General features: G+C 41.1%; 1 protein-coding gene across 1 annotated transcript; it reads right to left on the bottom strand.

Moving 5' to 3' along the window:
• Positions 1–29,432: 29,432 nt before the first annotated feature.
• Positions 29,433–62,398, bottom strand: Asb9 (ankyrin repeat and SOCS box containing 9). Its single transcript, XM_032890427.1, is given in 9 exon segments — positions 29,433–29,557; positions 32,926–32,964; positions 32,967–33,116; positions 35,064–35,198; positions 36,570–36,684; positions 36,686–36,720; positions 38,747–38,858; positions 53,337–53,416; positions 62,223–62,398. Coding segments are annotated over 9 exon segments (873 nt in total). The 5' UTR covers positions 62,305–62,398.
• Positions 62,399–62,608: the final 210 nt, after the last annotated feature.

Here is a 62,608-nt window from a genome sequence, read left to right as displayed (position 1 = left end):
TCAGTACTTCGTTCAGTTACGTATTGCTCTCTGGCTACAGCTACCTGAGAGGATGGGAGCAGGGCAGCCTAGGACCAAGTCCTTCACAGTTATGGACTCAGGGACATAAATAAAAACTCAACAATAGATCTTCCAGATAGGTGTTCTCATCTTGACTTCATCTGCTATTGTTTTCTCTGTGACTCTCTTTGGCCTCTCCCAAACTCCCCTCCTTGATTAACATCATGCTGACTATCACCTAGAATTCCAGCACTAACCCATCGCGACCACTAATGTCCTAGAAATGTTCTATCTGCTCCATTGAAAAGCCTAGCCCTCCTTCCCTACCACAGCACTGCCAGAAAGAACCCCCTTTCCCAACAGCATATCCTTCTTTGTAGAAACATAATACAGAGATGATGTGAGCCAGAAACTTGGGTGTCACTCTAGCCTTCTCTTCCTCCCTCTTACTCAATGAGCAACCTCCACAGACCTGCCTGCTGTACCTTCACATCCTTCCTTCTCTCTACTTCATTGTTAGAGGAACAGTTCAAGTCTTCAGATATATTCACTGAAACTAATGTCATCATCCCCTCACTAGTCTCTATACCATTCGTGGATCTTTCATTCCTTCCCGTGTACACCAACCCATAGCTCTCCTGACATCTCTCTCTACGGCATGAAGTCAGGTCGTCTTATACTTCTGCACAGTTCTCTAGAAATCCAAGCTCATGGTTTTGAACATATTTTGGCCACAGGAGTGATGACTAGCTTGCCTTCTCAAATTCAATAACCTAGAAATCAAGCTGGACTGGGCTTCATTCAGCATGCAGTGAGCTTCTGAGTAAAGAAAGTGAGAAGGAAAAGGAAAAGTTTTATGAGCCACCTATATGTTAGCAAGAAGGTGCAGTGGTCTTTGTTTCCTTATTGAGCTACAGAAAAATTCATTAGGGTCTTAGAATGATGTATGAGAAAACAACATTTATATGGCAAACGTATCTCCCATATTGTGATGTGGTGTGTGTGTGTGTGTGTGTGTGTGTGTGTGTGTGTGTGTGTGAATACCAAAGCTAAGGTTATTCAGTTCATGATTTAAGGGGGAAAACTGTGTAAATGCAAAACACACACACACACACACACACACACACACACACACACACACACACACTTGCAAAGTAAAACGTGCTCCTTGGCTGCTTTCCCAACATCATCCCCTCCTCTTTCCAACATGTTCTTCCAACCATGCCAAGCCAATTTCTTTTTCTCAGTGAAATACACTGCTTGCAACTCCATTTCCCTGGGGCATTTCTGCCTCCAGTATGTAAATACTCTCTTCTCCCAGTTTGCTGGTCTGTACAATAAAGAGAATTCCTTTCACTGCCTATATTTTTCTACTATATATTTTAAGTGATAATATCCTGTTGCAATGATTTGTATATCTGCATCTTTTACTACACTTAGAAAGGTTTTAAATTTGGGGAATGATATTTGTATATTTATAATGCTAACATCATGGAATATAGATTCCCATAGTGTTATATGATGAGTTGAGAGATAATTTCTTTTTTATGTAATTAATTATCATATATAAGTCATCAATTAAAATAGCGTGGTGACTGATAAGAAATGGTTTTGATGGGGGAAGAGATCAAAGGCTCATGCTTGCTTGCAATTAGAGGCAGCCCAATGCTGATGACCATTTTGACGGCCTGGAAGCCAACTGGGCGAGATGCTGCATAAATGGATCATGTCGGCTCTAATATAAACAGTTGGTGTAAGCGAGGAGAATTATTTGAATTACAGTGATTGCATCATTCCTGTGAATTCCCTCAGCAACAACACAATCTGTTCACCAAAAGGGTCTTTTGAAAAGCATCCCACATTTAAGGCGGTGTTTCATGATAGGTCAGTCACTCCAGGAAACATCTGTCAAGGTAGTTCTACAAGGCAGAAATGATTTCCTTAACAGGAGTGAATTGTAGAAGTACTTCTTATTATACAAATAGTGTCCCCGACATTTGAAATAAATCGCCATGCCTTCTCAAAGGACACACAGCAACAAGTAGGTAAAGGAGGGAGAAGGCCAAATTTCTGGGCTTTATTATTTCATTTGTTTCTCTGCATTATTCTGTTTACTTTGAATGCTAAGGGCTTGTGACATCTTGAATGCATTATTTCATTTCTTGCCCTATCATCTGTTCTATAATCCCTCGTTCTTCTCTCATTCTAGAAAAGATCTTTTACCTTTAAGACATAGAGATGTCCTCCATTCCAGAACTCAGAAGTTCAAGCTTCAATCAACTCCTTCCCTGTGCCCTCAGTATCCTGAACACATCTCCATGTCACATATGTTCTGTCATGATGGGAAGGTAGAAACATGCAGGAAAGCATGTTGGCAGGAGCAGAAATCTGTCTGATCCATTTTCATCCATACACAAGGAGCAGAGAGAGAGAGCAGAGAGAGACAGAGAGGGGAGACAGAGAGAGAGACAGACAGAGGCAGACAGACAGAGAGAGGGGGAGAGAGAGACAGACAGACAGACAGACAGACAGAGAGGGGGAAGAGAGAGACAGAGAGGAGGAGACAGAGAGAGACAGACAGACAGAGAGAGGAGGGGGGAGACAGAGAGAGATGAGAGAGACAGAGAGAGGGAAGAGAGAGAGAGAGAGAGAGAGAGAGAGAGAGAGAGAGAGAGAGAGAGAGAGAGAAGAGCGGGATGAGGTCTACTATAACCCTTAAAAGCCCACCTCCAGTGTCAGGCTTCCTCCAGCATGACTGCACCTATTAGAGGTTCCATAAACCTCCCAAATAGTGCTACTAATTAGGGCCAAGTCTTCAACTACATGAGCTGAGGGGGAACATTTCTCATTTAAACAACACACCATTCTATTAACTCATCATCGGGATTATACTCTGGGAGAACTCTGACTAATATACATGTCTTTTTCAGAAGGTAAATTCTATAATTTACCTACAATATTTTACAAAAATCAGGAATGATGAATTGGGATCACTGACTAAAATCTCTTCGTAAAATCTTCTTCCATGGGTGAGTAGTCCACAATAACATTATATAAAGAATATCAACCCACTTGTCTAACTCAGACACATAAGTTAAAGCATTAATTTTTTATGACTCACATTTGACTCATATGACTAGGTAAATGCTGGTACTTAATAAATAAGAGAAAGGAGGCTTATCCCACTTCCCTCTGGCAGACTCAAATTAAAAATACTATATTTTAAAATGTAATTTCTCAAGTCTGTCAAAGAAATATTATGTATGGTAGATTTATGAGCTGCAGTGTAACTCAAAATCCTTGATTTGTACAGTAAATTTTATTTTTCCCTCTGACACCATGTACCATTTTAATTCCCAGTATCAGCACCCATGAGAAGCCAGATAACTCAGTCACCACACACATATAAATAAGTTTTCCATGGTTGGTTTGGCTTTTTTTTTCTCCTTCACCTTCTTCAAGCACTTCTTACAAAGCACTCCAATACATCTATTTTAAAACTGTACTGTTTTTTATCCATTTGATTGATTCAGGCTGACAGCTCTTGGGAGAGAATAGAATATTCACCATCAAGGATCCCCCTCTCTTCTTGAAATAATTTTCACCTTAGCACAGTGTAATGTATTTAATTATCTCTGCATTGTGCCATGAGCAGGTCTTATTAGCTTCTTCCTACCTGTTAACCATTTGTGTTAAATTTCATTTTAGACCTTAATCATAAATTTAAGAAATATAGTTACATCACCTTGGATTTGGCCACCAAAAAGAAAAAAAACCAATCTAGGTCTGTTGGGCTGGAAAGACTTTCCATAGAAAGTTGAGGCAGGGAACTTGATCACAAATACAGGAGTTGCAGAATGACCATCAAAAAATCATCCCAGGTGCAAAGATGCCAGTTTTCTTTTATTTTTTCATTAATTAATGTGGATTCATTTATTCCGTTTACATCTGATCACAACCCCTTCCTTCTGGTTCCTCCCTCACAGCCCCTCCTCCCAACCCACTTCCCTTCTCCTCTGAAAAGGGGAAGGCCTCTTCCTGGGTATCAACCCATCCTGGCCCATCACTGCAGGATTCAAATTGAATTCTTTCCCACTGAAGCCAATAAGGTGGTCCAATTAGGGGACAGGAGCTACAGGCATGAAGTAGAGGTTTTAAAGAGCAAATTTGCAGCCCCTGTCACCTGCTTCCAACCCCACTGAAAGACAGTGGCAACTCAATTTTAAAACAGAATCCTTATTATAAGGAAACTGAGAAAAGGAGTTTCTACTCTTTCCACCCTGTAACATGGGAGATTCTTTTTTCAAAAGATTTATTTTTTATTTATTTTGTATGTAGTGAAGTACACTGTCACTGTCCTCAGACACACCAAAAGAGGCATCGATCCTACTGCAGATGTTTGTGAGCCACCATGTGGTTGCTGGGAGAATGAACTCAAGACCTCTGGAAGAGTCAGTGCTTCTTAACCACAGAGCCCCAACATGGAGACTTAAAAGGATAGTATCCAGTCAGTATGGGGAACAAGTGCAGTAAAAATACATCAGTGCATATGTTAAAATTTTTATTCACTAGTGCTCTTAATTCCAAGACAGAAGCAAAGCTATGCTTGGGTTGGAGAGCTGGGCTTTAATTAAGAATACATAAAGGCCACAAACCAGAATACAGCAAATACAGAGGCGAATGCCAACAGCAAAACCACTGAACTGAGAATAGGACCCCCATTGAAGGAATCAGAGAAAAAAGAACTGAAGAGGAAGGGGCTCAAGACCCTTATGAACAAATAAATGCCAAGCAACCAGAGCTTCTAGGGGACTAAGCCACTACCTAAAAGACTATATATGGACTGACCCTGGACTCCTGACCCCTCATAGGTAGCAATGAATATCCAAATAAGAGCACCAGTGGAAGGGAAGCCCTGGGTCCCTGCTAGACTGAACCCCCAGTGAACTAGACTGTGGGGGAGGCGACAATGGGGGAGGGGGGGGAGGAACTGCCCAAGGAAGGGAGGGGGAGGGGATGTTTGCCGAAACAGAAAGGGAATAATACCTCAAATGTATATAAGAAATACTCAAGTTAATAAAAAAAAAAAGAAAAAAAAAAAAAGAAAACACATGCTCTAAAAGAGGACCTGAATTTTATTACAGCACCTATATTGGGCAGCAACCTGGAGCTAGACTTACAGGTTGCTGCACTAACATGCATATAAGCCCATACAGATACACACATATACATAATTTAAAACTAATACAAATAAATAAAAAATTTTGCTGCTATTCCAAGTGGAAGCTCTACTTCACCAGAAAAGCAGGGAGAAAAGACAGCTGTAACTACCAATGGTAAAAGTATGCATAGATACCGTTTCCCTCGTTGTGAGTCTTGTTCCTGGAGGTGCTTGACTCATATTCTAGTCTTTGTTCATACATGGGACAGTTGGGTTTCTAAGTTGTCAGAAGGGATCTCAAAGGAGAATGCAGAAAGGTATGTGCTTGAGTTAGAGTCATGTGTGAGCACAGTCTGGTATTTCAAGGAAACGTCCATCTCTGCCACAGCTGAAAATCGAAGATGGAGCTAGCTGGGGTAATGAAGGTGCAGTGGGCATCAGTAGGAGATTCCATTTTCCCTGGACTTCCTTACTGGAACATTCTAGAAAGAGTCCACCTTCACTTTCTAACCACTTACTTATTTTTAACCCACTATGATGAAGTTTCAAGCTCAGGGAAGGAAAGGTGCTGTCCTTTGGGTTGTACTGATGTTTCTAGATAAGGTGCCACTTCTTAGATCTTATGATTGGGAGTAATTGCTATGCAGGGTACATTTCTGTCATGAGACTGGATCAGGACACCAGGACTTTCAGGACTATAAAATATGGCTTGTGCTAGAACAAGTCATTTTCCTTCAGTGAACAAAGACAAGCGCAGTCTAAGCAGGTATGGAAAGCACTTACTAAGTATCCATCTGAGTCCTAGCATCTGTGCTTCCAATATGATATTAGCAGTCATCCCTTTTTGCTCTGAAGGCTTTCTGTTTTCCCAAATCTCTAATTACATTGCTAGAAAATACCTTGGGCTTTCATTAACAAATATCAGAGCAGGAATAGTTAGCAGCCAGTAGACCACAGATGGATAGACAAATAGGCTATAGAATCTGTAATGGGGAAAGGTGCCACCAGAAGTGATTAAGGACAGCCATTCACAACAAGTTTGCCCTACTTCTCAGTCTGCTGTAGGTCTAGCCTGTATGCCAGTACCATCTCCCACAACTCTGGAAAATGTGCTTTCTTATTTCACTGCCATTAATTTTCACTGTCCCTTCTTGGCCTTTTCCATTTGTATGTTAATGGAGAAGACATTTTACTGCAAAACTTTTGGCGTTCTCTTTCCATAACCAAATCGGAGTGCTTATTAACCATGAGTTTGCATCAGGGTTGAAATACTGTAGTCATCCAACTATATGAGCATGGATTTCATTCAAATTTGCTACTTGAATTAATTAATTAGGAAGGTAAGATATAGTAGTAGTATATTATGAATGATTATTATTGATATTAAGGAGATAAATAAGATCATTAATAATGTATACATTATTGATATTGCATATATACGTGCATGTATATGCATACAATAACAGATGTTTTATATATAAAAAACCTGCTAATTTTAGTTAATATTATTTAAATAGAGCTTTCAATCCAAAGCATTACTGATAGCCAAGCCCTACACACAAAACTCTGGTTATCTAAGAAAGAAAAATCACCATTGCTCCTGGCTGCTTACAATATTCACACATTCCCTTAAGCTTTTATTTTGCCCTCAGCTGTAATAAACCCATTCCATTCCACTGGCAATCAGATAATGGGATGCATTTTCATATTTATCTGCTTTCCCGTTGGTGGCCTCTTCAGGCATGCTCCCTGATTGCTCTCCAATCATTTCCCACCTCTTTTGAGAACATTAGGTATTAATTCAAGCTTGTCAAATCTTATATGATATATTCCATTTAGGAGCTAATATCTCATCAACCTTACCTGGCACTAGAAAATTCAATTTCTCAAGATACCAGCTGTTATCCTAGAGACATTGCGTATCTTTTGGAACAACTAATCAGAAATGTTCTTACAGAGCTTAGATTTATTTATTTATTTATCTATCTACCTATTTATTCTTTTTGCAGCTGGTAAAGCTCTATGAATTATATATGAAGTAGGCCACCATGAGTGTTCCAAATAAGTGAAAAAATATGGTATAAGAGCTTCTCTGTTGTCACAATAAGTAATAGTAAGCAATACAACACATACATAAGTATTTTGCACAAATTTTGAGAAGACCTTATTTAATCCTAATGAAAGCACATTAAAGTCTGGAGTAGTCTTTGATAAGGCTTAGGTACATCTTGTTAAATATCTTAGAGACTTCAAGTATTTCTTTAATGGATGAAAATATTGAAAAAAATCTATCTGAAGCAATATATTGTGGCAAAATAGAATGAAAATTTCCACAGCTCATTTTGCAAGGCCAATATTATCTCTCCAAGACATCAGAATGCTACAGAGTTCACTGCACCAAGCTCCAGTTATGAAAATATTCAGTGCATCATTTAACCTGGAGACATGAAGAGTGTGATCATGTGCACCGCAGCAGCAAAGTAATAACTATAGTGATTTCAAAGAGGGGACATGCATAAAACATAGATTAGGATATTACCATGACTATAATCCACTGTAAATAAATCTCTGTGGTATCGATAGCAGAAGCTGTAAATACGGTTAAGACTATGGCAGTTGCCTGTATTCCTTTATTGTTGTTGTTGTTGTTGTTGTTGTTGTTGTTGTTTTCCTTTATTTGTTTGTTTGCTCACATCCTAAATGCTGCCTCCATCCCCCCTCACAGAATCCCTCCTCCCCTTTGAGAGGTGCTCCCCCATATCCGCCCACCCTGATGCATCAGGTCTCTGCAGGGTTAGGTGCCTCCTCTCCCACTGAGGCCAGACAAGGCAGCCCAGTTGGGGAATGGATTCCAGTCAGGCTACAGCTTTAGAGACAGCCCCTACTCCTGTTGTTGGGGGATTCACATGAAGACCAAGTTGCACATCTGCTACATATGGGCCAGGGGCCTCAGTCCAGCCCATGTATGCTCTTTTGTTGGTGGTTCCGTCTTGGAGAGCTCCCTGGGGTCCATGTTAGTTGGCTCTGTTAGTCTTCCTGTGGTGGTACCCTATCTCCTTTAGGCCTTCAATTCTAACCCCAACTCTTCCATAAGAGTCCCCACCTCTGTCCAGTGTTTGACTGTGGTTGTTTGCATCTATTTCAGTCAGCTGGTGGGTAGAGCCTCTCAGAGGACAGCCATGATAGACACCTGTCTGCAAGCATAACAGAGTATCATTAATAGTGTCAGGGCTTGATACTTTGCCCATGGGACGGGTCCTAAGTTGGGCTCCTTATTGGTTGGCCATTTCATCAGTCTCTGCCAATCCACTCACAAAATTTTCGATCCAAAATTCTTCCTGCCTAAAAGAAATGCAGGGACAAAGAAGGAACAGAGGTTGCCTGTATTCTTCCTGGAAAGTAACAATGTATTTCAGTTAGAGGCCAGTAACATGAAATGTTTTAAAGTTTAAATTTACAGTCATCCCAATTCTACCTGCCAAGTTAAGAAGACCCGATCTGTAAGCTAACACATCCAAGTGTAGCATGAAGCAAAAGTCAAGAGGAGTTATGAAAGATGTCACCATGCAGTGCACATTTCCAGTCAGCCAGCACCTGTGCCATTCTGCTTTGACACCCTCTACTAAACTTCCCTATTCTTTACACAGTCTTACCCTCAGAAATTACTTTATTTTTCTCTGAATATTGTCCTGCTGAAGTGTCTTTGCTCTTCCTGATCTCTATACATACACACATGCATACATTCATACATACATGCATACATACATACATACATACATACATACGTGTGTGTGCACATTGGTGACTTTAGATCTCTGCATACTTGGCTCTTTAGACTCGGTTATTAAGGATTCTCAAAGAAGCAGAACTTGTGGAATGACAATACATTGAAATGAGGAATTATGATGCTGGCTTATACAATATGAGCTGGGAGGTCCAACAATGGTTGCGAACCTGGTATCTTCTGCATCAATGAGGCTGGATGCTCCAGCAGTTCTCCTTTTTAATGTGTTCTTTTCTACTTAAAAAAAAAAGTAGCTGGAGAAATGGTTCAACGGTACTTGCAGCTTGCTGTTCTTTCAAAGAACCAGAGTTCTGCTGCCAGAATTCATGTCAGGTGGCTCACAAAAGCCTGTGACTCCAGTTTCATGGATATGATACCCACTTCTAGCCTCTCTAGGCATCAACGCACATGTGCACATGCTCACACAGAGGCATATCTGCACAAATACACATAAATAAAAAGAACTTGCTATATTTTTAAACATTCTCATTTAGGGCAATGAAGACTTACAAGATTTCCTGAAGAGTTTCTGGTCTTTAATTTATTCTAGAAATCCAGGGAAAATGGATTCTAATGTTAGCAGAGGCAGCACAGAACACATGCATAGAACACAAAACAAAGGCAGGCATGCAAAAGCAATAATGGTTTTCCCTTGAATCTCTTATCTGGGAGCACTGAGGGAAGGTACTGGCCACTCTGGAAGAGGTGCATCCCCCTTCACCTAATACAGGAAATGCTCCACACAGAGGAAGAAGGTCTTTTATTGGTACTGGATCCAATCTAGATCGTAACCAAGATTAGTCACCATAGCTATCTTAACATTTTGGCCTGCTTTTTAGAACTGAAGTTTTAAACTTAGAGTGGCTATTTTTAATTGCAATCTGTGTCATGAGAACTAATTTCTGCATAGTTAGAGTAAGCCTAAGCCATTCTATTGAAATAAGAAATGCGTCTGTAGGGAACTAACCCCTGGCCAGGACTTGAAACCTGTTGATTATAGTGTAACTTTGAGTGTAAAGATGGGGACTGGGGAAAGGTTGACCCAGTTTGTCAGAACACTATATTGATGACAGTAAGATTAATAGTTTGTAACCAGCCAGAGTGAGAGCTTCAGAGGTCTCAGCCACTAATTCTGGTTATATAACAGGAATATGCATATGTAGTCAACAAAAAAGTCAAGAGCCCTTGGCCAAATCTGTTTCTCAGTACCAATGGTCTAGCATACCCTGTTTGGCTCCTGTGGTTAAGAAAAGAAAAACCTGACTCAGTTTATTCAAGATTCAATCAAGTTAACAACAAGATTAACCATCACCATCTTGACATTTTCCATGGCCATGGATCATCCAAAGAGAGAGCAATGCATCCCTGGCCCTGATGTCTCTAGAGTCCTTCTTCAAGATAACCTTTGCTTGATGTCTTAGTTTCTTTTCCTGATGCTGTGCTAAAACACCCTGACAAAAGTCACTTAAGTGAGAAAGGGTTTGTTGTGGCCCACAGTTCAAGGATAGGAAGTCAAAGTAGCAGGAATTTGAAGAAGCTGCTCACATCACATCTATGATCAGGAAGCAGACAATAATTAGTGTGATGCTACTGCTTAGCTCTCTTTCTCCTCTTATACTGTCCAATATCTTAGCCAAGAAATGGTGACATCCTTAGTGGATATGTGTCTTAGTAAGTGTTCTATTGCTGTGAAGAAACACCATGATCATGGCAACTCTTATAAAAGAGATCATCTAGCTGGTGCTCACCTAACAGCTTTAAAGGTTTAGCCCATTATCCTCATGTCAGGGAGCATGGCAGATGCAAGCAGGCATGGTGCTGGAGAAGTAGTTGAGAGCTCTACATCCAGATCCACAGGCAGCAGAGGGTTAACTGTGTGCTTGAGCATAGGAGACCTCAAATCCATCCTCAGTGACACATTTCCTCCAACAAGGCTGCACCCACTCCAACAAGGCTACACCTCCTAATCCTTCTCATGTAGTGCCACATCCTGATGACTAAGGGTTCAGATATATGAGCCTATGGGGCCTTTATTCAAACTACCACAGTAATTCCCCCCACTTCAATTAGTATAATCAAAATAATGCCCCAGAGCTTTGTCTCCCAGATAATTCTAGACCCTGTCAAGTTGACAACACTAACCTCACATATGTGGGGTGTGTGTGTGTGTGTGTGTGTGTGTGTGTGTGTGTGAGAGAGAATAAAGTTAAGCACTCATTTTGGGTCCCATTAGTCCTCTTCAGCAACTTTTGTTACTACAGAACTGCCACTGTTATGAGTACACAATTTGTAACACACATTCCTCCATCTTGATTCTGGTTGATTTGTCCCCAAACCATTTATTTCTACCTTGCACACTATATATTTTACTTATTTACTTTATATGTTATAATATACTTTCCTTGGTTATTGCTTTGCTTGTTTTTCTTCTTTTACTTCCACTAGGAGTTCTAAGAAAGCAAGGTTTCTGGGGTTATTTTTTTTACTGCTTTATTTCCACCATCTGAACCATAGCAGAACTCTGAAATTATCCAATGAATGAGCTGAAGAAAAGAGAGAGAAGAGAAAAATCATTTTGAGTGCAAGGCAGGTTTGGCTCAGCTCAGAGGCTGAAAATCAATGCATAGAAGGTTAAAAAGATGGACAATGATAAAACGTCTGCTCACCTGCTGATTATATTCAAGTCAGTTATCATAAGAGACAGAGATGTTAACTGACAACCAGCTGCAATAGGAATTGACGCACATAATCTACATTGACTTAAAGACCAAAAACTGGTGTCCATAAAAGGCCACAAGTAGCTAAGCACAAGAAAGCTAACCACTTTCTGACAGATATTTCAGCCTCTGACAGAATCACTCGGGTGTGGCATCTCTTTCATCTGCTCTAATACTTTCAGAAGCTTTTGTTTTTTCAGGGACGTTGCTCCAGAAGTGGGAGAACAAAATGGCATTTGGCAAGTGCCACAGAGTTTGTCAGTCAGCGACATCAGCACTGAAGCTTGGGAATCTAAGAGTTTGACAGGGAACTGCTTTGATGCACCACTGATTCAGGGGTTAGGCTTCTCATCACTAGAAGCACTAGTCTGTAAATGCTCTTGCTTGGACTTCTGATTGAGAAAATGAGCATTGACCTAGAACTCTGCCCAGTTGAACAATAACCAACTACTTCTTTGTTGTACAGCAGTAATTTTTCAAACCCTGATCCGTATCAGAATCATCTGAGGAGTATTTTAACAACACAGATTCTGGGATGTATAGGTCAGTGATACAATGTTACCTATCATCTGTGAAGCCCTGAATTTCATTGCCAATAACACACACACACACACACACACACAAACACACACAGAGAGAGAGAAGCACACACAAACATGCATGCACACAGAGACACACAAACACACTCACAAACATGCACACATATGCATACACACACGCACACACATATGCATACACACACACACACACACACACACACCTTTCCTCTGTACTCCTCACCCTGATTAAACCTCTAAATTGTTTCTTTGTTTGTTTGTATAATTCTATGGTCTGGAACATTTGTTCTAAGTTTTGTTAGAAATGATCAATGAGTTTAAAACTCATTAGTGATTTCAATAAAGTTGTTTTCATTTCCTTTTAATTACAGAGAAAGCCATATTATTTTTCTCTTTAAAATGGTGTGTGGGAGTGGGAGTGGGGGTGTAGTATATGTGTGCAGTTGTGTATGCATGTTCATGCAATTACACACAGGTGTGTGGAAGCCAAACATCAACCCCAAGTATCCTTCCCAAGAAGTTATATACTTGGTCTTTTAAGACACGGTTCCTCACTGGGACCTAGCACTTCCAGATTAGTCTAAGATGGCTGACCATTAAACCACACACATCCACTTGTCTCAGTCTCCCCAGTGCTAAGCCACCGTGTGTAGATTTTCTTTTTTCACATGGGAGCTGGAAATCAAATTCAGGTTCCTCCTGCTTGCTTGGCATGGGCCATACTGTCTGAGCCATTTTCCCATTCAGAAAAAAAAAAACAGTTTTAACTGACAAAGCAGTGAAATCCTTTTAGGGGAGACTATGCAGTTTGCTTCAGGCTTAGGTAGTATGGTGATTGACATCTTGTTTCTGTCTTCTGTTCATTGTTCAATTGTTTAACGTTCCCTGGGGTAAGTTAGACAAGATGCACAGTAAAAAATGGACAGCACTGTAGGTTTGCTCTTGACATGGTTACGAAGTTGGTGGCTGTTTGGGGGCTTTGCTTTGTTTTTTTTTTTTTTTTTTTTTTTTTTTTTGCTTTGATCTTGTTCCTGTTGTCTCCTTTTGAGGCTCTTTTGTTTTTGTTTGGGATCTTTAAACTGTTTTATTCTGGGGCCAGAAATCTGAGAAGATGGAAAGTTAGCATCCTAAAAGCTGCCTTACATCTCATCTCCAGCCATCTGGTTATCTAGGGTGAAGATGCTGAACGCACAAAGGTAATCGATCATCCTGGAGCCTAGTCTTGGGTCTCTGGACACAGGAGGAGCCATATTGCTGAGACTTGAGATGTTGTGACTTCCTAGGTATCATCTAGACACTTTTTGGTTGGTTCCGTCCCTCTGTGTGATGACCTAAATTCACCATGTAGCCTAAGTTGGCCCAAAACTCACTATGTAACCCAGGATAACTTTGAATGCATGGGCACAGAAGGATCTGCCTCAGCCTCCCTAGTGCTGAGATTCCAAGAATGAGCCACCATGCAGGCTCTCATATTTTGTTTTGATTTATAAATTATGGTGAAAGAAGCATGATTATAGCATCTCTTGTCAACTTAACATAACCTAGGAAGACAGACCTGCAAGAGAAGAATTGACTCCATCAGGTTGGCCCATGGGTATGTCTTTGGGACATTTTCTTAATCGCTAATTGATGTAGGAGAATTCAGACCACTGTGTGTGTGGACCCTTGAGCAGGTGGTCCTTGGTTATATAAGAAAGGTAGCTAGGTAGGCCTGAGGAAACAAGGCCTGTAAGTATTCCTCTGGGCTTCTTGAATTCTCTATATTGTGTAAGTCAAATAAACCCTCCTTGCCCACAAACTGTTTTTAGTCCTGGTATTCATCACAACCACAGAAAAGCAGAGTAGGGCAAGAGAAAGGAGATAGTGATATGTGATTTGCCCAAGAGAGAAACAGCCAGTAATAGCTTAAGGACATTCCAGGATGTGGGGGAGCAAAATGTTTTCCACAATATGCCATCACCCAAGACATAGTTCTTTCCACAATTCTGTACTACAGAAATGTGAAATGGGAGATGACCACACACAATTCACTGAGAGTAACCAAATAAATCCTCTTCGAATCATGCAGGTTCCTCTTCAACTTAAATGAGACACAACTGAAATGAACATCATCAAAACATCTCTCTGTACTCTCCTCACCAGCTGAAAATCTGCTGAAGCAGTTAACAAGGGCCAGTCTCCCTGGATATGATCAAACAGTCACTAAGAAGTGGTTAGGTCGGGCACCGGCTGGTATTAGCTTCCAAAGAGCTGACTGTGCAAATTTATTGTAAATGCCATATTCCGTGGCGTTTATTATAGTAGTTTAAGATTGGCTGTTATACAAACTGAAAGAACAAAACCACATGATCATTTCATTAGATGCAGAAAAAGCATTTGACAAAATTCAACACCCCTTCATGATAAAAGTCCTGGAAAGAATAGGAATTCAAAGGCCCATACCTAAACATAGTAAAAAGCCATATACAGCAAACCAGTGGCTAACATTAAACTAAATGGAAGAAACTTGAAGCAATCCCACTAAAATCAGGGACTAGACAAGGCTGCCACTCTCTCCCTACTTATTCAATATAGTTCTTGAAGTTCTAGCCAGAGCAATCAGACAACAAAAAGGAGGTCAAGGGGATACAGATCGGAAAAGAAGAAGTCAAAAATATCACTATTTGCAGATGATATGATAGTATATTGAAGTGATCCCCAAAAAGTTCCACCAGAGAACTACTAAAGCTGATAAACAACTTCAGCAAAAGTGGCTGGGTATAAAATTAACTCAAATAAATCAGTAGCCTTCCTCTACACAAAAGAGAAACAAGCCGAGAAAGAAATTAGGGAAAGACACCCTTCATAATAGACCCAAATAATATAAAAAGTACCTCGAGTGTGACTTTAACCAAGCAAGTAAAAGATCTGTACAATAAGAACTTCAAGACACTGAAGAAAAGAAATTGAAGAAGACCTCAGAAGATGGAAAGATCTCCCATGCTCATGGATTTACAGGATTAATATAAAAAAATGGCCATTTTACCAAAAGCGATCTACAGATTCAATGCAATCCCCATCAAAAATACCAATCCAATTCTTCAAAGAGTTAGACAGAACAATTTGCAAATTCATCTGGAATAACAAAAAAACCCAGGATAGCTAAAACTATCCTCAACAATAAAAAGGACTTCAGGGGAATCACTATCCCTGAACTCAAGCAGTATTACAGAGCAATAGTGATAAAAAAACTGCATGGTATTGGTACAGAGACAGACAGATAGACCAATGGAACAGAATTGAAGACCCAGAAATGAACCCACACACCTATGGTCACTTGATTTTTTTGACAAAGGAGCCAAAACCATCCAATGGAAAAAAAGATAGCATTTTTCAGCAAATGGTGCTGGTTCAACTGGAGGTCAACATGTAGAAGAATGCAGATCGATCCATGCTTATCACCCTGTACAAAGCTTAAGTCCAAGTGGATCAAGGACCTCCACATCAAACCAGACACACTCAAACTAATAGAAGAAAAAAACTAGGGGAAGCATCTGGAACACATGGGCACTGGAAAAAAATTTCCTGAACAAAACACCAATGGCTTATGCTCTAAGATCAAGAATCGACAAATGGGATCTCATAAAACTGCAAAACTTCTGTAAGGCAAAAGGACACTGTGGTTAGGACAAAACGGCAACCAACAGATTGGGAAAAAGATCTTTACCAATCCTACAACAGATAGAGGCCTTATATCCAAAATATACAAAAGAACTCAAAGAAGTTAGACCGCAGGGAGACAAATAACCCTATTAAAAAATGGGGTTCAGAGCTAAACAAAGAATTCACAGCTGAGGAATGCCGAATGGCTGAGAAACACCTAAAGAAATGTTCAACATCTTTAGTCATCAGGGAAATGCAAATCAAAACAACCCTGAGATTTCACCTCACACCAGTGAGAATGGCTAAGATCAAAAACTCAGGTGACAGCAAATGCTGGCGAGGATGTGGAGAAAGAGGAACACTCCTCCATTGTTGGTGGGGATTGCAGACTGGTACAACCATTCTGGAAATCAGTCTGGAGGTTCCTCAGAAAATTGGACATTGAACTGCCTGAGGATCCAGCTATACCTCTCTTGGGCATATACCCAAAAGATGCCCCAACATATAAAAAAAGACACGTGCTCCACTATGTTCATCGCAGCCTTATTTATAATAGCCAGAAGCTGGAAAAAACACAGATGCCCTTCAACAGAGGAATGGATACAGAAAATGTGGTACATCTACACAATGGAATATTACTCAGCTATAAAAAACAACGACTTTATGAAATTCGTAGGCAAATGGTTGGAACTGGAAAATATCATCCTGAGTGAGCTAACCCAATCACAAAAAGACATACATGGTATGCACTCATTGATAAGTGGCTATTAGCCCAAATGCTTGAATTACCCTAGATGCCTAGAACAAATGAAACTCAAGACGGATGATCAAAAATGTGAATGCTTCACTCCTTCTTTAAAAGGGGAACAAGAATACCCTTGGCAGGGAAGAGAGAGGCAAAGATTAAAACAGACACAGAAAAAACACCCATTCAGAGCCTGCCCCACATGTGGCCCATACATATACAGCCATCCAATTAGACAAGATGGATGAAGCAAAGAAGTGCAGGCCGACAGGAGCCGGATGTAGATCGCTCCTGAGAGACACAGCCAGAATACAGCAAATACAGAAGCCAATGCCAGCAGCAAACCACTGAACTGAGAATAGGACCACCGTTGAAGGAATCAGAGAAGAACTGGAAGCTTGAGGGCTCTAGACACATTGCTAATGCCAAGCAATAGAGCCTTCCAGGGACTAAGCCACTACCTAAAAGACTATACATGGACTGACCCTGGACTCTGACCTCATAGGTAACAATGAATATCCTAGTAAAGGCACCAGTGGAAGAGAAGCCTAGGTCCTGTAAAGACCTGAACCCCCAGTGAACCAGACTGTTGGGGAAGGCGGCAATGGGGGGAGGGAGGAGGAACACACCCATAAGGAGAGGAGGAGGGGGGAAGGGATGTTTGCCCAGAAAACCAGGAAAGGGAATAACACTCGAAATGTATATAAGAAATATTCAAGTTAATAAAAAAAATAAAAAAAAGAAAAAAAAGAAATACCCAAGTTAATAAAGATGGGAAAAAAAATAAAAAAAAAAGATTGGCTGTTATAGAACACACTTACACTACAAGACTTGGTAAACTCAGAAATCATATGTTTGGATTTTTTTCTGTTTTCTTGTGTGTTAACTACATTACCAGCATTGGACGCTGTTTCTGAAGCTGAAGTGGACAAAAGCCAACTGCTCCTGTGTTGTCATTGTGGTCAAGTTAAGCACTTATTAAAAACTGTCATCTATGTGGAGAAACATAGATATATTCTATAGCTATGAAACACTGCCCAGTTGTTCCTCGCCAGGAGAAAACAAAAACCCCTCACCCATTTCTAATACATTTTTATGACAAAAAATGAATTCAAAGAAGAAGCCCATTATTCTTTTGCTCATTGTTTCAAGAGGGTTCTTTGTCCACTATGACAAGCCTATGAAGATGAAGGTTTATGGGGTAAAAATCTATTTTGCTCCATTGTCGTTGTTATCGCTTGGTCAGTTGGTTTGGATTTTTCATTTTTTATGAGATTTATTTATTTTCATTCATTCATTCATTCATTCATTCATTCATTCGTTCATGCTGTTTTCTTTGGACACCGTACAGCTGAAATGAACGTGTCAGAGTAAAGTTTTCCTCTCCTAAAGTGACTGCCTCTGGAATGGAAGTCACATGAGATTCAGAGATTCACAACCCAAGGCAAATGATCTGCCGGCCTCATTGAACACCCAATTTGGCATCCCCACCACTGGTTGGGGCACCCACTGTACAACAGCTGCCTCCAATGCACAGCTTATTGAACTGAAGACAGAAAACTGCTTAGTCATTAATCAGAGGGAAAAGCATCATCACTGAAGGCAAGGGAAGAGGAAAGCATTTAAAGCCTCAGAAGTTGAACTATCAGGATCCCTATGGTTCAGTCTTTCTATGTCCCTAGTGTAGTGCCTTTCCTTGCAGTTGGTATGGTATGTATTTTCTCTCCCTCTCTTGTTCTACTACAAATAACTCTGTGAGGTTTCACTACACCCAGTTAACATAAATCCATGGCATCAGAATTTATTAGTGAGCCAAAAGCTGTAATAGGAAATCTTTCCACCATAAACGGCTGGCAGCTATAGGCTAGATAGAAATTTACTAAGTTTTTTTTTTTTTACATCACTAGCAATTAGACAGTTTCACAGCACAACTGAGACATGGCATTTAAAATAACAAACCTCACAGTTAATGCCTGTTTGGGAAAGTGCAGAGAAAAAGATGGCCATGTGATACATTAATTACTAAAATCTTCCAAAGACACAATGTATACCTTCAGTGTTGTCTGTTAGCTGTATGTAAAGAATCCTTAGACTACATTGGGGTGGCAAATGACTGTTGTGACCTTTAAATTGAATAAAGTCAATCCTTTCCATTAAATCTAGACAAGTGCATCCATTATGAACTGTGACTATGAACTCTACTTTGGTTGAGTTCATGCCATCAGTGGCCTTTTTAAAAGTATAAATTCGAATTTTTTGCTCCTTCCATATTCTCCAGTGACACCAAGCATAAAGGACTACTGATCTGGGAACCACATCTTATATGAAATCCCGAAGGAGGCAACTGAGTATTGTCTGATTATGACTTGGTGTTCTCCTATTTCATAATTGTTCGGTTACAATGATTAGAATATGCTTGCACTAGTTCAAGCAGAGAGATAAAAATGTCACATAAGAGGACTCCATATGGATTCCAGGTGGTTCCAGAAGCAACAGAAACAAAGAAGTTTCAAAAAGTAATGAGATAAACATGAATACTTAGCCTGGTCTTCGCCACTTGGCTTAGCTGTCCATTTGCCAAGTTACTATGTTGCTTGATCCAAATAAATCTCTCAGAGAAGGAATGTGAGTGACCACAGTCAGACCTACAGATTACTACCATGTGCGTGATGTCCATCTATCTCATCAGCTCATGGGCACAGCCATGCAAGATAGTTTCCCATGGTTATAAATAACAAGCAGGAATGAGGTAAGCTTGGACCAGTAAATTGGAGGTGAACTATAAGTCTACTAGCATCTTTAGGCAGTACCTTACTGAGCTCCAGATTAGCGCCATAGTCTTCCATTAAGTTTGTAATGAATGCTAATCCAAATTTACATATGTGTTAGTTACCTTTCTCATAGCTATGATAAAATACCTGTCACAAACAACTTGAGGATGGACAGATTTATGTTGTATCATAGTTCGAGGGGACAATCCATCATGACAAGGAAAGCATAGCTACAGATGCCTGAAGCGACCCGTTGTATTCTGGTGCCCAGATCTTTGTTCTTTTTTGTTCAGTCCAAGACCCCAGCACATGGGATAGTGCTGCCTATATTCATGACGGGTCTTCCCTTCAAAATTAAGCAATTCTGGAAACACCTTCACAGACATGCCCAGAAGGATATTTCCATGGTGATTTTAAATTCCATCAACTTGATAGCCATCACAACGTATCTTGAAACTTACCTTATGTTAAGGCTACCTTCTTAAGCTTAAAAACAAAAACATACACTGTCCCAGTCATCTAGTGAGCTGACATGACTGTGCGAAAATTTCAGCTGTGTCGTAGTTGTCCATCTGGTGACCTGCACTAGACCCACACTAAGAGAAACAAAGAATTTGACATTTATGCTGTCAAATTGCATAAGAATATTAATTATGCTTACTTCTCCATGTGAGAATAACATTTTGGATCTTCTTCACTATTTCTAGATCAGACATCAGAAATTTTTTTTCTTTTACTCTAAAGGACCAGGCAGTAAATGATTTAGGTGTTTCAGTTCATGTAGTCTCTGTCAAAACTCAGTATTGCTGTAGTGCTAAGATACCAGAGACTATTCATGCACAGTAGATAGACAGAGCTGCGTTTCAGACAAAGTTAATTCTAAGAAAAGAAATCTAGGAGTGGGGCTTGAACTTTACCTTACTTTAAGGCTACCTTAGGCTGTAATTCCAGCACTTGGGATGCTGAGGCAAAAGAATTGTTATGACCTTGAGGCCAGTGTGAGTTCAAGGCCAACTTGGGCTACAGGCTGAGAAGTAGCTAAAAACAATAGAAGGCAAGAAGGAGTTGTTCTTGTAACCAAATTTAGTCCTTTTATTTTTGACCAAACTGTTCACATCATTTCTTCCTCCTCCCTGAGATGCCTAAGTTCTCTTAAATTCATACTATTAGAGGACACAACTCACCTCTCAGCTTTCCTATACTCATTAAGAAACGTGTGCTTTTTCCAAACCTTTTCTAAAGATTTATTTATTTCATGTATGTGAATACACTGTCACTGTCTTCAGGCACACCACAAGAGGACATCAGATCTCATTGCAGATGGTTGTGAACCACCATGTGGTTGCTGGGAATTGAACTCAGGACCTCTGGAAGAGCAGCCAGTGCTCTTAATCCCTGAGCCATCTCTCCAGCCAGAAATGTGTGCCTTTTAAACCTTGCTTCCCATCTTCCTCCTAGGCATTTCTGTTTTTCATTGTGGTGGACAACTTTTCCATTCATGAGAGGACAATTCAGATGCCATCTGAGTTTCTCTGTCCTTGAGGACTTCAGTTCCGATGATCTTCTGCTCTATTCTACCTAATCTACTTACCTTCTCCTGGAGACTCCAATGACCCAAACTACCCTTAAAATGTGGATTTCAAGATGCTCACCAAGAGTCAGTCAGCCTTCTAATTCTCTGTGGGAAAGTGACTCAGATGATGACAGGTCCTTTGAGTCATTGAGGCCATTGAGACTTCCGATAGAGCAGTTCTATGATTTACCATTATTGGCCAGCCTGGTCTTCTCAAATCCTACTATCCCTTCTTGCACAGTTTAGACAGGAAACATCCAATGGTAGCCTCTTCATTTACTCCATTACCTCCTTTTCCTGGTTCTCCACTTCTGCCACACCTGCACCTGAGCACTGAGCGTAGCAGGAGGGTAAACGCAACCACCAACGCCAGCTCTCACAAGGGCATCCCACAACTAAGAATCCTACCACGTTTCTGCTATCAATACAGTTCATTTTTCTACTTGGAGAAAACTTTTTATCTTTTCTAGCTCTTAATCCCCTTCAACATCACCAGTCATACCCAGTTATCCTGTGTAATTGAGAAAATAGGTACCACCTCAGCTTGCACTTCCCTGGGTTCCAAAACATTGCCTTTGGTGAGCTGTGTCTTGCGGCGGAAACAATCTGTTGAGTGTCCATGTCCTGAGGCAGGATGCCCAGGATTTGATTCACTGAGGGAAGTGTGTTCATTTTCCCAGAAATGAAAAAGAGAGAACAATAACATGGCAAGACATTAATTCCCCCCAAATGAAAGAGAACTGTGGCTTTTAAGTGGGTCCCAGAAGCAGATACACATATCCTCTTCCCACACAGAGGCTTGAAGAGATAGCATAGGATTACAAGGAAGCTCCAGGTTCTCTATAGGAAGGCTAATCTCAGGCAGTAGGGCTCCCAACTCCCGATTTCCATGACTGCCTGCGTCTCTTGCCTCCAAAGACCCACAGAAGGCTTAAAAAAAAGCATCATGGATTGTCAGAATATCTTTCTTGCAATATTCTGGACAGCATAAAGCCTTTAACAGTCCTGCTTAACCCTTCACTGGAGTCTCTATTGTGAGTGAGCTTTAATTTCCAGATTGGTGGTAGCTCATGACCAGCTAAATTCATTTCAGAGAACTACAGGAAGGAAAACATTTTTATGTGCTATATTGAAAAGCAAAACCTAGTTCACTACATTTGAATCTGCACAATGCATCTCGGAGCAATACATTTCTGCTGTTGGGTTTCTGAAGTGAATTCCTTTTCCTTTTTTTTTTCTTTATTAACTTTACATATGGTTACTGTCCCCTCTCAGTCTTCCCCTCCCACAATCCATCCCCTCGCCCTGCCACTCCCCTTCTCCTCTTGAGAGGGTGGAGCTCCCCCTAGGTAACCTCCCAACCTGGCACATCAAGTCTCTGTGGAGCTAAGTGCATTCTTTCCCACTGAGGTCAGACAAGGAAGCCCAGCTAGAAGAACATATCCTACAGATAGGCAACAGCTTTTAGGGATAGTCCCTACTCCAGTTGTTCTGAATCCACATGAAGACCAAGATGCACATCTGGGACATATGTGTAGGTATAACCTGTGTATATTCTTTGGTTGGGGGTTCAGTCTCTGAGAGCCCCAAAGGTATCTCAGACACATTGACTCTGTTGGTCTTCCTGTGGAGTTCCTATCTCCTTCAGGGCTGAAATCCTTCCTCCTATTCTTCCATAAGTGTCCCCAAGCTCCGTTCACTGTTTGGCTGTGAGTGTCTGTATCTGTTAGTTGCTGGGTGAACCCTTTCAGAGGACCACATGCTCCTGTCTGCAAGCATAACAGAGAATCACTGATAGTGTCAGGGAGTACTGCTTGTCCATGGGATGAGTCTCAAGTTGGGCCCATTATTGGGTGTCCCTTCCCTCAGTCTCTGCTCCATCCCCCACCCCTGTATTTTTTGTAGACAGGATATATTTGGGGTTGAAAGTTTTGTGGGTGGTTTGGTATTCCTATCCCTCCACTGAAGTTCCTGCCTGACTACAGGAGGTGGCCTCTTATTTAGGTAAAATGCACGAAATGTGAACTGAATGAAAGCAAGGGCGATATTTCCTCCAGTCTTCGTGGCCAGGGCTTGGCTTCACAGTAGAAATACTTGGGCTTCCAATTATGATACAATAGAGCTATCTTTTTTTTTTAACTTAAGTTTACACACCTAGAATATCACATTAAAATTTCTATACAGCCTGTGAAACAGCATGACTCCACTGTACTCAACAAAAGAAAAGAAAGAACAAGATGTGCTTTTCAAAGGGGCATAGAAAGCTAGAAAATCTCATATCACCAGGAGTGAGCAAAGAGGCCTTGGATGGGGAAGAAAGTGAGTGGAAATCAATTTTACTTGCTTTGGTCTCACAATGGATTTTTGCAAAGTAAAGGGTAAAAAATCAATCTTGTCAAATCAGTGAGTATTTATATACTTAAAGAAGTCTAAAGGTCTTGGATTGTGTATGAGGCCATAGAACATTCTTGTCCCCTCTCACATCATGAAGGGTTGCACCATGAAGGTTGAACTCTTCTGCACCGAGAGAACAGTGACAAGGAGTTTTGCCATGTTCATCATCAAGATGCGTGCAAGGCAGAAGCCAAACCTGCTATTAACATTCCTCAGTCTCATTTTAAATACCTTGAAGACATTGCACCTAACAGAGGCCTCCACCTTCTGCATCTGATGGTGTGCATTGGGAAGCTGGCTGCTAAACTGGGCGATAAGATTGATGTCCTGTGATCATGGCCACACCTTAGTGAGGAGCAAATGATTACTCTGAAGGTGGCCTCGTGGAACAAGACAGGAAATCAGAGTATGGAAGGTTGTGTGCCTTGAGCAAAGGGATGCTGTGTCACTCTCTGGACTTCTCTCTCCTGGGTATGGAAGAAAGATCATAAATAAGTGCTGAAAGAAGATCAAGAGAGGCAAGGAACTGTGCCCTCTGCCCTGGGCGAGTTGGTCAGGAAGTAGACCAGGAGGTGGACTTGCAGGAAGTTTAATTGCAGCAAACTCAATTGCCTATTGTAAGAAAGTTGTCCAGCATCACTTCTGGGTTCCATAAACTCTAGTGAGTCTTTTACAACACCTGTCTGGTGCAATTGCCATCCTTAGACATACAGAACAGTCATGAAAGCTAACGTAAGGTACAGTGGTGCCCTGCTGACACTTGACTCCCTACGTAGCCATATTAGTGACTTTGTTCTTCTGGAGAAGTCCGCAAGGTAAGATGACTTCCTTATACGTCAGTTTCTCTAGCTATAAAATTAATATAACTACATTTTATATCATAACATATTATAACTATTATATGTGGCAATATTTGTGAAAGGTCTTTGCTTCAGGCCCAACATAGGGTTATATATTAACTACTATATACATCTTTAATAAAATAACAGAAATAACCATCATTATGCTGCTGTATATCAGACTTCAAGCAAATCAACACAAACTTGATGGCTATTAGGCATCAGCAAGTATGGCCAGCCAGAGGCACTCCAAAATTCCTGCCAAGCATTTGACCTTAAAGTCAAGATATTGTCCAGGTAGGCTTGATCTAACCAAGCAATCTATCTAGAAGCAGATGGTATTTTCCACCTGCTCATAGACCAGAATGTCGGGAAGATGTGTACCTCCTCCTCTTGGCCTGACAGGAAGTAAACCTCTATGGTAGGACCTTCAAACACATGGCAAGGAACTCAATAGTCTCTAGAGACTGAGAGCAGCCATTGACTGACTGCCAGCAGAAAAACAGGGGCCACGGAGCTGGGGACCGAACCCAGGGCCTTGCGCTTCCTAGGTAAGCGCTCTACCACTGAGCTAAATCCCCAGCCCAAGGAACTGGTTTCTAACAATAAGCATGATCTCGCAAAAAGAAAAAAATGACCCATAAACCTCAAAGTTAAAGCTTGCAGGCAAATACATGTGTCGAGTAATTCTGATTGCCAAATTAGTCAGACTAAGAAATGCCTGAGATATTTTACACATTCCACACTTTTGGATGTGTCTACGAAGGCAATTCCAGAGAGGAATTGAAGGGGGGTGGGGTGGGGAGAAGACATCTGCCATGAATTTTGGAGGGTCAGCATAGCCAAGCTGAATAAAAAAGGAAATAGGAGAAAGGTCAGTGTCGGCACTCCTTTGTCTCTGCTTCCTGGTCCACTGAGGTGTGAGCAGGCAGCCTAAAGAGTCTGGTGCCTCAGCTGAAAGCTGCTGTCTGCCTTCTACAATAGACTGAGTGTCCTTAAATCATAATCCAAAGTCAGACTTCCGTCTGTTAGGTTGCTTCTCAGTTATTGAGTCAGAGATGGAACAAGTAACTAGTACACCGCGGTTCCAGTCCCGTAGAGTCCAGAAAGAATCAATCTAGCTCTTTGCACCGAAATTCTGACCTAAAGGAACGATGACATAAGCAATGTGTGTTGCATTAATCCGGTAAATGTGTAACAATGTATTGGGTAGCAGCCGAAAACTATTAGAGATGGAAGGAAAACAGCAAACTCAGGGGCAACAAATGAGTGCTCGGTGTTGTCCAAAGTGTAGGTAACATTTCCATCATCCTATACTGTGGCGGGGAAAATCTTGTCATTAAACAGGTCAGTTCCCAGAGTTCTTGGCTCACAAAAAAAAGTTATTTTGTGATACCAAGCTTGATCTTGATCTTGACTCACTGGAAGCTTGAGGCTGACTTGCTCCAAGAGTTACCAAGTTTGGGGGTCTCTCAGACTGAATCATGTGATCCCAGAAAGCACCGTGTCATTCCCAGACCGTACCATTGCTTCTCAGTACCACAGTGAGACCGACCTATGACTTATAGACCTGCTTCTCCATCCACGTTCCAAGAATCACTAGGAAACTGGAAAGGGTGTTTAGGATCTGTAGAGCTCTGTAATTGATTAAAGAAAAGACATGGCAAAGCATGTGATTGGTAAGAGATTTGACTTCTGAGTTTTACTCTGGTTTTATCAGAGCTAACTGAGACGTTTTAGAATTCCCTTAGCCCTTCTGTACCCCTGTCTGCAGATAGGTGGATAAAAGTTTTAAGTTTAATATAAGTCACTAATGCAGCATACCTATCTTTTAGTGAGCCCTGAGAAATAGGAGATATTTACATATGAACCTGACATGGTCTTATTTTGAAGTCCGAAGACTGGGCTTTAATCATATTGTGAAGCCCCAACCCTGTGCTCAGGATAGACAGCTGAACACACTTTGGTTCTTTCTTTCTGAAGTGTAAGTGTCTGTTTATTAACTGACCACTCCAGACTGGTACACAGAGTACCAGACACAGCAGCCAAAGCTAGAATTTAAAAGCCATTCTTTTCCTGTCCTTTTCTCTTGCTTTCTTCATTCATCATAACATGAATTATGTAGCCATGTACACCTACTGAACCAAAACAAGAAAAATATTGTAAAGCAGCAACATGTTAGTCTACATAATATGTTAGGTTGTGATCTGAAAACAGATAAAATGCCCACTTGTTTTAGAAGAGGCCATCATGAAGCCAAACTTACATCCATCATTCTTGTAAGTGGGCATCTGAAGGGTTTTTGTGCTGTTAAAAAAAAAAGCCATAACCAAAAGCAACTTGGGATGGAATAGGTTTATTTTGCCTACTGAATCCATATCACGAATCAACATCAAAGGCAGTCAGAGCAGGAACCTGGAGATTCCTAATGCAGAGGCCATGGAGGAATGCTGCTTACTGTCTTGTTCCCCACAGTTTGCTGTTTTCTCACAGAACTCAAGATTACCAGCCCAGTGCTCACCGTGAAAGGTGAGGTGGGCACTCCCCTGTCAATCCTTGATCAGGAAAATGCCCTATAAGCTTAAGGTGTTTTTCTCAATTGAGGTTCCTTCCTGTCAGGTGACTTTAGTTGCCATAAAACCAGCCAGGACAGTGTATCATTTCTACAGCTTTGATGATGTAATTGGTTGCATTGCATCTGGTTACCAAAGCACTCAAAGATGCACAGCACTAGTAAACACAATCACATCCACACTCATAAAAGTGGATCTTTTAAAGGAGTCCTCTTTCTATCACTAAGTGAGGTGGTTTAACATTTCCCTAAATTACAACAAGGGACATGGTGTTGGCGTTTCGGTGAAGATGACTATTTGTTGTATGGATTTATGACTTGCTTAATTGCAATGCTCTAGTAATTCTGTTACAGTTTTGGATTACCATCGAAAGGGTTTATATAAGACATTTTATGTGAAACACCAAGCTATTGTTTAATTGATCGTGTGTGTTTGTGTGTGGGTGTGTATGTGCACGCACATGCACACTGTGTCCATGTTTATATGTTTACATATGTATGTGTGGATGCACATTTGTCCCTTTATGTGTGGTGACTACAGGTTAACACTAAGTGTCTTCCTCAATTGCTCCTCCCCTTTTTTTCCCTTTGAGACAGGGTCTTTCCTGTACCCGCCTGCAACTTGCCATTTTGGCTACATTCTCTTTTGCCTCTGCTCAAAGCAAAGTAGGTTGAAACGTGTTCGCTGGCATGCCCAACTTTTACATGGGTTCTGGGGATCATCCTGAGCACTTGGTTGCCATGCCTACACTTTCTGGGCCAATTTCCTAGCCCTAAACTGATGTTTTCTGAAAGAAAACACTGGCAAAATGCTCACAGCTCCAACCTCTTGGCAAAAGACTGACTAAAATATAAGAGCTAGGAAAGCTAGAAATCTGTTGTTAGAATATGCCTATCTCATTAACTTTTCCTCCTTAGTGTCTAGAATAGTGCGTGGCACAGACAAAGACACTAAATAATCCCTGAATAAACAAGTGCAGCGACTGAATGGAATGAAATAAACTAGAAAAATGCAGCAATGCTTCTGTTCACTAGCTATCTATAAATTCTGAGTAGCGAAAAGACAGTTCAGTTAAGAAACAGACTGAGGGTGGGGGTCTTTATTCAAACTAGAAATGTATGGGCTATAGCACCAGGGAAAGAAACCGTTGTCAGTAGAATCCATTATCACAAAGTTTTCATCCCCAAATGGAAATTTCCAGAGGCTCTGTTGTAAACCATTTTGTGACTGGACATTTATGAGTTGTAAGGCTTTTGCTTGAGTTAAGTACGTGCCAATAGCGCCATCTTCTGGAAGAACGTGTTGTGAATTTTAGAACAGTCTTCTAGACATTTTTAATGTAGCAAGTTAAATTAAGCACCGGAAAATTATAACACATATATCATTCAAGATCATGTAGGCCATACATAATCTCATACTTAATGATTTCCCTTAAATGATTGCAATATTTTCTTTCTTCATAATGGTATAATGGAACCTCAAATTCATCTCTCAGAGCAAGAACTACAACCAGCCACACTAAACTGCACCCTAGGTTTTGAGTAAATCTGAAACAGACAAGCAGTTAAAATCCGTTAACCCAGAAAACCTGTGCAATAGAATGTTCTGCAACTATATCCGGGTTATACAACACGATGGCCACATCACCTAAGTGGTTATAAATACTTGCTACGTGACTGGGGACACTGACCTGAGGTTTTCATTTTCCTTGCCTTTTATTGATTCTGTTGCTTTATTTCGCCATATATGTGTACTTCAGGGTTTCTCAGCATAAGCACCATTTTCATGTTGAGTGGATAATGCTATGCTGTGGGTGAGGGGCTATCCTGTGAAGAGTATGACAACCAGCTAGACGCCAAAGCATGCACAGTTGAGAATTCCCAGTAGTACAAATATCCTAAGTAAAAATAGCTAAGAATGTTTGCAGCCATTGTCAGTATTTGAGTATGGGGGACGGGGAGAGTGATAAAAAATCACCCACAGTGGAAAGCTCTGAAGAGCAGCTAACTATATTGCCCAGCAGAGTTCTAGAAGGTACTTACTATGCACATGGGATTTGAGGTAGAAAATAAACATGCTTCTAGATCTAATGCAGCCAGTAGTGCCGCAAAGGAGAAAAGGTTAAGAGCACTGACACAAAGAAACATTGTCCTTCTTTGTCTCCCTTTCGGTGTCATGGAGATGGAACCAGGACCATAATGATAGAAAATTCTGGCTTAGCTGAAACTGTCCGGGTTAACAGCAGACAATTTATGTTTGCATCTGGCTTCCCTGTCCTTGATCTTGGTAATTGGATATATTGATCAGTCTGGGCTTCGGCGTATCACCTGGCAGAGGCAGTAAATAGGACCCACCTGGGCACTTGGCTGTGAAGGCTCAATTAGACAATGCAGAAAGTGTTCCTTGCTCAGTGATTGGCATGTAGGACATGTTTAAAACCAATAGCTGTTTTTAAGACAGTCACATTTGAGCAGAGGACAGGCAGTCTTCACACTCTCCAACCAAGACTATAAAGTACGTGGTGTGCTCTTATTCAAAATAAGGGTCTTACTGGAAAAAAAAATAAAAAGAAAGAAAACACTGATCTGCCATCATAAACCTTAGTTTATTTGAAACTCCAATAGCAGGAGTTTCAACACCATTTTTCAGTTGCTTGTGGATCCAGTCCCTCCACAATTAAAGGTGCAAAAGGAAGCGCTTCAGGTCTTCCGGAAGAAGGAGTCCAGTAATCTTGTGATGCTGCCGAATGCCAAAGCATTTCCGGATTCTCAAACGGCATAGCTGCATCAAAGAGAGGGGCCCTGGAGAAAGAACATGGGACCAATCATGATTGTTTTGCTAATCTAGGACTGCCTTTTAAATCATGCAATATATATATTATATATACATATATACATATACATACATATATATAACATTCTTATACAAAAATGAGGGGGTTACCATTTTTTACTTCTTTTTTTTTGAGATTATAATACGATTACACCAATTCCCCCTTCCCCTTCATCCCTCCAAACATTCCTGTATACCCTTTCTTCAAACAAATTCGAGGTCTCTTTTTTCATTTGTTGTTATTTGCATATATGAAGGAGGCATTTTTAGGCTATGTTCTCTCTTTTAGTGTATTTAACTGAAGGAAGATCATTTGATGTTTTCAGATTCTTTTATTCTTATCTATATGTACATGTATACATGAGAGCATGAGCACATGCTTGAGAGTACCATGGAGGCCAGAGGAGAGCATGGCACCACCTATGTTACAGATGGTTGTAGGCTGCCAGATGTGGGTGCTAGGAACAGGGTGCCCGTCCTCTGCCATGGCAGGAGGCACTCTTAGTTGCTCAGCCGTCCTCATCCCTCACTGGATTTTAATTTAGGGCAGAGTGAAAGTTATCTACAACTTCGCCACCTCACTAACAGGTTTAAAGAAACTAATTTGGAATAAAACAGCTATGCAAAAGTTCCAATCGTAAAAAGTAAAATTCATAGTTCATGATGTTGTCTTTTAAAAATTAAACCATATTGCTAGATGCAAGTATGTGTATAGTATTAGCAACTTAAAGGCATTCAAATGTGCTTAGCTCAAAGGAAATCATAAGTTTGTGTAATTCCTTTGTGTTTACTTTTCTCTTCTGTACTCAAAAATTTCCCAAAACTTTAGCTCATGATGGAAAATGAACTAACATAAATATGCACAGGGAGCAGGCAAGAGTTTTCATTTTAGGATGACGGTTCTCAACAGGCTGGGTAGGAAGAAAGAAAAGGAAGGAATTTTCTCCCTAGGGGACATTAGTCAATATCTTGAGGCACTTTTTGATTAGCATTACTTGAGAAAATGTTAGCATTACTTGCTAGCATGTGTGCACAGCACAGCTCCTAACTAACTCCAACTGCCAATGGTAACAAGGTTTAGAATCCCTATGATACTATAAAAGGTAAGGTATAATGACCATTCCTTGAACCAAATTAAAATGGGAATTCTTCTTCGGTAACTTTTTTAAAAAAGAAAACTATATAGTCATAATAAATTCCGTAAGACAGTAGCTCTCAATCAATGGTGAAATTTAGATTTGGCTGGAGTTGGGGAAGTTTAAACTATATGATACTGTGTCCCATTCCAGAGACATTGATTCAACTGGACTGAGAATGGGACCTCCGTTAGAGAAATTAGAGAAAGGATTGAGAGAGCTGAAGGGGCTTGCAACCCCATAAGAGTAATGCCAACCAACCAGATCTCCCAGGGTCTAAACTACTACCCAAAGAGTACACATGGACCGACCCATGGTTCCAGCTGCATATGTAGCAGAGGATGGCCTTGTTGGGCACCAATAGAAGGAGAAGCCCTTGGTCCTGCCAAGGTTGGACCACCAGCGTAGGGGAATGTTGGGGGGAAGAGGAGGTGGATGGGGAAGAAAACACCCTTATAGAAGAAGGGGAGAGGGATGGGATAGGGGGTTTATGTCTGGGAAACCAGGAAAGGGAATATTTGAAATATAAATAAAAGAAAATATCCAATAAAAAAGGAAGAAAAAGACAAATCTAGGTATTTAACAACTGCTTGGGGAATAAAGTAGAAAGACAACAGGCATGGTGGTGCACATCTTTAGTCCCAACAGTCAGGCAAAGGCAGGGGGATCTCTGTGAGTTCAAGGCTACCCTGATCTACATAGCAAGTTCCAGGACAGCCAAGACTAGGCACAGGGAAAAAAAAAAGGAAGAAAGGAAAGAAGGGAAGGAAGAAAGAAGAGGGAGGAGGAGGAGGGAGGGAAGGAAGGAAGGAAGGAAGAAGAAGGAAGGAGAAAATATCAGCAAAGACAATCTGAAAATCTTATAAGATTATATAAAGAGGAAGGAGATATATTCACCCCACTATGTGACTTTAGTGGACCCTGTGGCACAGTTGCTTCTGCATATCACATTCGCAATAAAAATATTAAAAGTGATATTTTACAACTATTTTAGAAAGTGGCCCTGTGTGTATCCATAGAAATTTTTGAAAACAAGAAATCGTCAAGATGCAGGCAGAAATGCCTAGTGATTATCCCACAGTTTAAAGGAAAGAGGACTTTAGTTGATTCTTTCTGCCTATATCAGTCTTTCTTAGCCAGCCTTGCAATGCTAAGAAGTGCAGGCAACTGCAAGATGGGCAGTTGCCCTGGGGCAATGGAAATAGGAAGAAGTCCTTGGACCTCTTTATCTTTCTACCCAGATCCAGCCCTACTTCTCAGTCTGTGGGTAGAAATTGACCAGTTTATTTGACGTCAGAATCCTTCAGATAGGAAGGCCTACTTCAGAGGCCCACAGTCCACAAACAAAGTACAATCAACACTCTGGTAATAAAACTGTCTCCAAGAACAATTAATAATGAGATCAGGTTTTCTCACAATCTGAAGAGGTCTTTGCTCCAAGAAATCCCCCTTCTCCTATACAGACCACTGTTTTTCACAGCTATGTGTGTGAGTAGTGTGAGTTCTTATTTATGGAGGCGTGTGGTAAACTTGCAAGAGTAAATGTATCTTGACTGATGTAAATCATTAAACAAATGCCCGAAACTCTCAGTTAGCTACATGTTAACCGCAGCAGTTAATTACTCAGTAATTTGGCTGGTACACAGGGCAGTTCAGACATCTTGAGAAATCAGACAATACCTAGAAGGTATCTGATGAGTCATTCTAAAACCTGTGGGTTGCAACCCCTTGGACAATGAATGACTCTTTCACAGGGATCCGCTAAGAACATCAGAAAAAAAATTTACATTTCAATTCATACATGTAGCAAAATTACAGTTATGAAGTAGCAACAAAAATCATTTCATGGTTGGACTTCACAACTACAGGAGAACTGTATTAAAGGGTCACAGCATTAGGAAGATTGAGAACCACTGCTCTAAAATATGTTTCATTTAATTTTAATATCAATACTTTTAAATAACACCTGATCTCTTTAAAACTGGCCAAACAGCCTGACTCCAGCATATCAAACAACAAAGGGCCAAATCTGACTTCATTAGCAATGATGTGCCTTGTTGAATTAGCTTGGGTTCCCCGTGCATGGTGAAGGCATGATCTTAATAGAGTTGGAAGTCAGAACTTAGTAAGTGCCTGCCTCACACTAAGGACCAAAGGATTCTCTATGGGTTGGGGCTTAGATTTGGGCAATGGAGAGGCACCTTCTCTCTGTAAGAAGATCTCGATCACAGGACTTCCAGAGGCACCAGATCCACAGGACGTTTGCCATCCGCATTCTTGGTTTGAGCATTGGCTCCGAAGTCCATGAGCAGATGCACCAGCTCCCCACTGGACATCCTGGCCACCACATGAAGAGGAGAATCGGAGCCTTTGCCTTGATTCACAGATGCTCCTAAATGGTCACAAGAACAAAAGAGGTCAAAGAGCCATAGCTAGCTATCCCTTTTCTCAAAACATAGACTCTCAAAAGACTTTAAATAGGGGGAATTCATGAAGACCATAATTCTGTGAGATTAGGAACTGATTTCACTTTATGTCATTTAATATAATAAGAAAATTGGGCACTGGATATACAACTCTTAATAAAGTGCTTGCCATGCAAAAGTGAGAATTAGTGTTCAGTTACCAGCACCCAGAGAAAAACGTGAGTATGGTAGCACATGCTTCTAATGTGCTGTGGAGTGGCGACAGACCCTTGTGGCCAGCCTAGCCTGATCAGTGAGATCAGGTCCCAGCAAGAGATCCTGCTCTAAAAATCAACCTCGTTGACTCCGCAGGGACAACATCTAAGGTTTACCTTAGGCTTCCATAAGCATGTGCGCATGCATACACACCCACATGCACAGGCTCACACACATGTACACATGCATCCCCCTCCCCACATGAACATATAGATTTTCACACAAATACATTAAGGACATTTTATTTGGACCATGTGTAGCATATGGCATTAACAATTCGCCACCCCTGGAGTATTATACGTGGGCATGGTACAATCAAGAGAAAGTCTGGGTAGTGTGAAAGCTGCAGATCCATTATTAATGCAGTGTAAGTACTAGTACAGACCATGAATGAGGCTAGATGAGGAAAGTCCTCACATTAAGAAGCTGGATTCATACACTACTTGCAGCCAACACTGCATTTAAAGCCATGGGTTGTGAGACTGCGTGAGCTGAATCGTTAAACACAACAATTCAGGGACGCATTTCACCCCCTAAATTGGAATAACTTAGATTCTGTTACCACAGGAAGGTTGGCAAGTTCTCTTTAGGAGTAAAGTGGATTTCTGGGACCATCCCTATTCAATTGTCCCTACCCCTGCTCAGAGCCTGTTGTCACTGAGGTATATGCAGGCTCCCACTTTTACCTGAGCTATGGACTCCCTCCACCAAAAAAAAAAAAAAAGAACACCCGTCAACAAAATGTAAATGTAAACTGAATTGTTTGAAATAGTCGTTTTACTTTGGGAGAGGTCCCAAATATGGCCCTGACCTGCATAAGAGCTTTAAATGCCTTGAAGCTAAAATAATAGGAAGGAGGGAGACGGCAGAGAGAACAGCAGAGAGAACTGATGAATAAGAACTGCTATCAAAAAGGGAAAATAAATAGGAATGTGCAAATAGTGTGGGGAGAGACTCCTGGGGCTGTAAAGGAAGATCACAAAGTAGATAAAGAGTGGCTCTAGGGTTGGAGATTTAGCTCAGTGGTAGAGCGCTTGCCTAGCAAGCGCAAGGCCCTGGGTTCGGTCCCCAGCTCCAACAAAAAAAAAAGAGTGGCTCTAGTGTTCCTGGTGTGGAGGAGACTGGACAGCCACAGGGAAGTGAGAGGAATGATAGTACATCCCTTGGAGAAAAAGAAACTGTCTGTGGCAGAATAATTGGGAAGAACTGTGGAAGACGTCAGAAATAGGAAGAATCAGCAACAACCCAGCAGCTTTGCACACTCTGCAGAACTCAATCCTATAACCATCCAGCTAGAGGCAGAGGACAGGGAGGAAACGCTAGTAATAAATGAGGAGCACCCTGGGAAAAGGTATGGGTGCTATCATCAACATTATCTTTCTCCTCCTCTTCTCCTTCTCCTTCTTCCTCTTCCTCCTCCTCTTCTCCTTCTCCTTCCTCCTCCTCCTCCCCCTCCCTCTCCCTCTCCCCCTCATTGTCATGCTAGTTAGAAGGGAGATAACTAAAATGTAAACAGTGTAAAACAATTTCCTGTCAGAACAGTGAGGTCTTGCTCAAGCCCTTTGCCCACACTCTCTCCTCTAGTATGGCAGGAGGATCTTTAGGGGTCATTTAATTTGCTCTTTATTTTCATGCCCCCCCTTTGTTTTTTGCCTTACCTGACTCCAGGAGCTTCTTGGCACAGGCGACCTGCTGGTTTTTACAAGCCACATATAGAGGTGTTCCGAGGTGGCTAATGTTGTAGTCAATATTGGCCCCATGAGCTGCGAGGGATTCAATGCACTTTGCATGGCCTACAGCATACAAAATAAAAGAAAAAGAAAAAAAGGAAAAGATCAGAAGAGTTATAGCATAAATTTGCTAAGCAACAGCCCCTATTTTGTGTGTGTGTTTAAAAGTACCCCCAACATATCTAGCAATCAAAGATATATTATGCTACTTAGAATGGAGAATAATTTCAAACACTAGCAGCAGAGAGTAAATGTCTGTCCCAAACCATTAGGTCAGCTCCTCACTGGACATCCTAGCCCATCCATTTCCTCCCATGAAGAGAAGAATCAGGCTTTTTGCCTTGGTTCCCCAAAACAAAAGGAGGGTCAGCCAAAGAGCAGACTCCATTCATCAACCAAACGTCACTTGCAGCTGCAGGTGGAGCTGTATTCACTAACCATGGAAAGAAACCTGCAGCCATTTACTTTTATGGGTCACGTGTTTGTAACTAGTCTGATCAGGGAAGAGCCATGGAAAAAGGGAGCTAAAATGGTCTTGAAGAAAGACACAGAATGTTTAACAGAACGAGGAAGGAGGCTTAGAGCCTCCCATAGCTGGGAGCAATAAATAGGCCACGGTGAGCACAGGCAAGTCTTAGAACCTACCAAATGCCATGGAGTCAAGGTCCAGTCTGGCAAACTAAGTTTGGTCAGAGCTTAGAACTGAGCTAAAAGAAACCCTTGTTTTTATCCAAGTTCAGAGCAGAATGGATAAAGAAAATATGGTACATGCATAACAGAGTATTACTGTACCATAAAGAAGAATGAGATTATACTGTTTGCAGGAAAATGAATGGAATTGGAGAGCACCATACTAAGCAAATAAGACAAACACAGAAAGATAAATACAAACTACACATGCACGCATATGTGGAACCTAGATATCTCTCTCTCTCTCTCTCTCTCTCTCTCTCTCTCTCTCTCTCTCTCTCTCTCTCTCTCCCTCCCTCCCTCCCTCCCCCCCACCCCTCCCCCCCCCGTAAAAATAAAAGGGAAGCTACCTGAGAAGGAAGATGGCTGGGGGAAGAACAGGAGAGGGAAATGGAGCTGAATGTGATAACCTTGACAGAAACCCATTGCTTCCATATGATTAAATATGGACCTCGTTTTCTATTAGCTCAAATATTCCACAAAGATCCATAATGTACAATGTATTTACCATCCACTATTCTAGAAATATAACTCTGAAAGGGTGATTCTCAAACTTAAATGTGCATCAGAGGCTGGAGCAGGTCCCAAGAGTCCGCATTCAAAAGCCCCGTCATATGCATGTTCCTACTCCCAAAGCACCTTTTGAAGCTATTGCTCTAAAATATCCCTCTGCTTTCCTGTTTCTGTAATTCGAGCTTCCTTGAAGGACTGGGTGAAATCCCTAAATATTAACAATGGATTTACCTCTTTTAGCAGCCTCGTGGATGGGAGAGGCCAGGTCACTTCCCAGGATGGGGGAGCGTCTGCTTGAAGAAGCAGATTCAGCACAGTCCTGGCTGCCACTAACACAGGCATTAAAATAAGGGAGTTCGCTAATCTATAGTCATGCCATTCACTCATGTAAGAAAATCCAGTTCCAGGATGAAGAGAGGGACTGATGTGAACGGAACTCAAGCTAAAGCCTTCCACTTTCAAGTTGTTTTTTAAAAACTTCTCTGAGCCTTAAATTCCATCTTTTTCTATAAAATGAGAGCCACCAAATTGTCATGGGAAAAAGAACAAAGCATAAAATAGAAGGCAGCAATAATGTTACTGAATGGTCTTTCTTCCTTGCTCTCCTTGGTGTCATGAATCTAGTCGGGATTATTTCCATAGCATAGCTTCCAAATTAATGTCTCTATTTTAAACACCCATCCTAAGAGAGTAGCCAGAGTAATCTGAAATTGATTTTTTTTAAGAATATATTTTTTTTTTAAAAGATAATACTATGAGATATGCTTAAATAGATACAAAAGATTTATCAGTTTATTCATTAATGAGAATTGTAAGATGGTAGGGTTAGATTAAAAGAAAATTTATATGGTTAGAATATGGAAACTTAAATACGCCTACAAATAGATACAGAAACTGGTTAACAAGACTGTAAAAACTATAGATTGCAGGGCAAGTTTTATTAGCATAGATAAAAGTCTCACAGACATTTACAAGCTAGCATCCATGTCATGATGTTTGGGCTACAAACGAACAATAGATAGCAAGCCCAAATCGACATGGATACTTCTATCATGTCATATAGTCATGTGCATCTGTTAAATGAAGGCACTGTGAGGATAAAACTGAATTCACCACCACACTCTCTTGCCAAGGAAGGCCAAGTCCTAGATGAAGTACAGAAGATGCATACTGCAAATTTCAAGGAGATGCTCATTCTCAAGGTCCCATTGTGTCACAGGACCATAAAGTGACTGTTCCTTTAACGTTTCCAACCCAGTTGCTTCTTTTGTATGTGATTTTGTCATAAATGACAAGAAACCTTCTCTTCTCCTGCTCTAAAAAATAGGTTAATAACATTTTCCCAATTTCACTTTCAGATTATTGTGTTGGTTGTGTCTTATGTATGGAAGCCCTTACTTTCTTTTAATTCACCATTTGGCTGACTGGTTCTAAGATCCTCCTGTTTCAGATTAGACATCATTTCCTATAGGAAGCTCCTTTTGAACCTCCCCCCCCACTGGAAATAGATGAACACTTGTATGTGTTGCCAATAATCCCTACTAATCTCATGACTCTTGGTTAGTTTTCAAACTGGCACAAGCTCATTCCATCCCTCAGTGCACATTCCTTTATGATATGGCTCTGTGGCCCCTCCCATCACAAGATGAGGCTATTTTTCCACTACTTGAATGCAAGTTTGCCAACAAGACTTACTTTAGCCAATATGACAGTAGCAAATGGGATCGAAGGAAAAAAGCCTGCCTTCTTTGCTTCTCCTGCAATCCCTGCTCTCCTGTGAACAATTCCAGGCCACTTGCTAAATGATGAGAGACTACACAGAGATGTTCTTACTCTAACATCCCAGCTATCCCTAGCTGAAATTCTCACCTTTTCTACAAGATTTCATTCCCTGCCACCCAGAGACATGAAAGCAGAGATATTACAATTACATAGCAATATGTATTAATGCCGTCTGATAAATAAAATGGTTCAGCTCTTGGGGTGGTTTGAATTAGACCCCATAGACCAGATGTGGTGGTACATGACTTCAATAACAGCACTCAGGAAGCAGAGGCAGGAGGATCTTTGAATTTGAGGTCAACTTCGAGTTCCAGGACAGCCAGGGCTACAGAGAGAGCCCCTGCCCAGAAGAAAGAGGAGAAGGAAAGGGAAAAACACAGAAGCTGCAGAAGAGAGGAGGAGGGGGAGAAGAAGAGGAGGAGGAGGCAGCAGAAAGAAGAGGAGGTGGCAACAGGAGGAGGAGGAAGAAGCAGAAGAATCAAAAGAAGAAGCAGAAGCAAGAGGAGGAAAAGGAAGGGAGGGAAGGAGGAAGGACAACTCATCAAAGGTGCTGGCAATTAGTCAGAGGGACGGAAGTAGCCAGTTTTCACTTTCAGTGTTGTTTGTTTCTATTATTTAAGCTTCACATACCTGAGCTCCATGACTTATCAGAACAGTGGCGCAGGACAGATGACCTCTGAGGCATGCTTCATGGAGTGGAGACACGTGATCTGCTGTGATGATGTTTACAGGCCAGCCCTGGAAGAAGAAAAATGGGCTCAAAATGTGGTACAAGGTAAATTATCCTCAGGTTGGTTTGCAGATATAATTCCAGTACTATGTGAATTCTTCCAAAAGTTAAGCTGTATGGTCAGGTAAAGCAATCTACTAACATACTGTAATGTAAAAACAAGACAGGGAAGAAGAAGGCCCATCACACAGCACAAGTGAGAGCCTAATATAAGATAACCACAAAGGAAATGACTTTACCAGGCTCTGTTGGGGCCGGCAACTCAAGGCTTTCACTGTTGATTATGTATTTATTGGTGGAGGACTTGCCATTCTGCTCAATTTAGCATGAGGCTTCACCAAGCATTTACTGAGAAGGACTGGTATGAGATAGGATGGTGAAGGAAAAAATAGGGTGAGCCTCTGCTTGCCTGGCTTACATGTATATGACTGGGGAACCCTCCAGTGACTCTTGGCTCCTGGTGGTAACACCCTATGTGACCTCCTCCCCTTTAGTGGGGGATTTGCTGATGCTGCCTCTTCCTCCTTCATTTTTCCTTTTCCTCTTCCTTCTCCTGTCTTCCTCTCCACCCCCTCCTTATCCTCTCGTCTTCCTGTGCTCTTCCTCCACCCCTTCCTCCACTTCCTCCAGTCTTCCCTTTCCTCCTGCTTCCCTCACCTGTGCTTCTCCTTCTCAACTATTCTTCCCCTACTCTTCCTTCTGCCATCTAATTCCTTTCTTTACTTCTTCTCTCTTCCCTTCCTACTTGTTCTTTGCATGGGCTAAGTCACTACCCTATCACTGAGCCTCATTCCTACCAAGATTTGCTTCTAACTAATCAAATATGCAAAGATGATAAAGGGTTGTTTCCAACATTGAATGTCAACTTTTATTTGGCTCACTCTCCCTTTAATGTTAGCATTACTTATTCGCTTGTTCTACTTAAACTCCTTGACAAGAGAATAAAGGTGGCCCCTGCCCAACCACCAACCAGGAGGTAAGAAAGACCCTCAGTCCAACAAGTCAGGAGGAATTGGATCTTGTTAGCTGCTGCCTCAGTAAGCTTGGCTATACAGATCTTCAGTTGGACAAGCCTTACAATGACTACAGCTTTCCAGAGTCCCTCCCCCAGCAAAACGTTGTCCAAATTCCTGACAGAGTCTTAAACAAACCCATATGTCTGTTGTTTCATGTTACTAACTCTGGGCCATTTTATTTTTACACAGTAAGTGGTGTGGGCCAAGTGATACAGGGCCAGTACACTAGGTGAGCCTCTTTAGATTAAAAAATCCCAAAAGCAAAGGAACAATTTCATTCTCACAGTAGGCCTTGGAAATCTGGAAAAGCAAAATGTCTGTACATTTAGTTTTAGGATCCATCACCCTCTGGGAATACTTGTTGTCCAGGATATGATAGATCGTGGGACAAATCCAAGCAGAAAAGAGGTCCAGGAGCAGTTGCACAGCCCCAGCCCCACTCCATCTTAGAACATTGTCCTGGGAGACATGGACAGAATAAACGTACCTTTTAATCTGTATATGCTTAGGGTTGCTTTTAAGTGTGTGTGTGTGTGTGTGTGTGTGTGTGTACATGTGTGAAGGATGTGTTTTAGGTGTGAAGATACGATGTAGACAGACACATATATGAGTGTGTGTGTTCAGCTGCATGTGTCCTACTTTATCAGTCTTCCTTATGCCCTAGAGACAGGGACTCTCAGTAAACATGAGGTTTGATTGGCATTCACAAAGTCCAATGATTCTTCTATCTCTTCCATCCCTACCCCAGTACAGTGCTGAGGTTGCAGGTGTATATGCTCAACCAAGATTTCCATATGGGTTTTGGAGATGTGTATAGTAGATACCCTAATCCACTGACCTATCTCCCTAACCCCTGTGCATGGTTCATGTAATCAATGACTCAAATACAGGTTTTAAGTTTTCTTCCTGGAACAGTATAAAGCTGCCCCAAATTATTCCAATAAAAGGTCCCAGACTCCATTAATCCCAACATATATTTTTCTACTTCTTGGACATTTATGATATTATTAGTTAGTCACTAATCATCCTGTGCATTTGGCCTTTATCTTCTGATCATCAGAATCACACATTTTAAGATAGCAAGTCACTCTCTGCTTATACCCCAGTACACACGGGCTCAAATCCAGAGCCTAGGAAAAGATTCTGGGATATTCACCATAATATGCATGTAAATGAGAGGGTCTAATGCCTTCCTCTACCCATGCTCTGCTGTTTACAGGGAAAGAAGAGACTGTGTTTTCCCTCCCTCCAGATCCTCAAATCCCATCTGTATACCATGAATCCTCAAAATATGGCTCCCAGTGCCCAGACACAGGAAGACCTTACCTGATTGAACTTATTCCTTCCCAAGTGTCCCAGTGGACTCTACAACATAGCACTTGGTATTTGACTATTCCCATTATTATTCACCTGTGAATTGTTTCATTTTAGGGAAAGCACCACCCCAGACTTTGGTTCGGTTTCCATTCTCAGTGTTCTCCTAACTCATCTGTCCCACTGAGCCTGTAGCACACCAGGGGGCAAGGAGCACAGGGGGACCAGTTATTCATGGCAAAACTGTTAACTGTACATTTAGGTCTGGTTGTACAGGCCTGTCACATCAGCTGCTTGGGAGACTGAGATGGGAGGATCAAAATGTCAAAGCCTGCCTGGGCTGCAGGGCAAAGTTCAAAGGCTAGCACCAGTAACTTAGTAAAACACTGACTAGGAGGGGGAGGGGCTGGCAGTATAGTTTAGTAGTAGATTCCCTGCCAAGCATGAATAAGGCCCTAGGTTCAATTTCCAGACACACACACACACACACACGCACACACACACACACACACACACACACACACACACACATCCTTACTTGCATTGCCCCTTGTGCAACAGAGCATGCGATCAAAGACAATTGTCCTTTTAAAGGAATATTTTAGAGATTTTTGTTAATATAAAAAAAGTAGTCCCCCTGCCAGCCCTAAAAACCAAAAGCCAGTCGCCAGGAGCACTGACAGACCTTAGAGCAGGAGTAAGAAAATCTCTTCTGCTCCAAGCAACCCACCTGGTAGCCTCAGAACACACAAAGGCAGAAGTCATATGAGAAGGGACACTTCCCCTTTCTGCCGGCACCCAGAGCTGAACCGCTCCCACAGCTCTCTGTACCTAAATCCCATGGGGGAAAGAGATGGACTCTCAGAAGTGTGGACAATCCTCAGAGCTCAGGGAAGACTGTCACTTGTGTTCACATTCCTGGCCCAAGAGGAAGCCTGCTAGTGCCCTCAGGATATAGGAGCAGTCAGGGTCAGGTCACTTCCTGTACTAAGAGTCTAAAGCCATTTTCTGCCTGCACTGAGAGTCTAAAGCCAGTCACCTGGAGCTGTGATTACACTGAAAGCAGAGATAAGACAAACACTTCTGCTCCAAGTGACCCACCTGGAGGCTTCAGGACACACAAACCCAGGAGCAGCTCTCTGTTCCCATATCTGGTTGAAAGAAAACAGATCTCCAAGAGTGCTGACACACAGGCTTATAGGAGTGTCAAGCCACTGTCAGAGACAGCAAGACAAGCCAACACCAGAGACAACCTGATGGCAAGAGGCAAGCGCAGGAACCTGAGCAACAGAAACCAAGACTACATGGCATCATCAGAGCCCAATTCTCCCACCAAAGCAAACATTGAATATCCAAACACACCAGAAAAGCAAGATCTAGATTTAAAATCACATTTGATCATGATGATGGAGGACTTTAAGAAAGACATAAAGAACTCCCTTAGAGAAATGCAGGAAAACACAAGTAAAGAAGTAGAAGCCCTTAGAGAAGAAACACAAAAATCTCTGAAAGAATTATAGGAAAACACAATCAAACAGGTGAAGGAATTGAAAACAGAAATAGAAACAATAAAGAAAGAACAAAGGGAGACAACCCTGGATATAGAAAACCAAAAGAAGAGACAAGGACTGGTAGATACAACCATCATCAACAGAATACAAGAGATAGAAGAGAGAATCTCAGGAGCAGAAGATTCCATAGAAATCATTGACACAACTGTCAAATATAATGTAAAACGGAAAAAGCTACTGGCCCAAAACATCCAGGAAATCAAGGACACAATGAGAAGATCACACCTAAAGATAATAGGTATAGAAGAGAGTGAAGACTCTCAGCTCAAAGGACCAGTAAATATCTTCAACAAAATCATAGAAGAAAACTTCCCTAACCTAAAGAAAGAGATGCCCATGAACATACAAGAAGCCTACAGAACTCCAAATAGATTGTACCAGAAAAGAAACTCCTCCCGTCACATAATAGTCAAAACACCAAATGTACAAAACAAAGAAAGAATATTAAAAGCAGTAAGGGGAAAAGGTCAAGTAGAATATAAAGGCAGACCTATCAAAATTACACCAACTTTCTCACCAGAGACTATGAAAGCCAGAAGATCCTGGACAGATGTCATACAGACCCTAAGAGAACATAAATGCCAGCCCAGGTTACTGTATCCAGCAAAACTCTCAATTAACATAGATAGAGAAACCAAGATATTCCATGACAAAACCAAATTTACACAATATCTATCTACAAATCCAGCCCTACAAAGGATAATAAATGGTAAAGCCCAACACAAGGAGGCAAGCTACACCCTAGAAAAAGCAAGAAACTAATTGTTTCACAACGAAACAAAGAGAAGACAAGCACACAAACACAATCTCACATCTAAACACGAATATAACAAGAAGCAACAATCACTATTCCTTAATATCTCTCAACATCAATGGACTCAATTCCCCAATAAAAAGACACAGATTAAAAAACTTGATACGCAATGAGGACCCAACATTTTGCTGCCTACAGGGAACACACCTCAGAGACAAAGATAGACACTACTTCAGAGTAAAAGGCTGGAAAACAACTTTCCAAGCAAATGGTCTGAAGAGGCAAGCTGGAGTAGCCATTCTAATATTGAATAAAATCGATTTTCAACCAAAATTCATCAAAAAAGATAAGGAAGGACACTTCATATTCATCAAAGGAAAAATCCACCAAGATGAACTCTCAATCCTAAATATCTACGCAAGGGCACCTACATTCATAAAAGAAACCTTACTAAAGCTCAAAGTACACATTGCACCTCACACAATAATAGTGGGAGATTTCAACACCCCACTCTCATCACTGGACAGATCATAGAAACAGAAACTAACCAGAGACATAGAGAAACTAACAGAAGTTATGAACCAAATGGATTTAACAGATATTTATAGAACATTTCATCCTAAGACAAAAGAATGTACCTTCTTCTCAGCACATCATGGTACCTTCTCCAAAATTGACCATATAATCGCTCAAAAAAACAGGCCTCAACAGATACAAAATGATTGAAATAATCCCATGCATCCTATCACATCACCACAGACTAAGGCTGGTCTTCAATAACAACAATAAAAACAGAAAGTCTACATATACATGACAGCTGAACAACACTCTACCCAATGATAACTTTGTCAAGGAAGAAGTAAAGAAAGAAATGAAAGACTTTTAGAATTTAATGAAAATTTAGGTACACCATACCCAAACTTGTGGGACACAATGAAAGCAGTGCTAAGAGGAAAACTTATAGCACTGAGTGCCTCCAAAAAGAAATTGGAGAGAGCATACATTAGCAGCTCGACAGCACACTTAAAAACTCTAGGAAAAAAAGAAGCAAATACACCAAGTAGACATCAGGAAATAATCAAACTCAGGTCTGAAATCAACCAAGTAGAAAAAAAAAGAACTATACAAAGAATCAACAAAACCAGAAACTGGTTCTTTGAGAAAATCAACAAGATAGATAAATCCTTAGCCAGAGAGCACAGAGAGAGTTTCCAAATTAACAAAATCAGAAACGAAAAGGGAGACATAACATCAGAATCTGAATTCAAATAAACTGGAAAATCTGGATGAAATGGACAATTTCCTAAACAGATACCAGGTACCAAAGTTAAAGCAGGATCGGATAAACCATTTTAACCATCCTATAAGACCTAAAGAAATAGAAGCAATCATTAAAAGTCTCCAACAAAAAAAGCTCAGAACCAGATGGTTTTAGTGCAGAATTCTATCAGAACTTTATGGAAGATCTCATACCAATACTGTCCGAACTATTATGCAAAATAGACAGAGAAGGAGCACTACCCAATTCCTTCTATGAATCCACAATTATGCTTATACCTAGACCACACAAAGACCCAACAAATAAAGACAACTTCAGACCAATTACCCTTGTGAATATTGATGCAAAAATACTCAATAAAATTCTCACAAACCCAATCCAAGAGCAGATCAAAACAATTATCCATCATGATCAAGTAGACTTCATTCCAGGGATGGAGGGATGGTTCAATATAAGCAAATTCATCAATGTAATTCACTATGTAAACTAACTCAAAGGAAAAACCACATGATCATTACATTAGATGTGAGAAAGCATTTGACAAAATTCAACACCCCTTCATGATAAAAGTCCTGGAAAGAACAGGAATTCAAGGACCATACCTAAACATAGTAAAAGCCATATACAGCAAACCAGTAGCTAATATTAAACTAAACTGAAAGAAACTAGAAGCAATCCCACTAAAATCAGGGACTAGACAAGGCTGCCCACTCTCTCCCTACTTATTCAATATAGTTCTTGAAGTTCTAGCCAGAGCAATCAGACAACAAAAGGAGATCAAAGGGATACAGATTGGAAAAGAAGAAGTCAAAATATCACTATTTGCAGATGATATGATAGTATATTTAAGCGATCCCAAAAGTTCCACCAGAGAACTACTAAACCTGATAAGCACCTTCAGGAAAGTGGCTGGGTATAAAATTAACTCAAACAAATCAGTAGCCTTCCTCTAATCAAAGGATAAATAGGCTGAGAATGAAATTAGGGAAACGACCCATCACAATAGTCACAAATAACATAAAATACCTCAGTGTGACTCTAACCAAGCAAGTGAAAGATCTGTATGACAAGAACTTCAAATCTCTGAAGAAAGAAGTTAAAGAAGATCTCAGAAGATACAAAGACCTCCCATGCTCATGGATTGGCCCAATTAATATAGTAAAAATGGCCATTTTGCCAAAAGCAATCTACAGATTCAATGCAATCCCCCATCAAAATTCCAACTTAATTCTTTATTGAGTTAGAAAGAGCAATTTTCAAATTCATTTGGAATAATAATAACTCAGGAAAGTGAAAACTATTCTCAACAATAAAAAAATTTCTGGGGAATCACCATCTCTGACCTCAAGCAATATTACAGAGCTATAGTGTTAAAAAAAAAAAAACCAACAACAAAAAAAAAAAAAAACTGCATGATATTGGTACAGAGACATGCAGGTAGAACAGTGGAATAAATTGAAGACCCAAATGAACCCACACAATTATAGTCATTGATCTTTGACAAAGGTTAAAAACCATCCAGTGGAAAAAAATAGCATTTTCCACAAATGGTGCTGGTTCAACTGGAGGTCAGCACGTAGAAGAACGCAAATTGAACCATTCTTATCTTCTTGTACAAAGCTCAAGATCAAGTGGCTCAAGGACCTACACATAAAACCAGATACTCTGAAACTAATAGAACAGATAAAGGGGAAGAGCCTCAAATACATGAGTACATGGGAAATTTTCCTGTACAGAATACCATGGCTTATACTCTAAGATCAAGAATCAACAAATGGGACCTCATAAAGTTGCAAAGCTTCTGTAAGGCAAAGGACACTGATGTTAGGACAAAATGACAACCAACAGGTTGGGAAAAGATCTTTAAAAATTCTACATCCATTAGGGTGTTAATATCTAATATATACAAAAAAAAAAAAAAACTCAAGAAGTTAGACTCCAGAGAACCAAATAATCCTATTAAAAAATGGGGTGCTAGAGCTAAACAAAGAATTCTCAACTGAGGAATGCGAATGGCTGAGAAGCACCTAAAAGAAATGTTCAACATCTTTTAGTCATCAGGAAATGCAAATCAAAACAACCCTGAGATTTCACCTCACACCAGTGAGAATGGCTAAAGTCAAAAACTCCAAAACGACAGCAGATGCTGTCGAGGATGTGGAGAAAGGAACGCTCCTCCATTGTTGGTGGGATTGCAGACTGGTAGACACAGTAGGATCTGCGTAAAGAACACAGATTGACTGGACAGCTGGTTGTTACTGGTTCTATTATCATTTGTCAACTCTTCTCAGCCCAGGGCCACGCACTGTTTTTGGTAGGTTGTACAGGATCAGCAACTTGACCAATAGAGTGCTCAGTCCCAAGAAACATTCTACTACAACACAAAGTGTCATGTGTCCACCTAGATAAAGGCAAAGGATCCCAGAGAACTTTAGGCTTGGCAGCTTTTCTGTCCATGGTTTCCAGTTCCTTCTATTCTTGGCCAAAATAAAGCTGATGACTTCCTGTTTCTCTCAGGTTTAGTTCCTTCCTACTCAGCCAAGGCAATCACTGCCATTTCATGTGGCATTCCTATGTCCCCTTCTCCCCACCCCTAAGGTATGCCTGCACCTTCCATGATCTTCCGTCTCTGTGCTCTTTTCTCTGGAAAAACAAATGTATGAATTTGCTCTGATTACCCTTGGCCTTATGAGGTCCCTCCTTCACCATATGACCTTATGTCATCTGCCATCTTTCATGTACCCATTCTCCAGTTCTCTTCCCAGCAGACATACTTCCCAAAGCCTCTGCCAAGCCATCATTCAACGCCCTCCGTCCTTTCACTATCCCTACACACACACACACACACACACACACACACACACACACACACACACCATGTCCTTCTTTTTCTCTTACCTGATACTTCTCTCTACTCTGCCATTTTGCCCAAGCTTCTCTTAATGAACTTACAATGAAAGGGGGAAACCTCCAGAGGGTGAGAGGCTTTAATTGGGATTGGTGGGGAAGAGAGTCAAAACTAAGACTTGTGCAAATGTCATAAGAAAACCAGGATTGTATGGAAATGCTGTAAGCAAACCTTCTGCTTTGTAAGCTCCACTGGGAAAAAAAAAAAAAAAAGATGACCAGTGGCCTCTTCGTCAAGCCCAATATGCAGTGCTCAGTCTGCCAAACCCTTCCACTTCAGATTTTGCTGTTTATTCATTTTGACATCCAGAAACCTTTCCCCTGGCTTCTAACATAGTGTTCTACCTGGTTTCCATCTTCAGAGCATGGGTTTTTTCTCTTTCACTGACTCTGTCCTTCACTCTGTACCTCTTCCAGCATGGGCATTTCCCTAAACATTTTTGCCTCATTTTTTCCTTTCTCTAAAACTCTTTTCTACATTGCTTGCATGTAAATACATGCAAAAATACACATGTTCACACACGCGCACACACACACACACACACACAAAGAGAGAGAGAGGGAGGGGAGAGGGAGAGGGAGAGGAAGAGGAGAGAAGGAAACATCCATGGTACATTTTATAATATTATGCCAAGACATAATTACTATGGTCCCAACTAGCAATAAAAACTCAGCCTTTTCCAATTAATTAAAAAGCCTTGTCAATCCTAGTTCTCTCAGTGGCATTAAGATTGTGCTTGATCTGTAGAACTGAGATCTCTGGAGTAAAGATGGCAGAGTGGCTCCCAAGTTCAAATACTAGTATCAGTATCAGGACATAGCGAGCAGTATGATTAGCAGTCAGTGACATATCCTAAGCCTCGATATGCTCATAGGTAAAATAGCTACAATTATACCTGCCTGGTTAAAATTCTTATGAAGACTGGAAAATGGTGGATGCAAAAGTTGAGCACTCAGTAATTGCCAAGCCACTCTTAATCTGGAATTTCTTCTTCTTTCTCATTTAGCCTTCAGTCAGTTGGCAACTCCTAAATGCAAGTGATTGTCCTGGTCTTTCATTGGCCCTTTAAACATCCCAGTAGGTATTTGTGCTGGCTAATTTTCAGTCAACTTGACAAGAGCTAAAATCGTTTCAGAAGGGAACTTCAACTTTAAAACAAATGCCCCCATCAGATTGACCTGTGGACAAGCCTTGTGCGTTTTCTTGATTGATGATCAACGTGGGAGGGTGGGGCTCACTGTAGGCCTTGCCACTCTTAGCAGGTCCAGAGTGCTCTAAGAAAGCAGGCTGACTAAGGCGGGAGTAGCAGCCAATCAGTAACCTTCCTCCGCCTGTGCATCAGTTCCTGTTTCCTGGTTCCTGCCCTGATTTCCTCACTGATAAACTGCTGCCTGGAAATATACATCAAAACAAACCTTCTCCTCCCCAAGTTGCCTTTAGTGATTGTATTTTATCACAGTAACAGAAAACCCTAAAGAGGCAGGTAGGATGAGCAGGCTTATTCAATTTTCTGAAGGATAAACATCTACTCTTCCCTACTTGCTTGTGGTAAGAACTTACTGAGTAGCTGCTTGGTTTTGACTACATGTAGGAATCACATAGGAGGCTTTCAAAGAGTCCTGGTATCTAGGCTGAGTGGTGGCGACATAATGAAAGCTCAATTCAGAAGGTAGGTTGATTGGTTGGTTTATTGCTGTAATACTCAGGATCAAGCCTTGGCCCTGTCATTCTCCAGGCAAGTGGTCTATCTCTGAGCTATATCTCAATCCCTTTTTGCCCTTTATTTTATCTCTTATTTCCATTTTCATGTTTGTGTTGTGGTTGCTGTTGTTGCTGCTGTTGCTGCTGTGTGTGTGTGTGTGTGTGTGTGTGTGTGTGTGTGTGTGTATGCATGTTTGCATACATCTGAGTGGACATGTGTAGATACATGTGCATGTAGGTGTAACTTACTCATAGAGGCCAAAGGTCTATGTCCAGAATGAGCCTCAATCATTCTTCCTCCTGATTCACTGGAGGGGAGTCCATCAATGAAACCCAGAGCTTGCTGAGATGACTAGTTTCGATAGCCAGCTCAGGGGATCCTACTTGTGAGGCTGGAATTACAGATACACTTACATGGTTTCTGGGATTCAGTCTCTCGCCCTTCTGCTTGGGTTATAAGTACTTTAAGCACTGAGTCATCTCCCACACCACTCCAGCCCTTTTTAAAAATGGGACATAAGGGCTGAGTTGCACAGACTGGGCTTCAACATAGTCTGTAAGCTATGCTGGCCTTGAACTTATAGTCCTCCTGCCTCTGCTCCAGAGTATCTAAAGTTACAAGCTTGCATTACCAGGCCAAGTGATGAGTCAGCAATTTTAAAGGTTCATCCAGAACAGCACCCTATGGGAATTCTAAGACAAAATTCAGAGGGAAAGCCACTAAATTCTGTTACACCTATGGCTTAATTACTTTCTGCTGGCGTAACAAACCACCATTGTCATTTTTAAATATTTTTTTTCAATTGAAGTAGAAATTGATATATTAAAACAATGCACAGATCATATCCTCAATGAATTACCACAAAGAAAATATAGCTGTGTAACCACCATACAGGTAAAGAAATAAAAATGTCAGATACTATCCAGATTATTCCCACCTCTGGTACCCAAAGCTCATGTCCAACACTAGACATTCAGTTTTCTCTCATGCATTTAACATTTCATTAACAGAGCCAGGAAGCGTGTGTTTGCCAGTTTTAGTCCAAGTGTTGGTCGGACTCATCCATCTACTTTCTCTGCTATGTGAATGTGCAGAGTTAAGAGAATATATTCTTCCTTGATGGCTTGCCTTTGGACTTGGCCTTGTGATTTGATTTACCCAATTCAATGTTAGCAGATGTGGCATATGTTTGTGATTAGAAGCATTCTGTCCTTGGATGGCTCAGCTAGCCTGCTATGCAGCAGCCTTTTGCCAAGAAAATAAAAGCCCTTAGGAAGCCAGAGGTCAAAGAAGGATGAGAGACATGTGTGCTGCAGCTTAGAGCTTCTGTCAACTGACTCAAACATTCATTAGCAAAAAGTCATGGTAATTGTATCCTGCCACTGAATATTGGGCTGAGCATTGCTCCTGAGTTTCGAGGTCGACTAATAAAGGTAGGTATTGGAAGTTTCATTTTATAAAAGCAGAGAATGATGTCCAAACATGTCAACTCACTTAACTGACTCAACAGAATTTAGATAAACACATGGCTCTAAGCTGATAGTCGGTAAATACATGAGTATCAAATATAAACTAGCATCACTCCCATTAACAAGTAATGTGTAGGGCTGGAGAGATGGCTCACCAATGAAGAGAACTTTCTGCCCTTCCAGAGGACCCGAGTTCAATTCGCAGCACCAACATGGTGGCTCAAAACTGTCTCTAACTCTAGTTCCAAGGAACCTTCTTCATGTAGTCAAAATACCCATACACATCAAATAAAAATAAAATCAAACAGAAAAATAAATAAAAAATGACACATAAAAGCTTTTATGATCATTTTTCATACTATCCAAATAGCACAAATATTCATTTAACTCTAGTAAACTAACTTCTTTTCAATAGAACCATGTGGTAGAATCTATTTATAATAGGCTGCTGATTCCAAAAGTACTCTAACACAGTGGCTTGGGGTAGTATAAATTTTTCTTTGGAAATAATCTTCTTACAGATGAATTTCTTCTTTTAAATAGGTCCATGAAATTGAGGGGTTTTCTGAGCTCACATCTATCTGTCTCTGCTTTTATGCATCCTGTTATTAATAGCATTATGATCCACAGCGATCATAGACAGCTTCAGTGAATCATAATTATTACGAAAGTCCCACTCTGCTTTGAAATCATGGCAGTTTCAAAACCACAGCTCAAACTTTAACCAATGAATCTAAAAGTTCATGTTATTACATCACACATTTGTTTCATTTATTTTATAGGTTTTCCATGATTTGTATTTTATGAATCGAAAACTTTTCTTTCATAATAAGAGAGACAGAGACAGAGACAGAGAGACAGAGAGACAGAGAGAGACAGAGACAAAGACAGAGTGATAAGGATATAATGATATTTTAGAGAACAGCATTTTTCAAACAAAGACTTTGTAAGGCTATAAACTGCTTTTTAAGTGGTGTCTTTGCATAGGATTCTAATAATTTAAAACCAACAAAAATCAGTGTGTACAGGCAAATGACACCTAACAAGAAGAAAACTAAAATCAAAGTGCTGAGAGTCATAGGCAACTGGGGATTTGACCAAACTGAAAATGTTACTGAAATTCTAACACTGCATATTTAAAAGACATTTTCAAGCATTTACTTTACATTAGGAGTCTTTAGTCCTTGCGCTGCTGAAGTTTAGAGCTGCCTAATTCTCGACACAGGCTGTCCTATGCACTGCAGGACATTTAACATGACCAGTGATTTCAACCTATTAGATACATTAACACCACTTCTAGTACGACGACCAAAGGTGGCTCTAGCAATTATCTCCTGAGAGACAAGATTGCTGCCACTGAAAATCCATACTTTACATTATAAACTTTGCTCATGTGTTGCAAGTCTGCGTGTGTTTTGTGTAGGCACATATGTGTGCCTTGTGTGCCAGAGGTACACCCCATGGATCTTTCACTTTGCTCACCTTTATCTTTTTTTTTTTTTTTTTTATTTTTTATTAACTTGAGTATTTCTTATGTACATTTCGAGTGTTATTCCCTTTCCCGGTTTCCAGACAAACATCCCTTCCTCCCCCTTCCTTATGGGTGTTCCCTCCCATCCTCCCCCATTGCCGCCCCTCCCCGACAGTCTAGTTCACTGGGGTTCAGTCTAGCAGGACCCAGGGCTTCCTTCCACTGGTGCTCTTACTAGGATATTCATTGCTTACCTATGAGGTCAGAGTCCAGGGTCAGTCCATGTATAGTCTTTTAGGTAGTGGCTTAGTCCCTGGAAGCTCTGGTTGCTTGGCATTGTTGTACATATGGGGTCTCAAGCCCCTTCAAGCTCTTTCCAGTTCTTTCTCTGATTCCTTCCAACGGGGGTCCCGTTCTCAGTTCAGTGGTTTGCTGCTGGCATTCCCTCTGTATTTGCTGTATTCTGGCTGTGTCTCCTTTATCTTTTGATCCAGGGTCTCTTATTGGAACCTAACACTCATCAACTGGCCAGACTGCAGCTCCCAGGCTCTGAGTCCTCTGAGTGCCACGGTTACAGACATGTTGTCACTGTGCCCACTTTACTTGTTGCTGTTATGTGCATTCTGGGATTTCTACTCAGGTCCTTAGCCTTGTAGAGCTGGCACTTTACTAAATGAACCATCTCCCCCTGATAAATTTAAGAGCATGGTTTGTTTAGAAAACAGAAACAGCATGAATTACCACTTGCTGGTAATCCACTGAACAAATAGTTAGCTTGTTTCCAACTGTGTGATTAGGTTAAAAACAACAACAACAACAAAAAAAAAACCCCACTGACATTATGACAGCCTATGATGAAGGAAATGGTTATTATTCCAGTGAGATTCACCTCATTTTGCTTAGAGGAAATGTCTATCTTACTATCACTCTGTGATTTCTCTTTTACCAGTGTGGTAGAGCAATAGCATACACTTGATCCTGTTATTCTTAGTCTAAAGCTACCTGGCTGATAAGGTTCCTCAGGGTCAGCAGACGTCCATGGATTGCAGCATCATGAAGAGGAGACCAATCGGACACCACATCTGCATGGAAACAGAGAAATGATTTACATCATGCTAAGACACTTACACTGAGAGCTTCAGCCAGCACCCAAACTGAGGACCAAAGAGGCAGACTGGAAAAGCATGCTGTGAGTGAAGTTAGCCAAGTACAGAAAACCAGTATAACATAATCTAGCTCCTATGCAGGAAAGGGAGAAGAGACCAGTGGTCACCAAAGGCTCGGAGAGTAGGATGAGAGGAGAGATAGGAAAGAATGATGGTGGATACTAAGTCACTATTTTAGAGAGGAGCAAGACGCTGTGGCGATTATAATTAAGAACTTCCTGCTACATATTTCACAAAGTACAAAAAGGTACAAGATGCTTGATATTTTTAGCATTAGGAAACAATCAGTATTTGAGGAGACAGATACCTGTAAATGACTTCCACATTATGTGGAACGAGTCATTAAGGGTACCTCATAAATGCTACAATGTATCCTTCAGAAAACAAATCTGATTTAAATTAATATTTTAAAGAGGCAGGTTGGACTGACAGGTAGATGACTGAACTTCCATTTTCACACTGGTCTCGAAGGCAAATGGTCCTTGGAGTTATATGAGAGTTTTGCCAATTACCAGCATTGGCGAATTTAGCTGTGATCTCCAGTATTGCTTCCTGCATGAAACGCAAACTTTGGCATCTCAGCAAACAGTAGCATGCACTAATAGCAGCAATCATATAATTACATACACCATTAGGCTTGTAATAAAATCTAAACAGAACTGTGTCTATTAATAGGTTACCTTCTGTCCCAATATTAAGCACAAGTCAGAATTCAGTCTAACCTTGAAATTGTGCCATTATTTGTGGCCCTCCCCTCTAACCAGTGTGCTAATGTGGTTAAAAGAGCATTCTGAATTTGACCTCTTCTGAACAATGGCACCGTGAACAAATTCCAAGTCTGTTTCATTTTGGGTAAAGACAGAAATATACTTGCCCATGGCTCAATACATGTTAGCTACTATTATTGTCTTGTAGTGACACTAAACAGTGTCTTGATTACATCCCATAAGCATTGCATTTTTTAAAAAAAGCAAATGTAGTGTACCACCATATAAGAGGAATACAAATTTACAGGAAAGAAGCCTGTAAACCCTATCCAACACATTAAGCTTTCCTCTGGCCTTGTAATTAAGTATAGATATAATTGAATTCAGCATAGACCAGATTTGTTCCTCATCTCAAGATGCATCTAATTTCCAGAACAGATGCAGGAAGCTACAATTGCCTGAGTCTGCATCAGTTCCAGCTCTGTCTTTCTTTGATAAGCGTATGATTTGCAAGCAAGGTGCAACTGTCTGATGCTACTTGTTCCTTGCATGAGCGTTTAAGAGCTGTTAAAGGTTGAGAGAACCTGAGAGCAAGGGTAGTTGCAAGTGTCTTGCAAACCGAAAGGCCATGAAAAGACAAGAACACTTTGTACCTAATGTGTGTTAGCTGAGGACTGCCTGCCACCTGGAGCCATCAGTGCCCTGGAAAATCTGTCCCAGTGAGCAAATTATGGTCCTTGCAGATGGAGTCATTAAGCATTTAGTACATGAAAGGAAGGTGTGTGGGCCACCAACACGCAGCCCATCCAGTGCTTTCTTACTGGGATCACCAAGGTCTGCAGACAAAACACCTTAAGGGAAACGGCTTTTCCTGGCTCTAAAAACCTTTGGTTTGGTACATCCTCACAGGCTTCACGGAGGCTCCTAATTCTCTTGAGGAAAACACTGGTGCTTCTATCTGGGGAGTCTTAAATTCAGATTATAGATGTAGAGAGATTGGCTTCTGAATTATGATTTTTAAAATGCTATAAAAACCACCCTTCAAGTTCTGATAATGGAGGACACCATTTCCACAAAGTTTTGAGCAAGAGAAGACAAGATTTGAGGAAGGTCCTGAAAATCAGTTTTTAGTACATGTGCACCTGGATGCCAATCGCTCACTGCGTGTGACATGGTTCACTCTATTTTTCCTTCCAAGCTGCTAAGAAATACAGTTGTCAAGGTCCTCCATACCTTTAATGCTGTCTGAGATTATAATACTTGACAAGCCAAACAGTCCAGGAAGGTAATTTAGGGCCTAAATTATAACTCTGTTCAGATGTCATTAAAGGATTGCAACTATATTATTAAATGAGTGGCAAAACTGGGGCGTGGCTCCTACTTATTCATCAAGGAAACATTTTTCTTTGTTACAGCAAATATAGAATGATGCTCCTCCCAAGGTCAAAAGCACATCTATTTGATGCTTTGAAAGCATGGGGAACTCAGTATTTACAGAGCAGAGACACCCTGTGTCTTTTAGAAGTAGAGAGTGTGATTCGGGAACACACCACAAGGCTGACAATACTAACAGCCATCTCTAGATTGCTAGTGCACATCTTCACTAAGTTACCACTCACATTAAGATCTGCCCATTGGAAGGATAAAATCCAATGCTTTTCCTCATACATACAGACTTGTGCAGCCAACACCACAGCCAGTCTCAGGCCATTTTCATTACCCTGTGAAGAAATCTCATGGTCATCAGCACCTGTGCTAGCCCGACAACCATTGATCTGGTTCTTGTCTTTATGGATTTGCCTATTCTGGACAGTTCATCTAAGTGAAACTCTATGGTGCACTGACTTCTTTAATTTAGCATGCTCCAAGCTGCATCCACCCTGTAGCATGTATTAGCACTTTAGTCATCTTTAGTCAAATACCCATTGTATGGATTGATTACATTTTAGTGAACCATTTATCAGGTGATGAAAATTTGTGTTGTTTCCACTTTAGGGTTAGCAAAATGCTGCTACAAACATTCCTTCTACATTTAGAGGGTAGATCTGTGTTTTAAATTATTTTTGCCTACCCCAAAGAATAGGACTTCTATATGATATGTTTTGTCCCTTGAGAATACCTTCCAAAGTGGCTGCCCCAGCATATATTTCCATCAACAATATTCAAGGCTTCCCCTTATAACTCCAAAGCCATTTTGGTATGGCATTTATTAAGTCCATGCTCTCCTGCCCTGAAGAAAACATAGGTCCTAAGCCTAAACCTTTGTTAACCTTATACAAGGACTCTACTCTCAGCAAGTCTCAGAGCTGGAGTATGTAAAAACCTAAATGTTGGTACTGGTAATATTAACATAACACTTTTCTAGCGTTGACACAGCACAGACTGTGCATGCAAGAGGGAAGGAGAGAAAAAAACAAGGTAGAGAAGAGGTAATCAAACATCATAATTTTGCAATGTAGAAATAATCCACACGTCCTTCTTCTCTATAAACATTGAACTGAGACTTGCTCCTTGTGACAGCCAACAGGGGAAAGACTTAGAACACACTGCTCCAGGCATTGCTAGGGCACATGCTACAGGCTCAATATATGGCCAGTTACATCCTAAGGCAACATCACATGATTCCTGACAACTGCAAACTGGAAAATGAAGAACAAGCAGAAGACGGGACCTATTGTCTTATCAGATCATGGATGGTGCTCATGGTAGGAGACTCTCCATGATATGACAGAGAAAGCCAAGGCCACAACACCCCTTTGTCATCAACCCCACCAGAGTCTTTGAAACCTAAGTCATTATAAACAACAGATTGTACACACACTTGGCACAGACTATTTGTTCATAGTTTTGATTCATCCACGGTCTATATTTCATTTTACCACCAAAAACAAAAAGAGATGTCAAATGAGGGCACTGGTAATGCCATGGATCCATCACTGTAGCTTATGGGTAAGCTAGGGGGTGGACCTCTCATGACACAGCTACTCCACAAGTCCCCCAATTAGTGTCATTAAACTTGCCCTTTAAAAGGAAAATATCTCTAGCAAGCCTGTGGCACATTAGGAAGGTTGCTGTTTCATTTTTATTATACTTTCTGGAACAATTTCTAAGATTTCCATTATTTCAGGAGAGATTTAAAGTGCACTAATTGCTCCATTCTGAAAAGAGCTATTAAGAATGTTCCAAGAACCCTAGTAAATGTGAGGCAGTGGCATAAATCCATTTTAGGAAACATTTTGCAAGGTCGAAAGTGGGAGGGAGACGTTGTTCTGAAGAGACTGGAGTATCTAGGATGCGACAAAGGTACATTCAGTGGCATGAACCAATGCTCCAACATTGGAGAAGAATCCTGATATGGGAAGGGTGGAGTGAGCATGTGACCTCTTCGGCAAGATGGTCCTGTCTACTCCGTTATCCAGCCCCTTTCTCCCTTCTCTCCCCTCTCCTCCTCTTCCCTTCTCTGTACTCTCCTCCCTTCAGGTCTCCATAATTTCACATCTTCACCCCTTCTATTTACAGAGACAAGATGCCCTCAGAAAGCATCCTCTGCCAAACTGACCCAAGATCTAAAAGTACCCAAAGAGAAGACAGAAACGAATTCCTTTAAATGCCTTAAATGCCCTCTCTTGTCTGCTTTCTACTTAAATGTGAATTTTTTTTTCTAATAGGGTAGGCTCAATTTTGGAAAGAAAGAATTCTCTCTGGTGATATGAGCTTTCTGGCAAACAACTGACCACAAACCAACTTGTGTCAGAGAGATGGCTCAGCAGAAAAAGGTACTCGCCACCAACCTTGGTAACCTTGAGTTCCATCCACAGGATCTACATGGCGGAAGGACAGAACCTACTCACACAAAATGTCCTTTGTCCTCTGCAGGCACGCACCCACCCACACACACACACAAAAGGAATACATGTAAAATAAATTTTTTAACTTAAGAGGAGATGCTAATAAATGGGTGATTGGCAGGATTAGGAAGGTTAATTTACCCTTCAATGCACTTTGTAAAATATCTACAAGTAGGGTGAATTAGTTTCTTAGAATGTTGTAACAAATTACCTCACACTACTCAAATTAGCTTATGACAATTGGAATGTATTTTGTTGTACTTGTCAAGGCTGGAAGTCTAACAGACATTTGAAAGTGTTAGCAAGGCTGTGCCCTTTCGAAAATCTTCAGGAAAGAATCCTTGCTCTCATCTCCTCTAGTTTCTCACGCTTGACGCCCATCCTTGGCTTTCCTTGGTTCATAGACCCAGTGCTCTGATCTCTGACTCTTGCTGCATAGCATTCTCTCTGTCTGCTCTCCTTTTCTTATTGAAACACCAATCTTGTGGGATTAAGGATCCAAGCCATACCAGGGAGGCTTCAGTTTGATTATATCTGCACCCACTTAATTTCCCAATAGTAGTCTCTTTTTGAAGTGCAAAGGTTAGTTAGGATTGCAAAGGATCATTTGGGAATGGGAGGTCCAATTCAATTCCTAACAAAGTACTTTCTGGGGAGGAATGCTATTCTTTCCCTGTTCCTGGGACAACAGAGTCAAGCATTAAATAAATCTCTGTGAAGAGTTGGCTCTCCACCCTTTTCTCTCTTCTTCTGGAGAAGAGGAGAGAGAAAAAGAATTGAACCATAGGCAGCCCTATGCTTGCATCTGATTTGTCCATGTGCCAGAGGATACCTTCAACTGAGCTGAGTGTCTTACAGCCAACTTGGAAAGAACATTCTGAATGTCCTACATTCCACACTTCACCAAGGTCAAGGCCTCAGAAGTGTAAACAAATGTAACCAGCTACCACAGAGAGTTTTCCCACCGCCGAGTTGAGAAGAACTGGTGCAAAACAGGGAGCAAAACGGTGTACTTGAAAAGACAGGAAAACCTAGGAGAGCTGCATGGGAGCAGTGGACTGTTACACTGAGTGTGGAAAGTGAGGAGAAAAGTGGCATTCTGGGTCAGAGCAGGAGAATGTAAGCAAACAGGGATGCCCAAGTGTCCAGGCATCTATCCTGTGCTTTTTCATGTCTTTGAAAACTGTTATGCCTTTAGGTCCCTTGGAATAGTAACATCAGAAATCCCTTCCTGTTTTTTTTATGGTCTAACTTACTGACCCCCATGTACCAACTCTTGGCCATTGGAAAAATTTTCCATTCACTGAGTTTCAACCACAAGCCTTCTGCAGAACATTCTGAGGCTTCTCACACTCAACCTGTATTCATTTCCAACCTTAGCCCCGTACCACCAGGCTATGTGGATTAGGCAATGTGACTAACAGTTTTATGTCAAAAGTAGAACCCCTGGAGAGCTAGAGAGACAGTCCGTTGATTTTTTTTTTAAAGGCAGCTTGCCACATAAGCAAGAGGACATGAGTTCAGATCCACAGCATCCCATCCCATTAAAAAAACTGTACCAATGTGTCTATAATACCAGCGCTAGGGAAATGGCTGCAGGGAGGATCCCTGGCGCGCTCTAGCCAGTCATAGTTACTGAATCAGCAAGCTCCAACTTCAGTGGGAGACCCTGTCTTACAAAATTATGGTGGAGAGAGATTCCAGATGACACACGACATTGACTTCTGACGTTCACATATATTCTACATACGGATGCACATAGACACTCTCGCACAAGCATGTACATATAACAGAGAGAAATAAAACTCTGTACTCCCCCATTTCTCACCGCACTAAGCCAGCTCTCCTTCTAGCTTCCCTCTTATCTAGCTCTTCTGGCTAACCTAATTTGAGGCTTAAAACAAACTTCACAATTTAAGATGGTTTCTCTCAATTTGCCTCAATATTGAAACAAATGGCACAATCCAATTTCTCTTGCCTTCAGAATGAAAGTCCTTACTCCATCATATCTGAAGCTTGACCCAGGTTATCAGCTGTACGCTTAGGTTGGCGCAGTGGTTCTTAAGGTGTGGGGTCTGAAAATTCCAGTCAACCTCATGTAGAGGCTGCCTGAGGATGAAGATACCCAAGCTTCAACACAGTCTAGTCACTTCCTCAGCAGCCGTACACCTTCCTTTTAACAACACCTCTAGACGATACTGAGGCAGGTGAAAACCAATGGATTAAGTCTGTCGTTTTCTGCATAGCTCCATGATTTATTCTAACTGGGGTACTATACTAATCTCCTCATATTCTTCACTATGGCTTCAGGACCATCAATGACTTCCAGTTCCCCAACTCACAAAGCCTAAATCCCTTCACACAGATGTAAAAGCTTTACCATTCTGTGGCAATGGAGAAGGCTCAATGAAAAACGTTCCTGCTTTGCAAGCATAAGGATCTGAGTTCGGATGCCCAACATTCATGCAAAAACACATCCATAGGCGCACACACCTTTACCCCCACTGCTAGAACAACAGAGGCACATCCTGGGGGCTCACTTGGTATCCAGTCTATCCCAAACAGTGTACTTCAGGTTCTGTGAAACACTGACCCTGTCTCAGAAAACAAGGTAGAAAGCAGTAGAAGATACCCAATTTGACCTCTGGCCTCTACCTATACATTCAACTATAACATATGTGCTGACTTTCATGTATACACACACACACACACACACACACACACACACACACACACACACTTCATCATCCAGCTCCATCTCTCCAAATTAATTCTCATTAAATTGACTCCTCGAGATACTCTACGTCCTAGCTGGAACAACCTGTCCACTTTCTAAGCAGCATACCAACCATCCAGGAAAAGGGGGCTAGTTCTCTCTCCACATACAAACAAAAAATAAGAACACAAGACTTTGCTGCAAAATACCTGTTTGGAACTCTACTGAATTATTGTTTCCAACAGTGATTGGATTGCTGCATTGAAATACTCAACAAGCCTGTTTTAAGTGATTCTTGATTCCAGTTTACCTTTCTACTATACTAAATGTGTACTCAATTCATGCTAATTAATTCAGTTCTGTCTGTGTATGGAAGCCCCACTCACCCTGTACATTTTGGGGGGAAAATAAGTAAGTAAAATAACAAACAAAAAAATGTGCAATCCTGTCACCTCAACCAGAGAGAGAAGGCATATCGCATTGTCTACTTTCTGTTGTTTTCCTTTTACAAAGCTGCACAGAAAGACATCGTTAAGTCCTGGAGGCCTTTCGAACCTATTTATTGTGCTTCTAATAGAAAAGTGTTGTGGGAAGCCTAACAGTCTAAATGTGATACTGTCTCCTTGTATGCTTAGGCCCAGAATCCCTTCATCTGGAAACTGCTGAATGTTCCAGAAGAATGAGAGTGAGTGAAAGTGTGAGAGTCTTTATTAGCCAATGTATCAGCCTAGAGGAAATCTTTGCATAGTTTTAAAAGTCTCATTTTTAATGGCAATCAACCAGCCAATATCCTTGAGAAACTCAGATTAACTAAATATGAAATATCTAAAGGAACTTTAAATAAGAGAATTTTTTAGCAGCTACAGTGTTCCTATTAAGACTATGTGGTACACAGAGAGATAGAGAGACGTGGGGGGGTGAAGGAGGGAAGAAGCAAGCAAGAGAGAGTGTGTGTGTGTGTGTGTGTGAGAGAGAGAGAGAGAGAGAGAGACAGAGACAGAGACAGAGACAGAGACAGAGAGACAGAGACAGAGACAGAGAGAGCCCTGTAATCTCAGCACTTCAGAGGCTGAGACAAGAGGATAATGACTTATGACTTTAAGGTCAACCTGAACTACAACAGGAGAGTTAAACAGAGCTACTTATAAGTAACTCTTAAACCTCTTATTTAATAAGTAATACACCTGACCCACAAAAGAGTGAGTGACTCCTTGGTGCAAAAGTTTTCGCCATTAGAAAATGCTCTGTGATAATAAATTTGTCTCACCTTTATTACGCCACAGACAAAGGTACTTTTTTGAATAATCACATAGAGGATGAAGACTAACAAACTCTGGACTTCTGTGGACACCCCACAGAAAGACCCACTGACAGAGTCCAGCTCTCTGCTCTCTCTTGAGCACAATAACCACCCTCCCAAGCACTCCCATTTCCCAGCTTCTATGACTCACCCCCCATCAATGGGTTTGAAAGAAATCTGAGGTGAGGAGAGCCTCCTGGCTTGTCACTCCTGCCCCCTTGTTCGCCATCCATGTTTATCTTCCTAGGCCAGCAAACTCTTATGCTCCACTTCGGTTGCTCAGGAAAACTCAAATGCCATGCTTCTGGTGCCCCTGGGAAATTCCAGCTCTGTGGTTGGTCGAACTGCACACGTCTTGGTCCAGGCAGTCTGCAGGAGAGAACAACACGGGCAGGGTAATGTGAGCACTACCTGTGGTCAAACAGATTCTCATGCAGACAGACACATACACACACACACACACACACACACACACACACACACACACACACACACACCACCACCACCACCACCACCACCACCACCACCACCACCACC

Source organism: Rattus rattus, chromosome X (genome assembly GCF_011064425.1).
Source record: "Rattus rattus isolate New Zealand chromosome X, Rrattus_CSIRO_v1, whole genome shotgun sequence".
In the NCBI taxonomy this organism is placed as follows: Eukaryota; Metazoa; Chordata; class Mammalia; order Rodentia; family Muridae; genus Rattus; species Rattus rattus.
The sequence above is the reverse complement of the archived record's forward strand: the minus strand, read 5'-3'. Positions and strand labels throughout refer to the sequence as shown.